The sequence below is a fragment of the Oncorhynchus gorbuscha genome, linkage group LG18, assembly GCF_021184085.1.
Source record: "Oncorhynchus gorbuscha isolate QuinsamMale2020 ecotype Even-year linkage group LG18, OgorEven_v1.0, whole genome shotgun sequence".
Classification (NCBI taxonomy): domain Eukaryota; kingdom Metazoa; phylum Chordata; class Actinopteri; order Salmoniformes; family Salmonidae; genus Oncorhynchus; species Oncorhynchus gorbuscha.
The window spans coordinates 25,573,189-25,645,277 of NC_060190.1; positions in this window are offsets into that span (position 1 = coordinate 25,573,189).

The window sequence follows — 72,089 nt, forward strand, 5'->3', positions numbered from 1 at the left end:
TATCAATCCCGGTATGTATGTGGGTAATATAAACTCAGCAAAAAAAGAAACGTCCTCTCACTGTCAACTGCATTTATTTTCAGCAAACTTAACATGTGTAAATATTTGTTCCAAAAACATTTGACTAACAGAAATGTAATAATGTGTCCATTGAACAAAGGGGGAGGGTCAAAAATAAAAAGTAACAGTCAGTATCTGGTGTGGCCACCAGCTGCATTAAGTACTGCAGTGCATCTCCTCCTCACGGACTGCACCAGATTTGCCAGTTGTTACCCCACTCTTCCACCAAGGCACCTCTAAGTTCCCGGACATTTTTGGGTGGAATGGCCCTAGCCCTCACCCTCCAATGCTCAATGGGATTGAGATCTGAGATTTTCGCTGGCCATGGCACAACACTGACATTCCTGTCTTGCAGGAAATAACGCACAGAACGAGCAGTATGGCTGGTGGCATTGTCATGCTGGAGGGTCATGTCAGGATGAGACTGCAGGAAGGGTATCACATGAGGGTGGAGGATGTCTTCCCTGTAACGTACAGCATTGAGATTGCCTGCAATGACAACAGTCTGATGATGCTGTGACACACCACCCTAGACCATGACGGACCCTCCATCTCCAAATTGATCCTGCTCCAGAGTACAGGCCTTGGTGTAACGCTCATTCCTTCGACGATAAACGAGAATCTGACCATCACCACTGGTGAGACAAAACCACGACTCGTCAGTGAAGAGCACTTTTTGCCAGTCCTGTCTGGTCCAGCAACGGTGGGTTTGTGTCCATAGGCAACGTCGTTGCCGGTGATGTCTGGTGAGGACCTTCCTTACAACAGACCTACAAGCCCTCAGTCAAGCCTCTCTCAGCCTATTGCAGACAGTCTGAGTACTGATGGATGGATTGTGCATTCCTGGTGTAACTCGGGCAGTTGTTGTTGCTATTCTGTACCTTTCCCACAGGTTGGATGTACCGATCCTGTGCAGGTGTTGAGGGAAAGGAACGAGATGGTAACAACAACAATTTGTTGCAAGTTGGGGAGGGGGGTCTAATAGCTGAACAATAGACTATTCAACCTTTACTAAAGAAGTCTAATAGGATGGGGGGGGTTCAGACCTAGCTCAGCTATCCAGACCAGATTTGCCATGACGACCAAGGGGTAGCTTGCTACTCAATGTTATAAAGTAATGACTAAATATGTTACCTTACACGTTATGTTGGCTGACAATTTGTTAGCTATGCTGTCCTTACGAACCACATAGCATATCATTACAGCAGTATGTACCGGTATGTTAGCTAGCTACCTAACGTTAGTAGTTATACATAAAACTTGCCAATATATTAACTGTGGGCTATCTAACTACCCAACGTTTATTGACTGGATTATTCCCGTCATTTTTAGCTTAGCTAAATGGTATAGTCGTTCTGAGTTCTCAATGGACATTACTGTGCTTTCATAAATCAAATCAAATGTATTTATGTAGCCCTTCTTACATCAGCAAATATATCAAAGTGCTGTACAGAAACCCAGCCTAAAACCCCAGACAGCAAGCAATGCAGGTGTAGAAGCATGGTAGCTTGGAAGAATTCCCTAGAAAGGCCAAAACCTAGGAAGAAACCTAGAGAGGAACCCGGATATGAGTGGTGGCCAGTCCTCTTCTGGCTGTGCCGGGTGGAGATTATAACAGAACATGGCCAAGATGTTCAAATGTTCATAAATGACCAGCATGGTCAAATAATAGTAATCATAGTGAACAGGGGCATCTAGAGGGATATCTTCAACCACCAAATTAACATCCTGAGACAAGGCCGAGTATAGCCCCACAAAGATCTCCGTCACGGCACAACCAAAAGGGAGGCATCAACCCACACAGGAAGACCATATCAGTGACTCAAACCACTCAAGTGACGCACCCCTCCTAGGGACTGCAAGAAGAGCACCAGTAAGCCAGTGACTCTGCCCCTGTAATAGGGTTAGAGGCAGAGAATCCCAGTGGAGAGTGGCAGAGACAGAAAGACAGCAAGGGTGGGTTGAGACAGCAAGGGTGGTTAGATGCTCCAGTGCCTTTCCGTTCACCTTCACAATCCTGGGCCAGACTACACTCAATCATAGGACCTACTGAAGAGATGAGTCTTCAATAAAGACTTAATATGATGACTTCTAATTGCAGTCGCTGTACTCATAATATACAGAAGAATGATCGCCTTACGACGAGGATAGCTGTGCTGCAAGCCCAGCTTCAGATGCAATCGTTAGGCAAGGGTAAATTCCGTGTAGGAAAGGATGAAACAGTGCCACCAGTAAGTACAGATAGTACTATAAATCCCCTCGCACGGTCCCCACAGCCGGACAACTTTCTCATGGCTTCTGGAGGGAAATGCTGTATGAATGCTCAACCGGTGTCACTCATTCAGTCGAGGGAAACTTTCAACCGGTTTTCCCCATTAAGCAGCGAGCCGAGCCTTCTCTGGTCTCTACTCGTCCCGTCACGGGGTCTGAGACGCCGAAGGCTCCCACCATTAGCTCTGACAAATTGAAAACCATCGTCATTGGTGACTCCATTACCCGCAGCATAAGACTTAAAACGAATCATCCAGTGATCATACACTGTTTCCCAGGGGGCAGGGCTATCGACGTTAAGGCTAATCTGAAGATGGTGCTGGCTAAGGCTAACACTGGCGAGTGTAGAGAGTATAGGGATATTGTCATCCATGTCGGCACCAACAATGTTAGGGTGAAACAGTCAGAGGTCACCAAGCGCAACATAGCTTCAGCGTGTAAATCAGCTAGAAAGATGTGTCGGTATCGAGTAATTGTCTCTGGCCCCCTCCCAGTTAGGGGAGTGATGAGCTCTACAGCAGAGTCTCACATCTCAATTGCTGGTTGAAAACTGTTTTCTGCCCCTCTCTCTTTCTGGGACTCACCCTCAAACATGACCAAGCCTGGCCTGTTGAGGAGTGACGGACTCCATCTTAGCTGGAGGGGTGCTCTCATCTTATCTACGAACATAGACAGGGCTCTAACTCCCTTAGCTCCACAATAAAATAGGGTGCAGGCCAGACAGCAGACTGTTAGCCAGCCTGCCAGCTTATTGAAGTCTGGCACTAGCACAGTCAGTGTAGTCAGCTCAGCTATCCCCAAAACTTAACATGGCGGTGTTTGTTTTAGCAATCTCACTAGAATAAAAACCTCCTCCATTCCTACCATGATTGAAAGAGATTGTAATACCTCACATCTCAAAATAGGGCTACTTAATGTTAGATCCCTCACTTCCAAGGCAGTTATAGTCAATGAACTAATCACTGATCATAATCTTGATGTGATTGGCCTGACTGAATCATGGCTTAAGCCTGATGAATTTACTGTGTTAAATGAGGTCTCTCCTGGTTACACTAGTGATCATATCCCCCACAGATCCCGCAAAGGTGGAGGTGTTGCTAACATACACAATAGCAAATTTCAATTTACACAAAAAATGACGATTTTGTCTTTTAAGCTTCGAGTCATGAAATCTATGCAGCCTACTCAAGGGCCATATACAGCGTTCCTCACTGAGTCTTCCGAGTTCCCTCTATCGGACCTTGTAGTCATAGCAGATCATATTCAAATTTTTGGTGACTTTAATATTCACATGGAAAATCCACAGTCCCACTCCAAAAGGCTTTCGGAGCCATTATCGCCTCAGTGGGTTTTGTCCAACATGTCTCCGGACCTACTCACTGGCACAGTCATACTCTGGACCTAGCTCAAATCAAGCCTACTCTTTGGCCCCGAGAGTGAAACGGTCTGAATTTACAATCTGACAATCTGACAACACTGAATTTATGAGCGGTAAGTTGTACAGTGATATATTTTATGTTCCATCCTAACGGAAACCAAGAGAGGTTTTCATTTTTCATGGAGTACAAACACCATGATATTAATCAAATTAATTAAGCAAGTGCCAGTAAAAAGTTTGGACAAGCCTACTCATTCCTGGATTTCTCTTTATTTTTTAAAATATTTTCGACATTGTAGAATAATAGTGAGGACATCACAACTATGAAATAACACCGGTCTCCCAGATGCCCCACATTCGTGAGTACAGACATGGCCTGCTCTCCCTTATGTAAGGAATTAGGCACTTGTTTACTACAATATGTTTACTACAGTATGTATTCTAGACTGCACAGTAGCCTAATAAACAAATAAACATATTTTGTTAATAAAATAGTAATAAAGAAATACTCTTTCAAAATGAATACTATGGGAATAAATATCACAGATTTTTCAGAAATATTGGAACAAAGTTGTCTAATGAAGGCAAACAATTTAGAATCCTTCAATCCTGTAGCCGACTCCTGACCGTCACGTTGTACAGCGGAAACCCTGAGGGTTTTGTTTTTCTCTGAATAGAAACACCATAATATTAATCAAATTAATTAAGCCAAATTTCTTATCAGTCCCATATACTATGTTATTACAAAAAAGGGTTTAAATTCTCTGGTAATGCCAATATGGAATACTATCAAATGCTTTTCAAAGATGCCCTCTGATGGTCAAACTAGCTATAACTTGCAGTAACAGAAGAAATGGCTGAAAATGAAATGATGTGCCACAAAATGCTGCAGCAGCACGCAAAGTGTGCCGCAGAATGGCACAACTTTTAAAGGAGGACTGTAGTAACCACTGTAGTAAGCATAAATGAGAGAAAATCCACTCTGTAAAACCCCATTTCAAACTTGGTTGAGACAAATCGTTACATAAAACACTTGACATTTGCTTGGATAATGACATCATATGCTTTGGCCGAGACAAGCCTGCATGTGATTTGTCCAGCAGCTTTAAAAAAAAAATCAAAATTCCCCAGTGGTTTAGAAGGTTCCTTCTCGATACAAGGGAAGACACAAGCTCAGGAGTGCACACTCACTGCAGACAAACACACTAGCTATTGAGCAAGCCAAGCAATCCACAACTGGTGTTAGCTAAAAGGACAAAGCCTATACAACAACTGTCTCGCCAGTCACTTCTATTTCAAATTACGGGGTTTGTAAGAGTTGGCCTACTCGCTATTTAAAAGCAGTAGCTAAAATGATAATGTTAGCTATCGCGTCTAGCTAGCTGGCTAGCCAACAAGAATGCAAGTCAAAGCAGATTTTTTTTTTTACCTTTATTTTACTAGGCAAGTCAGTTAAGAATAAATTCTTATTTTCAATGACAGCCTAGGAACAGTGGGTTAACTGCCTGTTCAGGGGCAGAACGACAGATTTGTACCTTGTTAGCTCTGGGATTTGAACTTGCAACCTTTCGGTTACTAGTCCAACACTCTAACCACTAGGCTACCCTGCCGCCCCAGGTAGGCCAGTTGAGAGCACGTTCTCATTTACAACTGCGACCTGGCCATGATAAAGCAAAGCAGTGTGACAAAAACATGGGATAAACAAATGTACAGTCAATAACACAATAGAAAAATCTGTATACAGTGTGTGCAAATGAAGTAAGGAGGTAAGGCAATAAAAAGGCCATAGTGGAAAAGTAATTACAATTTAGCAATTAACACTGGAGGGATAGATGTACAGATGAGGATGTGCAAGTAGAAATACTGGTGTGCAAAAGAGCAGAAAAACAAATCCAAATATGGGATGAGGTAGGTAGTTGGTTGGATGGGCTATTTACAGATGGGCTGTGTACAGCTGCAGCGATCACTAAGCTGCTCTGACAGCTGACGCTTAAAGTTAGTGAGGGAGATATATGTCTGCAACTTCAGTGCTTTTTGCACTTCGTTCCAGTCATTAGCAGCAGAGATCTGGAAGGAAAGGCAGCTAAAGGAGATGTTGGCTTTGGGGATGACCAGTGAAATATACCTGCTGGAGCGCGTGCTACTGGAGCGGGTGGGTGTTGCTATGGTGACTAGTAAGCTGAGATAAGGCAGAGCCTTACCAAGCAAAGACTTATAGATAACCTGGAGCCAGTGGGTTTGGCGACGAATATGTAGCGAGAACCAGCCAACGAGAGCATGCAGGTATATGGGGCTTTGGTGACAAAACGGATGGCACTGTGATAGACTGCATCCAATTTGCTGAGTCGAGTGTTGGAGGCTATTTTGTAAATGACATTGCCGAAGTCAAGGATCGGTAGGATAGTCAGGCTTTGGTGCGAAATAGAAAGCCGATTCTAGATTAAATTTTTGATTGGAAATGCTTAATGTGTGTCTGGAAGAAGAGTTTACAGTCTAGCCAGACACCTAGGTATTTCGTTTTACTAGCATTTAAGAGCAGCTGGAGGCCACGGAAGGAGTATTGTATGGCATTGAAGCTCGTTTGGAGGTTTGTTAACACAGTGTCCACAGAAGGGCCAGATGTATACAGAATGTATGCAGAATGTATACAGAAATCCTCCAGCAACCATCTCACCATTCCCTTCTATTTTAAATCCTGTGGTTTCTATCTAAAAGTTTTATGTCAAGAGGAAAGGTACACTGTAGCTGTTGTTGAGTGATATAGATAACAGCAGTAACTAGCCTTCTGAAGAGATAGATAGCAACTGTAGTTAGGTAGCTAACAACACACACACACATACAGAAATGTTTTCATCAAGATAAAGGTAAATAAAAACTAGTAAATCAAATCTGAAAACGAACTTATAATAAACAATTAAAAAAATAACTAATAGAAATGAAAACTAAAATGAAATCTGAAAATTATAATAATCTTTTCACACACACACACACACACGCACACGCACACGCACACGCACACACACACACACACACACACACACACACACACACACACACACACACACACACACACACACACACACACACACACACACACACACACACACACACACACACACACACACACACACACACACACACACACACACACACACACACACACACACACGACAGGGTGTGTTCTAAAACAAGTTCAAGACAGCTGCAGAGAGAAGTAGGGTAGATTGTGATAAAATAGTCTTCACTGGGGCTGTCTTTCAGTTACGCTGACAATGTAATAAGTGCCAGTCGTATCTTCAGCAGCTTCACAACATGAGACTTAATAGAATGGACATCCAGGTTTGCCCTTGTCATGCCTTGGTCTTAGTATTTTGTGTTTTCTTTATATATTTGGTCAGGCCAGGGTGTAACATGGTTTATTGTGGTGTGTTTTTTGTCTTGGGGTTTTGTGGGGTGATTAATTAGGCTATGGCTGCCTGAGGCGGTTCTCAATCAGAGTCAGGTGATTTATCGTTGTCTCTGATTGGGAACCAAATTTAGGCAGCCATATTCTGTGAGTGTTTTCGTGGGTGATTGTTCCTGTTCTGTGTAGTGTTCACCAGATAGGCTGTAATAGGTTTTCGCGTTTCGTTTGTTGTTTTTGTATATTATGTTATTTCATGTATCGTCGATTCTACATTAAAGAACATGAGTAACCACCACGCTGCATTTTGGTCCGCTTCTCCTTCAACAGACGAACGCCGTTACAGCCCTTTTAAGTGTACTCATGAGTTACCAGTCAATTTGCCAAAGCCAGTGGTTTCATTCTACTCGTTCTATTTCTAGGATGCCAATAACCGTAGGACACTATTTGGATGGAAAGCATAATCTTACACCACACCAGTACTGCAGTTATTGCGCAGCATAAGGCTTCATGTGGTGGCTGCATTAAACATATCCTGCTGAACATTCTGTTCCATCTCATCATTGCCTAGAGATCCTTGAAATCATACTGTACTACATTTTCCTCAGGAGGTCTATGAGTGACACTTGTAATACCGTGTCTCTGCATACACGTGTGTGTACACACACACAGGAACGCACACACACCCCACCCATGCTGTGCTTCCTCCGTGGAGTTTACACACTCTGCCCTCCCTCTGTGTTAACCTTGATATAGGTGATATCCCAAATGGCACCTTATTCCTTATTTAGTGCACTACTTTTGACCATAGGGCCCATAGGGTTTGTCAAAAGTACTGCGTGATATAGGGATCAGAGTGTCATTTGGGACTCAAACTATATCACGGCTAAGACAGCCTCAGCCTTGATTCTTTCCCCATGCCCTCCTATTGATTTTCCAAATTCTCTCTGTGGGGGGCTTTAAGGTTGAGCTGATACACATTGTGTGCGTGTGCGTGTGTGTGTGTGTGTGTGTGTGCGTGTGTGTGTGCGTGCGTGTGCGTGTGCATGTGCTTGTGTGTGCGTGTGTGTGTGCGTGTGTGTGTGCGTGTGTGTGTGTGTGTGTGTGTGTGTGTGTGTGTGCGTGTGCGTGTGCGTGTGCGTGTGTGTGTGTGTGTGTGTGTGTGTGTGTGTGTGTGTGTGTGTGTGTGTGTGTGTGTGTGTGTGTGTGTGTGTGTGTGTGTGTGTGTGTGTGTGTGTGTATCATACACAGACAGTCAACGCTGCTTTTTTAATTGTTTACTATTTATTGAACTATCCACTTCATATTTGTAAATACAGTCCATTATTACTATGCACTCTTCTACTACTTCTGTTTTATTTTTACTTGACTCTTTTCATTATTATTATTGATACTAATACATATTTTTAAGGGGTCGTTCTTACAATGTGATTACATGTGTAATTACACCGTAACACGTATTGTAGTTAATTGTAAACAAATCATAGTTACACTGTAATAGCAACATGTAACTGGTGGTAATTACTGTCTGAAATTACAGAGGTGTCACAATGAATGCTTGTTACGTGCTAGTTACAAATGGGCAAGTTTCCACTAAATTCACCAATTTTGTTTTTTGTTTCTTGTCAGCTGCATCCCAATTCTGTAACAAATGTCACAAGACTGTAATCTCGTGTGGACAGATGTGCTGGGTGTTGGAGATTACAGGTTGGGGCTCAAAAGGCTCTAATTACCTACCCTTGAATGCACATTCTTCCAAATCTCCACTCAATGCTGTTGCTAGCACTTACCCCCATGAAAGTGTATCTGGGTTAACTTGTTTACAAAAACAGACCAGATGTAGGTCATCCTCACTTAACATGTACATTACCCATGATGACAACCTGAACCTCCTTGCCATCCAAGTGAGAGGATAAACCCACGAGTACACAACAGAGTACATGTAATGTCTGCATGAGTACAATGTAACTACTAAGTGTTACGCAGGATTTAGCTAGTTAAAATGAAGCATATCTTGAGGGGAACTTGTAATTAATGTGTGCTTATACATTGAGTAGGAACACGTAAAATGCATGAAACACACACGCACAGTCATGAAGAAGGTGCGACAGCACCTATTCCCACTCACGAAGTTGAAAAAGTTTGACATGGGCTATCAAATCTTAAAAATAAATTGTGCTCGTCGAACATCTCATTCCAAAATGATTGGCATTAATATAGAGTTGGTCCCCCTGTTGCTGCTATAAGAGACGTTGGAACATTGCTGAGGGGAATTGCTCTTCCATTCAGCCACAAAAGCCTTTGTGAGGTTGGGCACTGATGTTGGGAGATTACGCCTTGCTCGCAGTCGGTGTTCTTATTCATCCCAAAGGTGTTCGATGGTGTTCAGCTCAGGTCTCCGTGCAGGCAAACCATTTCTGTATGGACTTCGCTTTATGCACATGGGCATTGTCATGCTGAAACAGGAAAGAGCCTTTCTGCAACTGTTGGCACAAAGTTGGAAGCACAGAATCGTCTAAAATGTAATTGTATGCTGTAGCGTTAATTTCCCTTCACTGGAACTAAGGGGCCTGGCCCGCACCATGGAAAATAGCCCCAGACCAATATTCCTCCTCCACCAAACTTTACAATTGGCACTATGCATTGGGGGCAGGTAGCATTCTCCTGGCATCTGCCAAACCCAGATTTGTCTGTCTGACTGCCAGATAGTGAAGTGTGATTCATCACTCCAGAGAATGCGTTTCCACTGCTCCAGAGTCCAATGGCAATGAGCTTTACACCACTCCAGACGATGCTTGGCATTGTACATGGTGATCTTAGGCTTGTGTGCTGCTACTCGGCTATGGAAACCCATTTCATGACACTCCCGAAGAAAAGTTATTGTGCTGAAGTTGCTTTGGAACTCGGTAGTGAGTATTGCAACCGAGGTCAGGTGATTTTAATGCGCTACGTGCAACAGCACTCGGCGGTCCCATTCTGTGAGCTTGTGTGGCCTACCACTTCGTGGCTGAGCCGCCATTGCTCCTAGACGTTTCCATTTCACAATAACAGCACTTACAGTTGACCTGGGCAGCTCGAGCAAGGCAGAAAGTGGACGAACTGACCTGTTGGAAAGGTGGCATCCTATGACGGTGCCACGTTGAAAGTCACTGAGCTCTCCAGTAAGGCCATTCTACTGCCAATGTTTGTCTATGGAGATTGCATGGTGGTGTGCTTGAATTTATACACCTGTCAGCAATGGTTGTGGCTGAAACCGCCGAATCCACTAATTTGAAAATATAGTGTATGTACCATTGAGATAATATTGACTGGCGGCATCGCCCTCGATCGCATGGCACTACAGAGGGAGGACAGCCCAGTACAACACTGGGCCTGAGCTCCCTGCCATCCAGGATATTTATATCAGGCGGTGTGGAAGGAAGGCCCAGAAAATTGCTCGAGACTCCAACCACCCAAGCCATAGACTATTCTCTCTGCATCCGAACAGCAAACAGTACCAGTGCAAGTCTGACAACAACAAGCTCTTGAGCTGCTTCTATCCCCAAGCAATAAGACTGATAACAAAACAGCTACACAGACTGAGTTAACCTTGTATCTTTATTGACCTTTTTTTATTTTTTATTTTTGCACTGTCTCTATGCACACTCACAGGGCCTGACACACTCACACTCACACACACACTCACTCCATCATCATGCACACTCAAATATAATATGCACATCAGTGGTGGCTGGTGACTTAAATAATTTAAGAGAATGGGAGACACACAGTACAGGTGCAGACCACATATAAAGTATGTTTAAATAATTGTCAAAAACGTACCATTTTAACCTAAAGCATTTCAAATGAAATCAAATGTTATTTGTCACATCCGCCGAATACAACAGTGAAATGCTTACTTACAAGCCCTTAACCAACAATGCAGTTTTAAGAAAATACAAAGAAAAAGCAAGAGATAAGAAAAAAACGAATAATTAAGGAGCAGCAGGAAATAACATTAGAGGGGCTATGTACAAGGGGTACCAGTTCAGAGTCAATGTCAATATACAGGGGCACCGGTGTCAAGGTAATTGAGGTAATTATGTACATGCAGGTAGGGTTAGCAGCAGCGTGGGGGGGACTTGGGAGTAGAAGCTGTTTAGAAGCCAGCCAGTGGTGCAACCATTCAGGATGCTCTCGATGGTGCAGCTGTAGAACCTTTTGAGGATCTGAGGACCCATGCCAAATATTTTCAGTCTCCTGAGAGGGAATTGGTTTTGTCGTGCCCTCTTCACGACTGTCTTGATGTGCTTGGACCATGTTAGTATGTCGGTGATGTGTACGCCAAGGAACTTGAAGCTCTCAACTTGCTCCACTACAGCCCCGTCGATGAGAATGGGGGCGTGCCCGGTCCTCCTTTTCCTGTAGTCCACAATAATCTCCTTTGTCTTCATCACGTTGAGGGAGAAGTTGTTGTCCTTGCACCACACGGTCAGGTCTCTGACCTCCTCCCTATAGGCTGTCTCATCGTTGTCGGTGGTCAGGCCTTCCACTGTTGTCATCAGCAAACATAATGATGGTGTTGGACTTGTGCCTGGCCACGCGGTCATGAGTGAACAGGGAATACAGGTGAGGACTGAACACACACCCCTAAAGGGCCCCCATGTTGAGGATCAGGGTGGCAGATGTGTTGTTACCTACCCTTACCACCTGGGGTTGGCCCGTCAGGAAGTCTAGAATCCAGTTGTAACGGCGTTCGTCTGTTGAAAGAAGAGAGTCGGACCGAAATGCTGCGTGTAGGTTACTCATGACTTTAATGAAAGAATCGTGGTACATGAAATAACTGAAACTAAATACAAAAAACAACAGAACGGAACGTGAAACTAATTACAGCCTATCTGGTGACTACAACACAGAGACAGGAACAAACACCCACGAAATACAAAATGAAAGTCAGGCTGCCTAAATACGGTTCCCAATCAGAGACAACGACAAGCACCTGACTCTGATTGAGAATCGCCTCAGGCAGCCAAACCTAACAACACCCCTAATCAGCCGCGATCCCAAATAATACAAACCCCAAATCGAATACAACATATAAACCAATGTCACACCCTGGCCTACCCAAACATATAACAAAACCACAAAATACAATGACCAAGGTGTGACAGAATCCCCCCCCCCCTAAGGTGCGGACTCCCGGACGCACCTCAAGAGCATAGGGAGGGTCCGGGTGGGCGTCTGTCCATGGTGGCGGTTCTGGCTCGGGACGTGGACCCCACTCCATTAATGTCCTATTTCCTCCCCTTCGCGTCCTGGGATAATCCACCTTCTCCGCCGACCATGGCCTAATAGTCCTCACCCAGATCCCCACATAACTGAGGAGCAGCTCGTGACAGAGGGGCAGCTCGGGACAGAGGGGCAGCTCGGGACAGAGGGGCATCTCAGGACAGAGGGGCATCTCAGGACAGAGGGGCATCTCAGGACAGAGGGGCATCTCGGGACAGAGGGGCATCTCGGGACAGAGGGGCATCTCGGGACAGAGGGGCAGCCCGGGACAGAGGGGCAGCTCGGGACAGAGGGGCAGCCCGGGACAGAGGGGCAGCTCGGGACAGAGGGGCAGCTCAGGACAGAGGGGCTGCTCGGGACAGAAGCAGCCCGGGACTGAGGGGAAGCCCGGTACTGAGGGGAAGCCCAGTACTGAGAGGAAGCCCAGTACTGAGAGGAAGCCCAGTACTGAGAGGAAGCTCAGGCAGGTAGTAGGCTCCGGTAAATCCTGGCTGGCTGGTGGAACTGGAAGATTCAGGTTGACAGGTCTGGAAGAGACTGGTTGTCTGGCAGATCTGGAAGAGACTGGTTGTCTGGCAGATCTGGAAGAGACTGGTTGTCTGGCGGCGCTGGGCAGACTGGGAGCACTGGCGGAGCTGGGCTGACTGGGAGCACTGGCGGCGCTGGGCAGACTGGGAGCACTGGCGGCGCTGGGCAGACGGGAGACTCCGGCAGCGCAGGAGAGGAGAAAGGCTCTGGCTGCTCTAAACAGGTGAGGCGCACTGGAGGCCTGGTGCGTGGTGCTGGAACTGGTGGTACTGGATCGAGGACACGCACAGGAAGCCTGGTGCGGTGAGCTGCTACCGGAGGACTGGTGTGTAGAGGTGGCTCTGGATAGACGGACCGTGCAGGCGCACTGGAGCTCTTGAGCACCGAGCCTGCCCAAGCTTACCTGGCTCGATGCCCACTCTAGCCCGGCCAATAGGAAGGGCTGGTATGTGCCGCACCGGGCTATGCTCCCGCACTGAAAACACTGTGCGCTCCATAGCATATCACGGTGCCTGCCCGGTCTCTCTAGCCCAACGGTGAGCACAGGGAGTTTGCGCAGGTCTCCTACCTGGCATAACTATTCTCCCTTCTAGCCACCCCCCAAAAAAATTTTGGGGCTGCTTTTCCGGCTTCCAACCGCTTCGCCGTGCTGCCTCCTCATACCAGCGCCTCTCCGCTTTATCCGCTTCTATTTCTTCCTTGGGACGGTGATATTCTCCAGGCTGAGCCCAGGGTCCTTTACCGTCTAATTCCTCCTCCCATGTCCAATTCTCCAAGTGGTGCAGCCTCTCCCACTGCAACTGCTTTTCACGATTAACAGGGAGAGTTGGCTCAGGTCTGAACCCTGACTCAGCCACTCTCTCTCTGCGCCCTCCCCCAATAAATATTTGGGGGTTACTTTCGGTTTTCGCTCTGCGTCGCCATGTTTTCCTTTTTGACTCCATTAGCCTGTAGCCCTCTTCGCACTGCTGAAGCGAATCCCAGGCGGGCGCCTGCACTCTCTCTGGGTCGGCCGCCCACCTGTCGATTTCTTCCCACGTCATATACTCCATGCCTTTACCTTCCATAACGTCCTCCTTTAGCTCCTGCCAGTTATCTACGTCGTTGCCAGTTAAACGCTGCTCGGTCCGTGAGAGGTGGGTGTTTCTGTAACGGCGTTCGTCTGTTGAAAGAAGAGAGTTGTACCGAAATGCAGCGTGTAGGTTGCTCTTGACTTTAATGAAAGAATCGCGGTACATGAAATAACTGAAACTAAATACAAAAAACAACAGAACAGAACGTGAAACTAATTACAGCCTATCTGGTGACTACAACACAGAGACAGGAACAAACAACCACGAAATACAAAATGAAAGTCAGGCTGCCTAAATACGGTTCCCAATCAGAGACAACGACAAGCACCTGACTCTGATTGAGAATCGCCTCAGGCAGCCAAACCTAACAACACCCCTAATCAGCCGCGATCCTAAATAATACAAACCCCAAATCGAATACAACATATAAACCCATGTCACACCCTGGCCTACCCAAACATATAACAAAACCACAAAATACAATGACCAAGGCGTGACACCAGTTGCAGAGGGAGGTGTTAAGTCCCAGGGTCCTAAGCTTAGTGATGAGCTTTGAGGGTACTATGGTGTTGAACGCTGAGCTGTAGTCAATGAATAGCATTCTCACGTAGGTGTTCCTTTTGTCCATTTGGGAAAGGGCAGTGTGAAATGCAAAAGAGATGGCATCATCCGTGGATCTGTTGGTGTGGTATGCAAATTGGAGTGGGTCTAGGGTTTCTGGGGTAATGGTGTTGATGTGAGCCATGACCAGCCTTTCAAATCATTTCATGGCTACAGACGTGAGTGCTATAGGTTACCTTAGTGTTCTTGGGTACAGGGACTATGGTGGTCTCCTTGAAACATGTTGGTATTACAGACTCAGATTGAACATGTCAGCGAAGACACTTGCCAGTTGGTCAACGCATTCTCAGAGTACACGTCCTGGTAATCCGGCCCAGCGGCCTTGTGAATGTTTACCTGTTTATAGGTCTTACTCACATCGGCTGCGGAGAGCGTGATCACACAGTCATCAGAACTGCTGATGCTCTCATGCATGTTTCAGTGTTACTTTCCTCGAAGCGATCATAGAAGATTTTCAGCTCATATGGTAGGCTTTTGTCACTGGGCTGCTCTCGGCTATGCTTCCCTTTGTAGTCTTTAATAGTTTGCCAGCCCTGCCACATCCGACGAGCATCGAAGCTGGTGTAGTACGATTCCATCTTCGTCCTGTATTGACGCTTTGCCTGTTTGATGGTTTGTCAGAGGGCATAGCATGGGTTCTTATAAGCTTCCAGGTTAGAGTCCCACTCCTTGAAAGCGGCAGCTGTGCCCTTTAGCTCTGTTCGAATATTGCCTGTAATCCATGGCTTCTGGTTGGGGTATATACGTACAGTCACTGTGGTTTGGACGACGTCCTCGATGCACTTACTGATAAAGCCAGTGACTGATGTGGTGTACTCCTCAATGCCATCAGAAGAATCCCAGAACATATTCCAGTCTGTACTAGCAAAACAGTCATGTAGTTTAGCATCTGCTTCATCTGACAACTTTTTCATAGATTTAATTTTTGCTTGTAAGCAGGAATCAGGGGGATAGAGCTATGGTCAGATTTGCCAAATGGAGGGCGAGGGAGAGCTTTGTACACGTCTTTGTGTGTGGAGTAGAGGTGGTCTAGAATTGTTTTCCCTCTGGTTGCACTTTAACATGCTGTTAGAAATTTGGTTGAACTGATTTAAGTTTCCCTGCATTAAAGTCACTGGCCACCAGGAGCGCAGCCTCTGGATGAACGTTTTCCTGTTTGCTTATGGCGGTATACAGCTCATTTGTGTGGTTTTAGTGCCAACTTCGCTCTGTGGTGATATGTAGACAGCTACCAAAAATACAAATGAATACTCTCTAGGTAGATAGTGTGGTCTACAGCTTATCATGAGATACTCTATCTCAGGTGAGCAAAACTTTGAGACTTCCTTAGATATCGTGCACCAGCTGTTGTTTACATAAATGCATAGGCCCCCGCCCCGTGTCTTACCAGAGGCTGCTGTTCTGTTTTGCCGATAGAGTGTATAACCCACCAGCTGTATGTTCTTAATGTTGTCGTTCAGCTGCGACTCAGTGATACAAAAGATATTACCGTTTTTAATGTCCCGTTTGTAGGACATACGTGCTTTCAGTTAGTCCCATTTATTTTCCGGTGATTGAACGTTAGCTAGCAGAATGGAAGGCAAGGGCAGATTAGCCACTCGTCACCTGATCCTCGCAAGGCACCCGGATATTTTGCCTCAAAATCTCAGTTTCCTTCTCCAGCGAATCATGGGATCGGGGCCTGGTCGGGTGTCTGCAGTATATCCCTCGCGGCCGACTCATTGAAGATGAACTCCTCGTCCAATTTGAGGTGAGTAATCCCAGTTCTGATGTCCAGAAGCTCTTTTCGGTCATAAGAGACAGTAGCAGCAACATTATGTATAAAACAAATGATGAACAACGCGGAGAATCAAACAAAATAGCACGATTGGTTGAGAGCCGATAAGACGGCAGCCCTACCCTTCAGTGCCATCTCGTAGAATTGAATAAAGACATTTATTGTACAATATTATGGGGAATGGGAACGAGTGGGCTACTTACACAGTGTTGGGAAGGGATCACATCGGTGATTGAATGAGAGTACGAGGCATAAGTTGAGGTGTTCATAGTCTTCAATGCAGGTCAGGGATTGAGGTGTTCAGAGGCTTCAGTGCAGGACAGGTTCATCATGGATGGATGGTGTTGGAGAAGAGCTCAACTTCCACTGAGGTCAGGGCAGAATTTGAATGGGAAGACAAAAAACAATAACACAAAAGCCCTAAGAATGAGTTAGTCCAAGCAAGGAACAAAATCATTGATGTGTAATAATGTGATTGTGTTTGTGTATTTGATAGACTGCATACAATAATGAGGGAAAATTGACAGGTATAATCACAGTGCTTGGAGAGGGAGTGGCTTCCGTTCATGTCGGGAGAGAGTTGACAGTGGTAGTGGAGTGGTCATCACCTCTTAATCAGGGAACAGGATGGGACTTACTGTCGCTGTAAATACAAATTGCAGATACATTCCATTGCAGCAGCTCCATCATAGGTTTGTGCAACATGTATTTCCATGAAGTTAAACTCAGGCATCTGAGATTTCATAAAGTCAAACAGACTGTGCATCTCGCCCACTTGACACATCAAAGTAGCCCAAGAAACGTTCCTGAATAATGCCCTGATCATCCACATACCTGACAATAACTGACAGCTGCAAGCAGACTGGTGGCACCACACGTCCCAGAGTGGTGGGGCCATTTTTCCCCCTGAGGCCTAGAGTTTTTCCTTATCTGGTAACCTAACCAGAAAAACTCTGGACCCTATAGGGTATGACAGTGATTAATCAGTTGCAAAAAGGTTTTATATGGGCTATGATGGGTCCAGTTTTTCTAACACCTGGCCCTGGGGAGGATGAAAATCTTGTCAAACTGCAGCAATCTTATACTTGTTCATATTATTTAAATTTTGACTAGACTAACAGGGGGGTTTCCTTTATCCAGACACAGAGACAATATAACTTGCAGGTCTGAACTTGCTTTATGCATATTTGCATCATACAGGCCTTTGCAATTGTAGCTTTAATTAAACATTTATTTAAAGTCTATGTCATCACTATTATGTTGATTGCTTAATTCCAGTTAATCATTTTTGGATTGAATTGGTCTAGGCAGCCTAGCAAGATGGACAGGGCACATAGACTGCATGCAGATGCTATTATTAGTAGTCTACAGTTGATCAGACTGAACAATCATCTCGTTTTCATCCCATACAGCATATCAGATCTCTAATGTTTAGGTATAGCCTAGGCTGCTGCAACATTCAGTTTTTGAGTTTTTGCTTGTGTCTGTCCGAGTGATTGTGTTGATTGTGTTGTCACCTATGCAAAATAAATACCAGAGGAAAGTGGAAAGCCTAGAAATGTGCTTCGTCAATCTCTCTTCTTAATCCCACTTTTAATGGATGATGTGATGGAAACAATCAAATAATTCTGAATTGATTTCGACATCCCTGAGAAGATAGTAGAAAGGTCCATATGGTTAGTAAGTAAAGCATCATAACATGCAATTACCTCTGCAAGCTCCTTGTAGTTTCCCTTGCTAGCTGAACTTTCCCTCTTAAAACAAAGAACCCCCATAACACTCTGTGGCACAACCCCAATACACCACAATAGGTTTGTTGTCTGATCCTAATTCTATGTCACCTTACCCTTATACATATCCACCTATATCACTCCAGAATCCCTTCACATTGTAAATATGGAACTGACCATGTATATAGTATGCTTACTTACTTACTTATTGTGTTCTTCATATTTCTTATTATTTTTGTGTTTTTTAAAAGTATTACATTGTTATTGATTATTGCATTGTTGGGTTTTGAGTTTGCAAGAAAGGCATTTCACTGTACATGTCCATGTGACATTAACAACTTGAAACCTTCCTAATAATAATTTAGGCTAGGCCTAGCTAGTAGTTGTTTTGTTATCCAGCTAGAATTAATAGTGCTTGCTAACACTCATAAGCTACAGGTGGCTACATTGAAAAGAAATTAGCTAACGTTACTCAGCACAGTGTGTTGATACAAGTGGCTAGCTAGCCCCCTGATGTCTGTGCCCCGCGGAAATCTGACTAGCATTATAACAATCCCCATGAAAATCTGTCAGTATAAGCAAGATAATCTCTTTTTTGCATTGGCTGAGTCTCAATCCATTGCATCCGCATATGTCCCACTATCGCATCTGCGGTGAAAGGCAGACAGAGTTAGAGAGGTGTTTGTCAGACCATGAGACTTCAGTCTTCTCACACAATCAACCCCCGCAAGCATATTGGAACTCGTCTGAAGTCGTTAGAGTCGATCTGCCAACCTCTGTCTGTAACGTCCGAACAGTTTTGGCTACACACTAATATGACCCCTCTGTGGAAAGGTGAGACTCTAACGAACACGTACAGTTGTCTTGCTCTAGGACGCCCACGGGCCTTGTCTGATGGTCCCCAGGTACCAGTTTAAAAAATTAATGGAAGTATACAGTGGGGCAAAAAAGTATTTAGTCAGCCACCAATTGTGCATGTTCTCCCACTTAAAAAGATGAGAGAGGCCTGTAATTTTCAGTTACTAGTCCAACACTCTAACCACTAGGCTACCCCGGGTGAGAATAGCCCAAGCATTTTGATAACCAAAAGACAGATTGAAGTCTTTTCATTGTCATCTCTTTACAGCAATAGCCATTTGCTTTCAGACAGTTTTTCCACAATCATATTTTTGAATATTGCGATATATCTATCTGGGTGTCTCTAGTTTTCACTGACAGTCACAACTCAACAATCATCTATTTGGTATTTGCAGCATGCACTGTGTATATTGTGGGCCCACCTATTGCAATTTAAAACAATCCACAGATTTCTTTATATAAATACAGTGCATTTGGAAATTATTCAGTCCCCTTGACTTTTTCAACATTTTCATATGTTACAGACTTATTCTTGTGACAGGTAGCCTAGTGGTTAGAGCGTTGGACTAGTAACCGGAAGGTTGCAAGATCAAATCCCCGAGCCAACAAGGTAAAAATCTGTCTTTCTGCCCCTGAACAAGGCAGTTAACCCATTGTTCCTAGGCTGTCATTGAAAATAAGAATTTGTTCTTAACTGACTTGACGAGTTAAATAAAGGCAAAATAAACATTCTAAAATGGATTAAAGTAAAACATTTCCTCATCAATAGCCCATAAACAGGTTTATAGAAATGTTTGCAAAATGGATTAAAAATGAAAACATTATTTAAATAAGTATTCAGACCCTTTACTATGAGACTCAAAATTGAGCTTATCTGCACCCTGTTTCCATTGATCATCTGTGAGATGTTTCTACAATTTGATTGGAGTTCACCTGTGGTAAATTCAATTGATTGGTATCACAATTGACAGTGCATGTCAGAGCAAAAACCAAGCCATGAGGTCGAAGGAATTTTCCATAGAGCTCCAAGACAGGATTGTTTCGAGGCACAGATCTGGGAAAGGGTATCAAAACATTTACACAGCATTGAAGGTCCCCAAGAGAACAGTGGCCTCCATCATTCTTAAAATTAAGAAGCTTGGAACGATCAAGACTGTCCCTGGAGTTGGCCACTCGGCCGAACTGAGATATCGGGGGAGAAGGGCCTCAAGGAGGTGACCAAGTGGACACTCGGACCGAGCTTCAGAGTTCCTCTCTAGAGATGAGAGAACCTTCCAGAAGGATAATCATCTCTGCAGCACTCCACCGATCATGCCTTTATGGTAGAGTGGCCAGACGGAATCCACTACTTAATGAAACCAAGATTGAACTCTTTGACCTGAATGCCAAGTGTCACATCTGGAGGAAACCTGGCACCATCCCTACGGTGAAGCATGGTGGTGACAGCATCATGCTGTGGGGATGTTTTTCAACGTCAGGGACTGAGTGACTAGTCAGGATCAATGGAAAGATGAATGGAGCAAAGTACAGAGAGATCCTTGATGAACACCCACTCCAGAGTGCTCAGGACCTCAGACTGGGGTGAAGATTAACCTTCCAACAGGACAATGCACACAGCCAAGACAGCACAGGATTGGCTTCAGGAAAAGTCTCAATGTCCTTGAGTGGCCCAGCCAGAGCCCGGACTTGAACCCGATCGAACATCTCTGGAGAGATCTGGAAATGAGCTGTGCAGCAATGCTCCCATCCAACCTGGCAGAGCTTGAGAGGATCTGCAGAGAGGAATGGGAGAAACTTCCCAAATATAGGGGTGCCAAGCTCGTAGAGTCATAACTCAGAAGACTTGAGGCTGTAATCACTGCCAAAGGTGCTTCAACAAAGTACTGAGTAAAGAGTCTGAATACTTATGTAAATGTGATATTTCAGTTGTTTATTTTTAACACATTTGCAAACATTAAAAAAACTGTTCTTGCTTTGTCATTATGGGGTATTGAGATTTGTAAAATTAATTTTACAAGATGGCTGTAAAGTAACAAAATGTGGAGAAATATTTTCTGAATGCAGGGTAAATACAGAAGTATGTGGACACCCCTTCAAATTAGTGTGGTGTAAAGTTCACCGCCATTGGACTCTGGAGCAGTGGAAATGTGTTCTCTTGAGTGATGAATAACACTTCACCATCTGGCAGCCTGACGGACTAATCTGGGTGCCAGGGCAAAGCTACCTGCATAGTTCAAACTGTAAGGTTTGGTGGATAATGGCCTGGGGCTGTTTTTCATGGTTCGGTCTTTTTTCATTAGTTCCAGTGAAGGGAAATCTTAACGCTACAATATACAATGACATTCTAGATGATTCTGTGCTTCCAACTTTGTGGCAACATTTTGTGGAAGGCCTTTTCCTGTTTCAGCATGACAAAGCGAGGTCCATACAGAAATGTTTTGTCGAGATTGGTGTGGAAGAACTTGACTGGCCTGCACAGTTGTGCAACTCTATCAAACACCTTTGGAATGAATTGGAATGCCGACTGCGAGCTAGGCCTAATCGCCCAACATCAGTGCCCGACTTCACTAATGCTCCTGTGGCTGAATGTCACCACAGCAACGTTCCAACATCTAGTGGAAAGCCTTCCCAGAAGAAACTGTTATAGCAGCAAAGGGGGACCAACTCTATATTAATGCCCTTGATTTTGGAATGAGATGTTCTACTAACAGGGGTCAACATACTTTTGGTAGTGTAGAGTATCTTTTTTACCCCTTTTTCTCACCAATTTCATGGTATCCAATTGTTGTAGTAGCTACTATCTTGTCTCATCGCTACAACTCCCGTACGGGCTGGGGAGAGACGAAGGTTGAAAGTCCTCCGATACACAACCCAACCAGCCGCACTGCTTCTTAACACAACGCACATCCAACCCGGAAGCCAGCCGCACCAATGTGCCGGAGGAAACACCCGTCAACCTTGGTTAGCGCACACTGCGCCCGTCCCGCCACAGGAGTCGCTGGTGCACGGACATCCCTATCGACCAAGCCCTCCCGGTCGCGGCTGGTTACGACAGAGCCTGGGCGCGAACCCAGAGCCTCTGATGGCACAGCTGGCGCTGCAGTACAGCACCCTTGACCACTGCGCCACCCGGGAGGCAGTTTAGAGTATCTTTAAGATATTTTCAAATGTCTTTCCCTCATGAGGAGGGACGATAATGAAAGTTCACAGAAGTAACAAGTAATTGTAGACCTACCATTTAGTTATATGGATTTTACTGATTACGTGATTAAAACTCATAAGTCTGTTACCAAATTGGTAACGGAATTACTAGAAAATCACTAACGGAATTACTGCAACTGAGTTGCCTACAATGGGAAATCATAATAGTCACAAACAACAGTTGGGTCACCTGGTACTGTCCTCCCTTCCTCTGGCGTACTGTTGTGTTTAGGTCATTACTGTTTCTTTGTCTTTCTGTTGTCTTGTGGTCAAACCAAAAGTTTTAAAGCCAAAAGTGTTAAAGCACCCCCCCCTCTCTCTCTCTCTCTCTCTCTCTCTCTCTCTCTCTCTCTCTCTCTCTCTCACTCTCTCCCTTTAATGTCACCTCTCCCAGCTCTTACTGACACCTACCATGCCTTGAGACCCCTATCCTTACATTTACTGAAACCAGCATCCCCACCCACTGAGCACCAACCAACACCGGACCTCCATGGACGTTGAAAAGTAGTTGAAATTTGATCAGTCTACCCTGGCCGTGATGTTAACGTCCACAGATGGACTGGACTTGACCAAATTTGAACCTCTATTTCACAACTTTGTACTGTACCGTAGTGCACAGTACAATAGGTCTTTATCATTATTTAAACGTCACAATAAGGTGGCGAACGTTGAATTTGCCCGCAAGGAGGCAGCTCCGCTAAAACCATTGACAACTGCACGTCGTTTAAAGGATTGTTAAAAACATTTTATGATTATTTGGTTGAAGAGCAAAGTCAGAACTACAAATTTCAGACTCCATGTAAAACATTTGCACACATTTAGCTCTATCAGAGTTATACAGCAAGTAAATGCATGCTTTTCATGATCAATAAACATCAATTGATCATGTAATTTCAGATACGTGAGGGTAGCCTCATGATGTCTCTCATTATTGGCCACCATTAATCGGATATTTAAGTGATATTAAATAAAAGTTGACTATACCTGACATGTATGAGGGGTTTAGGTTCATTTCCCATCATTTGGGGGCTCTGCCTGTCAAGCAGCAGAAGGGCGTCATTTTCCGATGTACTGTTAGCTGATAATGTTGATGGTACTAGGTGGAAACTAGCCCCCCCTAACAACAATGTCTAATTGCTGACACAAAAAAAGCAATGTTTGGAGAAAAAAATTGGTATATGGATGAAGGTCATGCTTCGGCGAATAAACTATAAAGGGAAATAAATGGCGACAGTTTACAAATATTTCAGTTACCCCGGTAGAAGATTATGCCATAAGATTTCACACAAGTGTATTAAAATCCATTTAATCAGTTTTATTTAGAAATTCTATAGTAAGTCATACTTAAAAGTGAAGTCTAGTTGTCTTATTTTAATGATTTAAATAACATATTGGGGGAAATGGTGTTTTACATGTCACTATTAATATCTGCACTATGAGGAGATTTGATGTAAAGTCCCTCTTTTTAATGCTGGATCGGTGTCCCACCCGCCGGAAGGTTGAGCTTTTGTACGCTAATGTGATTAGCATGACATTGTAAGTAACAAGAACATTTCCTGGGACATAGACATATCTGATATGGGCAAAAAGATTAAATTATTGTTAATTTAACTGCGCTGTCCAATTTATAGAAACTATTACAGTGAAATAATGCTATTTTGTTTGTGGAGAATGCTACAGTTATAAACTTAAAAATGTAACAATTTGGCACAATTTGGCACATTTGGGCAGACTTGATACAACATTTTGAACAGTAATACAGTGGTTCATTGGATCAGTCTAAAATGTTGCAAATGCACTGCTGCCATCTAGTGGTCAAATTGTGCCTAAACTGCAATAATACATTGTGGCCTTTCTCTTGCATTTCAAAGATGATGAAAAAAAACATGTTCTTTGTATTATCTTTTACCAGATCTAACGTGTTATATTCTCCTACATTACTTTCACATTTCCACAAACTTCAAAGTGTTTCCTTTCAAATGGTATCAAGAATATGCATATCCTTGCTTCAGGTCCTGAGCTACAGGCAGTTAGATTTGGATAAAAATGGAAAAAAGGGTCCGATCCTTAATAAGATGTTAACACACCTGCACATTCATTTTCATTGTTCTTTCTTTGTTGTTCCTTTTCCTTACAATCCGTTATGTACAATTGCACTAAATATTATTGGAATAATGCAAGATTTTAAATCCCAGCAGTCTTTAAAATGAGCAAAAGTTTTCCAGTAGTTGGCTTTTAAATATATATTTATTGGAATATAATAATGAAATGGAATATAATTAATAACATTAAATAACATTGGAATATAACATTCAATAACAATAAATCATAACTTAACTATGTAATTCAGTGTAACATTGATGTTGCATCTCTTGTTCTAATTTATAAATAGGTCGAAAATGAAGTTATCCCCAGTCAAATTGGAGCACAACTCATGAGCCCACCTTCTGCAGTGCGCACACCTAATCCAGTCCCCACCTGTGACTGAAAACAGCTCCTCACAGAAAAGACACTCCGCATCCCCTTCTTTGGTGGCTGATGTGGCTTGATGTGTTGCAACAACCTTATTTGAGACAACCTTTTATAGAAGAACCTGCTTTGTTTTCTTACTCGCGCTTTTCTTCTTGTTGATGTTTTTGTCAAACCTTTATCTCCAGCAACCTTTTTTTTAAGGTGAGGCTGTTAGTACAGCTGCAGACTCCACCTTCCTGTTATGCAGGTGAATGAGGACCCAAAAGCGACTTAACAGAAACAGAGTTTATTCCAGTCCAAACAGAAAACGACTAATCCTGAATTCTTAACAGGTAATGTCCAAACGGGGAATAACAGAAATCCTCTAGTCTGTAGAGGGGAATAACAGGAGAAGCGGCCACAGACTGCAGGTCGCTTCGGGTAGGTGCAGGCCGTAGCTGATAGAGACACCTGCTCACACGCAGCATCTGATGAAGGCAAAAACACGACAGGACGGAACAAGAACACAGTACAGCAAACAAGGATCCGACAAGGACAGAAGCGAAAACAGAGAGAGAAATAGGGACTTAATCAGAGGGCAAAATAGGGGACAGGTGTGAAAGAGTAAACGAGGTAGTTAGGAGAATGAGGAACAGCTGGGAGCAGGAACGGAACGATAGAGAGAGAGAGAGAGAGGGATAGAGAGAGGGAAAGAACCTAATAAGACCAGCAGGGGGAAACGAATAGAAGAGGAAGCACAGGGACAAGACATGACAATCTATGACAAAACATGACAGTACCCCCTCACTCACCGAGCGCCTCCTGGCGCACTCGAGGAGGAACCCTGGCGGCAACGGAGGAAATCATTGATCAACGAACGGTCCAGCACGTCCCGAGATGGAACCCAACTCCTCTCCTCAGGACCGTACCCCTCCCAATCCACTAAGTACTGGTGACCACGTCCCCGAGAACACATGTCCATGATCCTCCGTACCCTGTAAATAGGTGCGCCCTCGACTAGGACGGGGGGGGGGAGACGAACGGGGGCGCGAAGAAAGGGCTTGACACAGGAGACATGGAAGACTGGGTGGACGCGACGAAGATGTCGCGGAAGAAGAAGTCGCACTGCGACAGGATTAACGACCTGAGAAATACGGAACGGACCAATGAACCGCGGAGTCAACTTGCGAGAAGCTGTCGTAAGGGGAAGGTTACGAGTGGAAAGCCACACTCTCTGACCGCGACAATACCTAGGACTCTTAATCCTACGTATATTGGCGGCTCTCACAGTCTGCGCCCTATAACGGCAAAGTGCAGACCTGACCCTCCTCCAGGTGCGCTCACAACGTTGGACAAAAGCCTGAGCGGAGGGAACGCTGGACTCGGCGAGCTGGGACGAGAACAGAGGGGGCTGGTACCCAAGACTACTCTGAAAAGGAGATAGCCCGGTAGCAGACGAAGGAAGCGAGTTGTGAGCGTATTCTGCCCAGGGGAGCTGTTCTGCCCAAGACGCAGGGTTTCGAAAAGAAAGACTGCGTAATATGCGACCAATCGTCTGATTGGCCCGTTCTGCTTGACCGTTAGACTGGGGATGAAAACCGGAAGAGAGACTGACGGAAGCACCAATCAAACGACAGAACTCCCTCTAAAACTGAGACGTGAATTGCGGACCTCTGCCTGAAACGGCGTCTAACGGGAGGCCATGAATTCTGAACACATTCTCAATGATTACTTGTGCCGTCTCCTTAGCGGAAGGAAGCTTAGCGAGGGGAATAAAATGAGCCGCCTTAGAGAACCTATCGACAAACTTTAGAATCACAGTCTTCCCCGCTGACGAAGGCAGACCGGTAATAAAGTCTAAGGCGATGTGAGACCATGGTCGAGACGGAATGGGAAGCGGTCTGAGACGACCGGCAGGAGGAGAGTTACCTGACTTAGTCTGCGCGCAGTCTGAACAAGCAGCCACGAAACGGCGCGTGTCACGCTCCTGAGTAGGCCACCAAAACCGCTGGCGAATAGAAGCAAGCGTACCCCGAACGCCGGAGTGGCCAGCTAACTTGGCAGAGTGAGCCCACTGAAGAACAGCCAGACGAGTAGAAACAGGAACGAAAAGAAGGTTACTAGGACAAGCGCGCGGCGACGGAGTGTGAGTGAATGCTTGGTTTACCTGTCTCTCAATTCCCCAGACAGTCAACCCGACAACACGCCCTTCAGGGAGAATCCCCTCGGGGTCGGTAGAGGTTACAGAAGAACTGAAGAGACGGGATAAAGCATCAGGCTTGGTGTTCTTAGTACCCGGGCGATAAGAAATCACGAACTCGAAACGAGCGAAAAACAACGCCCAACGAGCTTGACACGCATTGAGTCATTTGGCAGAACGGATGTACTCAAGGTTCTTATGGTCAGTCCAAACGACAAAAGGAACGGTCGCCCCCTCCAACCACTGTCGCCATTCGCCTAGGGCTAAGCGGATGGCGAGCAGTTCGCGGTTACCCACATCATAGTTGCGTTCCGACGGCGACAGGCGATGAGAAAAATACGCGCAAGGATGGACCTTATCGTCAGAATGGGAGCGCTGGGACAGAATGGCTCCCACGCCCACATCTGATGCGTCAACCTCGACAATGAATTGTCTAGTGACGTCAGGAGTAACAAGGATAGGAGCGGATGTAAAACGCTTCTTGAGGAGATCAAAAGCTCCCTGGGCGGAACCGGACCACTTAAAGCACGTCTTGACAGAAGTAAGGGCTGTGAGAGGAGCTGCCACTTGACCGAAATTACGAATGAAACGCCGATAGAAATTCGCGAAACCGAGAAATCGCTGCAACTCGACACGTGACTTAGGGACGGGCCAATCGCTGACAGCATGGACCTTAGCGGGATCCATCTGAATGCCTTCAGCGGAAATAACAGAACCGAGAAATGTGACGGAGGAGACATGAAAGGCGCACTTCTCAGCCTTCACATAGAGACAATTCTCTAAAAGGCGCTGGAGGACACGTCGAACGTGCTGAACATGAATCTGGAGTGACGGTGAAAAAATCAGGATATCGTCAAGGTAAACGAAAACAAAGATGTTCAGCATGTCTCTCAGTACATCATTCACTAATGCCTGAAAGACAGCTGGAGCATTAGCGAGACCGAACGGCAGAACCCGGTATTCAAAATGCCCTAACGGAGTGTTAAACACCGTTTTCCACTCGTCCCCCTCCCTGATGCGCACGAGATGTTAAGCGTTATCGAAGGTCCAACTTAGTAAAGAACCTGGCTCCCTGCAGAATCTCGAAGGCTGACGACATAAGGGGAAGCGGATAACGATTCTTAACCGTTATGTCATTCAGCCCTCGATAATCCACGCAGGGGCGCAGGGTACCGTCCTTCTTCTTAACAAAAAAACCCCGCTCCGGCGGGAGAGGAAGAAGGCACAACGGTACCGGCGTCGAGAGAAACAGACAGATAATCTTCGAGAGCCTTACGTTCGGGAGCCGACAGAGAGTATAGTCTACCCCGGGGGGGAGTGGTCCCCGGAAGGAGATCAATACAACAATCATACGACCGGTGAGGAGGAAGGGAGGTGGCTCTGGACCGACTGAAGACCGTGCGCAGATCATGATATTCCTCCGGCACCCCTGTCAAATCACCAGGTTCCTCCTGTGAACAGGGGACAGAAGACACAGGAGGGATAGCAGACATTAAACATTTCACATGACAAGAAACGTTCCAGGACAGGATAGAATTACTAGACCAATTAATAGAAGGATTATGACATACTAGCCAGGGATGACCCAAAACAACAGGTGTAAAAGGTGAACGAAAAATCAAAAAAGAAATGGTCTCACTGTGGTTACCAGATACTGTGAGGGTTAAAGGTAGTGTCTCACATCTGATACTGGGGAGGAGACTACCATCCAAGGCGAACATGGGCGTGGGCTCCCCTAACTGTCTGAGAGGAATGTCATGTTTCCGAGCCCATGCTTCGTCCATAAAACAGCCCTCAGCCCCAGAGTCTATCAAGGCACTGCAGGAAGCTGCCGAACCGGTCCAGCGTAGATGGACCGACAAGGTAGTACAGGATCTTGATGGAGAGACCTGAGTAGTAGCGCTCACCAGTAGCCCTCCGCTTACTGATGAGCTCTGGCTTTTACTGGACATGAAATGACAAAATGTCCAGCAGAACCGCAATAGAGACAGAGGCGGTTGGTGATTCTCCGTTCCCTCTCCTTAGTCGAGATGCGAATACCTCCCAGCTGCATGGGCTCAACACCTGAGCCAGTGGGAGGTGATGGTTGAGATGCGGAGAGGGGGGACACCGTTAACGCGAGCTCTCTTCCATTTTGAGAACAAACAGAAACACAGGCACCGTTCAATCGATCTTGGAAGAAAGAGAGCACTTTACCAATGAGCAGAGAAAAGTGACAGCTGTTTTTGATTGACTGGGAGCATACCGCGTGCTCAAACTCTCGCGAGCGGGCGATTCTCACAATGACAAGCCCCATTGAAAGCTGAGATCACGCTGAACACGTGGAGACTGTTCTGTGAGCGGTAACTGTTTGTGGAGGGTGTCTGTGATGACGTCAAGGTGGCATAAGTTTTCTGATGAGAAGAGATAGTTTGGGAGAATGCATATTTTGAGAGTTATGCTTTACACAGAGACACAATTTAAACGGTTTTAAAAGCTTTAGAGTGTTTTCTATTCAATAATATTTTTTATTTGCATATATTAGCAACTTTTGACAAAAAATAATTATGTTTACCATGGGCACGCAATTACTCCAGCGGGGGCAGTAGACAGCCCTATCCCTAAGAGGTTAAAGAAAGAATCTTCATCCAGTTCGAGGTGAGTAATCGCTATTCTGATATCCAGAAACTCTTTTCGGTCATAAAAGACAGTAGCAGAAACATTAAGTACAAAATAAGTTACAAACAATGTGAAAAAAAAAAAAATAGCAGAGCTGGTTTAGGATCCCGTAAAAAGGCAGCCATCACCTCCGGTGCCATGTTAAATCAATTGAGTTCTATTTTGCAACTAGGGTACTGTCAAAAACGTTTGCCTCAATGTGTTTTATGATGTGTGACATGCACAATGATGTGCTCAATCTGTGATTTAGTGCATTATTATTGGGGAAGCACAATAAGACTCCTCAATAACCTATTTCCAGCCATAGGTAAAAGTGGGGTAAAAAAAAGGGTGTTTATTTACAGGGGGAATCCATATTTATTAACAGAACACAACTATTTTTCTTTGGTCTTGACACAAATTATATTGAACTCGAGTCCTCAAATGAAAAAAATATGTATTTTTGGAACACAATGCCAGCAAACAATTTGTGCATTTATCTAGGCCTATATACTAAGAGTGTGCAACAATGCCTAATTTGTCATAACCATCCTAATGGCTAATTTGCCCCATATATATTCAGTCAATAAAAGAAGTGCCATTTAAGATAGATTTATTGAAACCATAATATCAACTATATTGTGGAATACAATTTTCAAAAAGGCAGTAACCTCAGTAGTGGAGCTTGCTTGTAGGATCCTATGGATGTGCAATGGCATAGCCTTACATCATTTAGCAGACGCTTTTATCCAGAATGACTTATAAATGCATTCATCTTTACATAGCTAGGTGAGACAATAACACATCACATTCTTATCATGTACATTTTCTCTCAACAAAGTATTTATCAGCAAAGTCAGTGCAAGTTGGTAAAGAGAAGTTATTTTTGGGGGGGAGGTTGTAAGGTTTCAGACATTTTCGAAATATAGGCAGGAACTCCGCTGTCCTGACGTTAGAGGGAAGCTTGTTCTACCTTTGGGGTGCCAGGACAGAGAAGAGCTTTAACTGGGTTGAGTGGGAGTTGCAGTCCCGTGGGATTGGGAGGGACAAGAGACGAGAGGTTGCAGAATGGAGTGCCTTGTTTTGTTAAATTAGCAGACAAGACACTCACAAAATAACAAATATTTCTAAGCACATTCCACCAAATAATTGTTCAGTATTTGAAAAAATGTGCTCTGGTTAAAGATCTAGTTTTGATGTTCATCGAAACTCATGCCCATCCCTACATCTGACATGGACTTTTTTTTGTTTGAAGAGCTGTCTCAGCAGCATACACATTTGATGAAACGAGGATATTCTTAATATTACTTACCAAGCAAAGTAGAGCTCTTTTATCGCGGTACAAATATCCTGTTCTTTTTCATTTTACACATACTATAGGCACATGCAGCTTGGCTACATCGTAATGCCCCGTTCACATAGTGACGTACTTCATTACACTGGCTGTCATCTTCATGGAGTCTTGCCCCGCTACTGAATGGACAAGTGTTTGTAACGCAAAAGGAGGAGAGCCTGTCTCTCATCAGAGAAGGCATCTATTTTAGGAGATTGCAAAATATGACCATTCGAGACAGGATAAATCAATTGTTTCAGGTGATAAGACAGGTTTTGTTAAGTTAAGTTTTCCTCAACTTGTTTCTCTAATGTTATTGCAAGTCAAGCTAAATTACACTGCAGCTACCTAGCTAAAAGCTTGGTTAGGTTGAAGACACCATTGTAGCCTGCGAACTCCACTTAACAATTAGCATCAAAAACAAATGTCATTACCATCACTATCAACTTCAACAGGAGGCCAAAGTTATATTATATAATTGGCTTAACAGGCAATGTGTATTATTATTAACATTACTATTAAAATAGTAATGGATATAAGAATGGGTAATTGTTTACAAGTTGCTAGCTATCCCATGAAGCCATCACCAAATACCACATATTTGTTATCTTCTTCTGTTTTCTTAACTTCCTGTTCTTTGACAGACTGGCTGGACTGAAGAAGATGCAACATTTCACAAAATGTCAAAGTATGCGGCATCTGTCTCGGAACCTTCAACAGCAAGGGGGCATTGTATTTTCACTCCGTTGTGAACGTCTCCATGGAAATGCATGACATCTGGCTCAACATAATGGAGTGCTTAAAGGCTCTGCATGTTCAACCCGAAATCTGTAGTAGATTTACTGCAGAAGTCAGGGCATTTATACTTGTTGCACTTCGCTGTGCAGAGCAGAGCTGTTGTGAAGGAAGTTGTCAAGGAAGTGAGTTTGGATTTATACTGGACCACACGCCCCCATCTACCATCAACCAATCATGTCCTCCGCATTGTTACAAAATTTGGGAGGCGCACGGCGAAGCAGTACGGAGCTCAATTTGGCCTCTGCATGCCTCCAGAGGCTCTGCAATTGTGTCACAGCCTCCATACAGAGCCTCTGACCACATTTTCGGAGCAAGCTTAAACTGTTTTTTAAAATGTGAATGAGGCACTCGCATATGCATATGGTGCTCATCCAGGATGGTTTATTTTGTTACTGTATGAAAACATTTTAACAACGTGATTTAACTGATTAATGTTGTGAAACTAGATGGCAAAAATGCAGAATGGTGTTAAATGGCTGTAAACAGATTGGAGAGAAAAAGTAATTAACAGATTTAATCATGTAATATTAGGCTTACTAATGATATTTAGCAACACCCTGAGTGCCTCGAACATGAAACATCGATACAAATGTTAGAGCACAGCAAAATAGATTCATTTTTGCAGATGCCTTTTCATTTTAAATGCCAGTAGTGCAACTAGTAGTGATGGTATGTTTGATATCAGAGCTCCGAGGCTTGCGTCAAAATCGCAGTTAACTTGGAAGCAGTGTGCCGATGCTTGTATATCACTTTATCAGAAGCGTGATCAATAACGTCCGAATTCATGTTGATGCCATGGGGGGGAAGGGATGTAAATCAGTTTATTATTATATAATATGTCAAATGGACATATCTATTTTAAGACAGACTTGCTCAAAATATGACTAATCATTGAAAATGACAAATTACTCAATGGGTCATGATACTTTTCTGGTAAAAAGCTGGGTGTGCAAAAGTATACGTTTGCACCCCTATTTGCGGCTGCTCCGTTTGCTCCATTGCTCATGCGCTTATGCGTGGTAATATATCTCTAGGAGCTGATCCGTCGTCAGTATTGTGTAATAATTATAATGTTACGGTAAGATTTGAACGGAGAAAGCTGATCTGAGAGCAGCGCTGGTTTTCTTTTGAACCTATCAATATCAACACGCGGTCTAATAACGCACTTAGAGAAAGTTCTCTCTACATGCTTGTTTGGGATAGACAAAAGTTGGCTCATAACATCGCAACTGGGATACGAGACCCTGGTCTTTAGCCATAAAGGTGGATGTTGATGTTTATGACATTGTTCATCATTCTGTTTCTTCGTCCTGTCCAGAATGTTGTTTGGAAATGTCTGTCATGGAATAAATCTTACATGATTAAAAAACGACGTAAAAATATACTTGAGTGGAGACCCACTTCCATTTCTCAGGGGAAATATCATATCCTCCCTTCTTTCATTGTATAGTGTCTAGTTAAACTTAGCTTAGTGTGTACAGGTAGCCTAGCTCAGAGTGGCTTAGCATAGTGATTAGCAGGATTAGCATAGAAACTTGTGTTACTGTAGCTATGAAGCAAACTGGCCTCGGCCCAGCTGAGGCACTGACTGCGGTGAGGGGTTGCCATGTGTGGTTTGGCCCCTCTCTGAACGTCTGCCAGTAATAAACACTTTAAACAACAGGGATTAGGACATGTTTAACTAGCCTACATCTCAGCATGATCAACACAACAGGGGATATGTGACCACCACATGTGTGGCTAAGATGTGGAGACATTCTAAATAGGAGTAGGGATATGTTGCCCCTAGATGCTGATCCAGTGTCAGTTTAGCATTTCCCCCACTAATGGTTAGGGTTAGGATTGGGGAAGGGGAAGCTGATTCTAGAACCGTATGTAGAGGAAATGTACCCCGGAGCGTCTACATAAAGTAGAGAACATATACTGAACAAAAATGTTAAGGCAACATGTAAAGTGTTGGTCCCATGATTCATGAGTTGAAATACACATTTGCATTTTATTGATGGCAATTTGAATGCACAGGGATACAGTGATGAGATCCATTGATCCACCGCCATCACCTTATGTTGCAGTATGAAAATGCATTACCCATGTCGCCAATTGATAATGTTTGGGATGCTCTGGATCAATGTGTACGACAGCGTGTTTCAGTTCCCGCCAATATCCAGCAACTTTGCACAGTCATTGAAAAGGAATGGGACAACATTCCACAGGTCACAATCAACAGCCTGATCAACCCTATGCTAAGGAGATGTGCATGAGGCAAATACACTGCATGAGACAAATGGTGGTCACACCAGATACTGACTGGTTTTCTGATCCACGCCCCAACCTTTTTTTAAGGTATCTGCGACCAACATATCTGTATTCACAGTAATGAAAATCCATTGATGAGGGCTGAATGGCGCCGGACAAAATGGCTGCCGTTTTACGGGCACCTAACCAATAATGCTATTTTGTGTGCTTTTTCGCGTTGTTTGTAACTTATTTTTCTGCCATCGTCTCTTATGTTTGAAAAAGGCTTCTGGACATCAGAACAGTGATTGCTAACCTCGAACTGAAGAGTTTTTCTTTAACGAGACGGACGTGAAGGATTTACCTGAGATATATGACCAGGCCCAAATCCACACCATTCGCATGAAGAGAAGACGCCGATACAGGGGACGCAGGTCGGGGTGCCATGTCAGAGTTTCTAGGCGATCCACCCTATTGGCCAACATGCAATCATTGGAGATTAAACTGGATGGGCACTGTTCAAGAATATCCCACCAATGGGATATTACAACTGTGATATCTTATGTTTCACAGAGTCGTGGTTGAACGACGACATGGATAATATACAGTTGGCTGGTTTTTCTGTGCATCGGTAAGACAGAACAACTGCCTTCGGTAAGACAAGGGGTGGCGGTCTGTATCTATTTGTCAATAATAGCTGGTGCACAAAATCAAATATTAACAGGTTTGTGGTTGCAGTCTGTGTCTATTTGTCAATAATAGCTGGTGCACAGAATCAAATACTAAGAGGATTTACTCGTCTGAGGTAAAGCATCTCATGATAATCTGTACACCACACTATTTACCAAGAGAGTTTTCATCAATATTTTTCATAGGTTTCTATTTACCAACAGAAACTGGCACTAAGACCGAACTCAATGACCTGTATAAAGCCATAAGCAAACAAGAAAATGCTAATCCAGAGGCGGCGCTCCTAGTGGCCTGGGACTTTAATGCAGGGAAATTTAAATCTGTTTTACCTCATTTTTACCAGCATGTAAAAACAAGAGAAACAAGAGCAACAAGAGAAAAAAAACTATAGACCACCTTTACTCCACTCACAGAGATGCGTACAAAGCTCTCCTTTGCCCTCTATTTGGCAAGTCTGACCATAATTCTATAATCCTAATTCCTGTTTACAAGCAAAATATAAAGCAGGAAGTACCAGTGGCTCGCTTAATACGGAATTGGTCAGATGACGCAAATGCTAAACTACCGGACTGTTTTGCCAGCACAGACTGGAATATGTTCCTGGACTCATCTGATGGCATTGAAGAGTATACTACACCAGTCACCGGCTTCATCAATAAGTGCATCGATGACGTTGTCCCCACAGTGACTGTACATACATACCCCAACCTGAAGCCAAGAATCACAGCTAACGTCCGCAATGAGCAAAAAGGGTAGAGGTCTCGCTTTCAAGGAGCGGGAACCTGGACACTTATAAGAAATCCCACTATGCCCTCAGACGAACCATCAAACGGGCAAAGCGTAAATACAGGACTAAGATTATATCCTACTACACTGACTTCGACGCTCGTCGGAAGTGGCAGGGCTTGCAAAATATTAGAGACTACATAGGGAAGTCCAGCCGCTAGCTGACCAGTGGCACAAGCCTACCAGACAAGCAACACTGAAGCATGCATGAGAGCACCAGCTGTTCAGGACAGCTATGTGATCACGCTCTCCGTAGCCGATGTGAGCGAGACCTATAAAACAGGTCAACATTCACAAGGATTACCAGGATGTGTATTCTGAGCATGCGCTGACCAACTGGCAAATGCCTTCACTGATATTTTCAACCTGTCCCTGGCCGTGTCTGTACACCTACATGTTTCAAATGGACCATCATAGTCCCTGTGCCCAAGAACACAAAGGTAACATGCCTAACGTAGGACTCACATCTGTAGCCATGATTTGCTTTGAAAGGCTGGACATGGCTCACATCAACACCATCATCCCAGAAACCCTAGATCCACTCCAAGTTGAATACCACCCCAACAGATGACGGAATCTCTTTTTGCACTCAACACTGCCCTTTCCCACCTGGATAAAAGGAACACCTATGTGAGAATGATGTTCATTGACTACAGCTCAGCCTTCAACACCATAGTGCCCTCAAAGCACATCACTAAGCTAAGGACCCTGGGACTAAAACACCCCCCTCTGAAACTGGATCCTGGACTTCCTGACGGGCCACCCCCAGGTGGTAAGGGTAAGCAACAACACATCTGCAACTGTAATCCTCAACATGGGGCCCCTCAGGGGTGCACATTTAATCCCCTCCTCTACTTCCTGTTCACCCATGACTGCATGGCCAGGCATGACTCCAACACCATCTTTAAGTTTGTGACGACAACACAGCAGTGGTAGGCCTGATCACCGACAACGATGCCTATAGGGAGAAGGTCAGAGACCCGGAGGTGTGGTGCCATCACAACAACCTCTCTCTCGACATGATTAAGGCAAAGGTGATGATTGTGGACTACAGGAAAAGGAGTGCCGAGCACGTCCCCATTCTCATCGACGGGGCTGTAGTGGAGCAGGTTGAGAGCTTCAAGTTCCTTGGACAAACTATCATGTTCCAAACACACCAAGACAGTTGTGAAGAGGGCACGACAATGCCTTTTCCCCCTCAGGAAACTGAAAAGATTTGGCATGGGTCCTCAGATCCTCAAAACGTTCTACAGTTGCACCATCGGGAGCATGCCGACTGGTTGCATCACCGCCTGAATGGCAACTGCTCGGTGTTCGACCACAAGGTGCTACAGAGGGTAGTGCATACGGCCCAGTACCTCACTGAGGCCAAGCTTCCTGCCACCCAGGACCTCTATACCAGATGGTGTCAGAGGAAGGCACTACAAATTGCCAAAGACTCCAGTCACCCGAGTCATAGACTGTTCTCTCTGTTACCGCACAGCAGGTGGTACCGGCGCGCCAAGTCTAGGTCCAAAAGGCTTCTTAACAGCTTCTACCCCCAAGCCATAAGACTACTGAACAGATAATAAAATTGCCACCCAGACAACTTGCACTGACCCCCCCCCCCGTCTTTTTTTTTTACGCTGCCGCTATTCACTGTTTATTATCTATAATCTATGTATAGTCACTTTACCCCTACCTACATGTACATATCACCTCAATTACCTCGACGAACCTGTACCCCCGCACATTGGCTCAGTACCGCCGCATACCGCCACGTTATTGTTATTTTATTGTTTGTTCTTTCTTTTCTACTCTAGTTTATTTAGTGAATATTTTATAAACTCAAATTTTTCTTAAAACTGCATTGTTGGTTAAGGGCTTTTAGGGAAGCATTTCACGGTAAGGTCTACCTGCTGTATTCGGCGCATGTGACAAATAACATTTAATTTGATAATGAATTCATTTAATGTAACTCAGTCAAATCTTTGAAATTGTTGCATGTTGCGTTTATATTTGTGTTCAGTGTATTTACAGTATTGTGGTGCTACAGTACAGTATAATATATATATAATATACTATAGTACTATATCAGGGGTACCTTTTTTCATCAACGGGGGCGGGCTAAGGCAGAAAATTGCAGTACATTCGAATAGTATTTCTGATTGTCTTTGAAAACTCACGATCACATACTTCTAATGTGGGGCTATGACAGTCAATTGCAATTTAGTCTGACATAATGTCTCTTATCTCAGCACCACTAATGAGATGGGAGTTCTTGATGCAGGTCGCGTCAGGGCTTCTCAAAGTCAACAGTGGGCACCTCATCTCTGTTGTCACATCCAACCTGAGTCAATATTTGGTTTTAATGCAGACGAGAGCGCTGCCGAATCCAGCTTCACACAGATATGAGCTGCTGAAGGGTACCATGAGTTTTAATGCTCTAAGGGAGACGGCAGGGTATTTATTCCCTTTGAGTCAGGAACCAAAACTCCTCCTGTGAATGCGTTCACTGCAGCATTTGGTCACATGACATCTCAAAATGACACACTTGAATCATTCCTACTCAAGCGCAGCGGTCAAGTGCGGCCTTTCCACACAATCTAAAGGCACTCTGGTTGGATTTGATGTTTTAGATTTCAATAACTTTTATTTCGATTTTTTTAGGTTAACCACATTACAACGATTTTGAGATACAAAGACAATAGCTATATACAGTACCAGTCAAAAGTTTGGACACACTTACTCATTCAAGGGTTTTTCTTTATTTTTACTATTTTCTACATTGTAGAATAATAGTGAAGACGTCAAAACCGACTTCACTTGAAGAGACTTTCACATTTTCCAGATTGACTGACCTTTATGTCTTAAAGTAAAGATTGACTGTCGTTTCTCTTTGCTTATTTGAGCTTGTCTTATACCAAATAGGGCTAAATTCTGTACACCACGCCTACCTCGTCACAACACAACCGATTGACTCAAACACATTTAATTGAAATGCATTCCAGGTGACTACCGCATGAAGCTGGTTGAGACAATGCCAAGAGTGAGTACAGCTGTCATCAAGGCAAAGGGTGGCTACTTTGAAGAATCTCAAATATAAAAGATATTTTGATTTGTTTAACACTTTTTTGGTTACTACATGATTCCATAGTTTGGATTGGTCTGCGGTGTTGCATCTTGTGTCAATAAACTTAGCTGCTCGTAAAGCCTAGATAATCCTTTCTCATGCATGTTTTTTAAGTTAGAATGTTAGCCATAGAGAACTGCAAATATGTTGCTATTGCTCTCAATAACATTGCTTCCCTGAATTTATCAGGCGCTATCGACAAAGGTCAGTGGGAAAAAGTTGTGATGGATTACTTTCTGGATGGCGAATGCTGACTCTCTCTAAATCAGTTCAACACAACGCAACAGGCCAAACAAGCTGTGCAAACTAAACGGAAACAACACAGGATGTCTTATAAAAGGGGTTGCAGTTTGCCGTGAAGCTTTCATCCATGTATACAGTTAAGAATCTGGCTACAGATTCAGATATTATACATTTCTAATTTTGTCAGAAAGTTGTTTTCATTACAAGCTAAAGCTTTCTTGTAGGCTAGCCAGCTGGAGTTCGATGGCTGGCTTGCTAACTAACATTTAGCTTGGTATGACAATCAGTTTGTTTTGCTAGTTACTCTATGGATAATAGTTCATTTTTTAGCTAGCTAACGTTAACGTGACATGTCTAACCAAAAGATCCCAAGTTTAAAGCTTGCTGTTCGCTAGCTAGCTTTAGCTGAGGTTAGGTGGCTGGCTTGCTCATTAGTGATGTTTTCTCAGAATGCCATTTCGCATTGCTTGTTATAGCCTAATGTTATCTAGCTAACTAGCTAACGTTTTGACAAGATCAGGGAGTTTTGCGACAAAGAGGCTATGGACATCACATGCCCTGCACCAAAGTCAAGGGCAGGACAGAAACATTCTCTCCAAATATAGATCCCTTGTTTATGCATGGTTTGGACAGACCAGTCATCAGCACTATCGGCAGTGCCTCTATTCACCTGACTCTCTCCTAACACGCCCGCCATACGTTGCTGGTATTATATTGTTTGTTTATCCCGCTGCTCAGCCACTTTACCCCTGATTGTATGCATATACCTCCCTTGTCTATCACTGATATCGTTATTGATATTGTTCTTGTACATACTGTATATTTTATTTATGTGACTATCTATTTCTGAAATTGCTACAATGCAATTATTAACCATTTGGCTGTGCCGTTTACACCTTCTGTAGTGACCATCCACTTATCCACTCAACTCACTCCGGTTTCAACTCAGGTCTTAACTTATGTATGGAATACTATGTGATAAGTGTGTGTGTAACAGTGTATAAAGTATGCTAATGTACTGGTGTGAAGGCATTTGGGCAGTGGTGTAAAGTTTTTAAGTAAAAATACTTTAAAGTACTACGTACGTATTTTTTTGTGGTATCTGTTCATTACTATTGATATTTTTGGCAACATTCAAATCAAATCAAATTTTATTTGTCACATACACATGGTTAGCAGATGTTAAATGCGAGTGTAGCGAAATGCTTGTGCTTCTAGTTCCGACAATGCAGTGATAACCAACAAGTAATCTAACTAACAATTCCAAAACTACTGTCTTATACACAGTGTAAGGGGATAAGGAACATGTACATAAGGATATATGAATGAGTGATGGTACAGAGCAGCATACAGTAGATAGTATCGAGTACAGTATATACATATGAGATGAGTGTGTAGACAAAGTAAACAAAGTGGCATAGTTAAAGTGGCTAGTGATACATGTGTTACATAAGGATGCAGTCGATGATGTAGAGTACAGTATATACATATGCATATGAGATGAATAATGTAGGGTAAGTAACATTATATAAGGTAGCATTGTTTAAAGTGGCTAGTGATATATTTACATAATTTCCCATCAATTCCCATTATTAAAATGGCTGGAGTTGGGTCAGTGTCAATGACAGTGTGTTGGCAGCAGCCACTCAATGTTAGTGGTGGCTGTTTAACAGTCTGATGGCCTTGAGATAGAAGCTGTTTTTCAGTCTCTCGGTCCCAGCTTTGATGCACCTGTACTGACCTCGCCTTCTGGATGATAGCGGGGTGAACAGGCAGTGGTTCGGGTGGTTGATGTCCTTGATGATCTTTATGGCCTTCCTGTAACAACGGGTGGTGTAGGTGTCCTGGAGGGCAGGTAGTTTGCCCCCAGTGATGCGTTGTGCAGTCCTCACTACCCTCTGGAGAGCCTTACGGTTGAGGGCGGAGCAGTTGCCGTACCAGGCGGTGATACAGCCCGCCAGGATGCTCTCGATTGTGCATCTGTAGAAGTTTGTGAGTGCTTTTGGTGACAAGCCGAATTTCTTCAGCCTCCTGAGGTTGAATAGGCGCTGCTGCGCCTTCTTCACGATGGTGTCAGTGTGAGTGGACCAATTCAGTTTGTCTGTGATGTGTATGCCGAGGAACTTAAAACTAGCTACCCTCTCCACTACTGTTCCATCGATGTGGATAGGGGGGTGTTCCCTCTGCTGTTTCCTGAAGTCCACAATCATCTCCTTAGTTTTGTTGACGTTGAGTGTGAGGTTATTTTCCTGACACCACACTCCGAGGGCCCTCACCTCCTCCCTGTAGGCCGTCTCGTCGTTGTTGGTAATCAAGCCTACCACTGTTGTGTCGTCCGCAAAATAATGTACTTTTTACTCCATACATTTTCCTTGACACCCAAAAGTACTCGTTACAGGAAAATGGTCCAATTCACTCACTTATCAAGAGAACATCCCTGGTCATCCCTACTGCCTCTGATCTGACAGACTCACTATACACAAATGCTTTGTTTGTAAATTATGTCTGAGGTTTTGAGTGTGCCCCTGTCTCTTCGTCAAAAAACAAAACAAAAAAGAAAGATCATTGTGCCATCTGGTTTGCTTAATATAAGGAGAAATGATTTATATTTTTTACTTTTGATACTTAACTACATTGTGCCCCTGGCTATACGTCAATAAATAAATAAATAAATAAATAAAGACAATTGTGTTTGGTTTATGATAAGGAATTTGAAATGATTTATACTTTTACTCAAGTATGACAAATTAATACTTTTTCCACCACTGGATGTGGCTGGGGGTTAAAGCAGTTCTTTCACATGACCCATCAATTCAGACAAGTGTGTCTGGGTAAGTGTCATCTAACATTTATTCAATATTTTTATCTGGACACTTTCTGTTTACCTGGAATTTTACCTTATTGTAGGCTACTACCACTTAGTCTTAACCCTTTCTGTGCTGTTCAGCACATGACCTCACATGAGAATCCTTAAAGAGATGGGTGGGGCTGGGTTAAGAGGGCGTGAACAATACTGAATGGGTGTAGACAAAGAGGAGTTCTCCAGTAGGTACCAAAACATTCAAATGTCCTTTTCTCAAAAGTGAGTTTACAAGTGTATCAACATTCAAAGCAGAAATACATTCCCATTGTTCCTCAAAAATGCGGTGTATGATATTCCATTTTGTAGTTCTGAGTCTCTACTTTTATTCAATGTAAAAAAATATATAAAAAAAATTTGCTACATAAGACCGAATCCAGGTGGTGAGTCACATATGTGTTATTTCATAGTTTTGATGTCTTCACTATTATTGTACAATGTATAAAATAGTAAAAAATAAAGAAAAACCCTTGAATTTGTAGGCGTGTCCAAACTTTTGACTGGTACTGTATATATATTTTCATTTTTAAGACCATGTCCTCAAATCTAACATTGTCATCTAATAGCTCTGTCTATTAATTTGAGATTGGTTACATTTCTCCAACCCCATCAATGCGTCAGCTGTTTACCAAAACAGTTCCTGCTTTGTTGTTGTTTGAACTGCAGATTGCCCCTTTAATGTTTCTCCTGATAATGTGTATTGGGCTACACATTCTTGAGACTTAAGAATTGATGTAGGACTTATGATCCCTAACCTCATACAGAGAACCTAGAAAGCAAAGGCTGCTGTGTAAACAGTGTTTGAGTTGTTCCGTTTAAAAAACAAAATCAAATGCAGTCACTTTATGTCAATGTCAGTGTTACAGAGTGATCTATATTGCCATCTACTGTTGGTTTGGGGATGTATTCCCATCTACTGTTGGCTTAGGGAATTGCGTTTTCATGGGACTGCATTTTCTCAAAAGAGGCTCACTGGTAGAAATAAGGTAGGAAAAGCATTTGACAATGTGAACTACATTTGACAATGTGAACTACATTTGACAATGTGAACTACATTTTAGAATGTGAACTACATTTGACAATGTGAACTACATTTTAGAATGTGAACTACATTTGACAATGTGAACTACATTTTAGAATGTGAACTACATTTGACAATGTGAAGTACATTTGACAATGTGAACTACATTTGACAATGTGAACTACATTTGACAAATGTGAACTACATTTGACAATGCGACTAAATGATTTCAATGCATCTATGCTCTTATTTTGGCAAACAATTAACATGTTATTGTACCCATTGGTCAAAATGTGCATTTTCGATTGGACACCCGACACATTGTCAAAACATCATCCTCCTCCCTCAATAGCTTCATGAATAGACTAGGGGTCAGCCTAAGGAACTAAACTACCCAGTAGCCTCCTCCATGTAGCATAGCGTAACACACAACATACCAAAACATGTTTTCTGAGCAGTTTATCATGTTCAATTTGTAATTAGTATGCTTTGTTTAATTGATTGAACAATCTGTTTTGTACATATACAGTCAGGTCCATAATTGTTTGGCAGCCTTGATAAAGATGAGAAAAAATACAAAAATACATAATACAAATACTGATCTATACTGTATACTACTTTTTTGGGGATATTATTTTCTGCTCATACAATTGTTCTGAGACAGAGATTTTGTTTAATAACAAGTGTTTTTTTTAAATAAATCTCAAAAGGATCAGGTCATCATGAACATTGCCCAGGACATCTTTGCCAAAAACCTGGTTTCCTCTGCCAGAAGGCTGAAACAAGTGAATTTTCCAGCAAGACAATCCACTAGGAAATGGTTTATTAACCACAAAATAAATGTTTTGCAATGGCCATCTCAGTCTCCGGACTTGAACCGCATTGAAAACCTGTGGATTAAATGAAAAAGGGCAGCCCATAAGCGTAGACAAAGGATATCAAGGATCTGGAAGGATTCTGTATGAAATGGTCTACAGTAAGAGCCATGGCAATGTGTTCTCTAATCTCGTAAAACATTTTATAGATGGGCTCAGTCTTGTTATCCTCACAAGGTGAGGTATTGAAAGGTATTAAAAAGATGGGAGCCAATCATTTTAAACCCTATCTTTTTGTTGTTGTTCTAGACCTAGATTCTACAACAGTAGTCACTGCAGTCAAATTACGTTCCTTTAACTCAGGACTTTTTGTTTAAAAAAAGACTGTTCTGAACAGAGTGCACATTTGGAGGTTCAGGAAAATGTTGTTCCTTTTTATAAACGCATTTCATGCAAAACTAAATTATTTTAGACTGGAGACAGAGCTAAATCTTTTTTTTAAGAGTGTAGACATTACCAGAATGACAGGTTACTGTCACAGTGACAAACTGAGATCAATAAGCACAACCTCGTCTTGAATGCACCAATAGCCTAGGCCTATAAAAGAGGGGAGACAGACAGATTGTACAATATGACATCCATCTTGTCTGGTTGAGGACGTTATAGTCCTAAAAAGAACTTTCCAGAGGCATCTCACCCAATGGACGTTGAAGGCTGGGATTCTGGGAATATGTGCACTCACCTGGGATGGATGTGCTCCGCTGGTCGCTCAATAATAGAAGTTAAGAAATGATTTATGTAGCCTAACTACAGACACATTAGAGTCTTCTCTTTTCAGCAGTAACCATTTGATTTCCAAACTGTGTTTTTCCCTGATTGTATTTTGAAATAGAAGGTCAAGTTGGGCTACTGTTCACTGAAAGTCTCAACTCCACAATCAGCTGCACGCTGCCCAATTTGCAGGCTGTAGCCTATGCGCTGCACTTGTGATTAAAAACAATTCACAGGCATTTTAAATCTTCTTTGACAAAATGATCCTGCCTGGTGTCATGCAGGTGAAAGAGGACCCAAAAGCGACTTGGCGAAAACAGAGTCTTTAATCCAGTAAAGTAAATACAAACAAAAAACACAACTTTCACTCGAAATGACGAGGACAAACTGGAGACTCGATCTTGAACAGCAGGTGAACAGCAGGTTGCCTCGGGAAGGCACTTGAACCAGACAGACTCAGACACCTGCTCACCACGCAGCATCTGAGGAAAACACGACACGACAGGGCGATACACAAACACAGCACGGTGAATTCTAGACAAGGAACCGACAGGACAGGAACGGAACACAAAGGAAGAAATAGGGACTCTAATCAGGGGAAAGGATCGGGAACAGGTGTGGGAAGACTAAATGATTGATTAGGGGAATAGGAACAGCTGGGAGCAGGAACGGAACGATAGAGAGAAGAGAGAGCGAGAGAGTGAGAGAGGGGGGGAGAGAGAGGGATAGAAAGAGGGAAAGAACCTAATAAGACCAGCAGAGGGAAACGAATAGAATGGGAAGCACAGGGACAAGACAAGATAATAAATGACAAAACATGACAGTACCCCCCCCACTCACCGAGCGCCTCCTGGCGCACTCGAGGAGGAATCCTGGCGGCAACGGAGGAAATCATCAATGAGTGAACGGTCCAGCACGTCCCGAGACGGAACCCAACTCCTCTCCTCAGGACCGTAACCCTCCCAATCCACTAAGTATTGGTGACCCCGTCCCGAGAACGCATGTCCATGATCTTATGTACCTTGTAAATAGGTGCTCTCGACAAGGACGGGAGGGGGGAGGGAAGACGAACGGGGGTGCGAAGAAAGGGCTTGACACAGGAGACATGGAAGACAGGATGGACGCGACGAAGATGTCGCGGAAGAAGCAGTCGCACAGCGACAGGATTGACGACCTGGGAGACACGGAACGGACCAATGAACGCGGAGTCCACTTACGAGAAGCTGTCGTAAGAGGAAGGTTGCGAGTGGAAAGCCACACTCTCTGGCCGCAACAATACCTTGGACTCTTAATCCTGCGTTTATTGGCGGCTCTCACAGTCTGTGCCCTGTAACGGCAAAGTGCAGACCTCACCCTCCTCCAGGTGCGCTCACAACGTTGGACAAACGCTTGAGCGGAGGGAACGCTGGACTCGGCAAGCTGGGATGAGAACAGAGGAGGCTGGTAACCCAGACTACTCTGAAACGGAGATAACCCGGTAGCAGACGAAGGAAGCGAATTGTGAGCGTATTCTGCCCAGGGGAGCTGTTCTGCCCAAGACGCAGGGTTTCTGAAAGAAAGGCTGCGTAGTATGCGACCAATCGTCTGATTGGCCCTCTCTGCTTGACCGTTAGACTGGGGATGAAACCCGGAAGAGAGACTGACGGACGCACCAATCAAACGACAGAACTCCCTCCAAAACTGTGACGTGAATTGCGGGCCTCTGTCTGAAACGGCGTCTAACGGGAGGCCATGAATTCTGAATACATTCTCGATAATGATTTGTGCCGTCTCCTTAGCGGAAGGAAGTTTAGCGAGGGGAATGAAATGTGCCGCCTTAGAGAACCTATCGACAACCGTAAGAATCACAGTCTTCCCCGCAGACAAAGGCAGACCGGTAATGAAGTCTAGGGCGATGTGAGACCATGGTCGAGAAGGAATGGGAGCGGTCTGAGACGACCGGCAGGAGGAGAGTTACCCGACTTAGTCTGCGCGCAGTCCGAACAAGCAGCCACGAAACGGCGCGTGTCACGCTCCTGAGTCGGCCACCAAAAGCGCTGGCGAATAGACGCAAGAGTGCCTCGAACACCGGGATGACCAGCTAACTTGGCAGAGTGAGCCCACTGAAGAACAGCCAGACGAGTGGAAACAGGAACGAAAAGGAGGTTACTAGGACAAGCGCGCGGCGACGCAGTGTGCGTGAGTGCTTGCTTAACCTGTCTTTCAATTCCCCAGACTGTTAACCCGACAACACGCCCATAAGGAAGAATCCCCTCGGGATCAGTAGAAGCCACAGAAGAACTAAACAGACGGGATAAGGCATCAGGCTTGGTGTTCTTGCTACCCGGACGGTAAGAAATCACAAACTCGAAACGAGCGAAAAACAACGCCCAACGAGCTTGACGGGCATTAAGTCGTTTGGCAGAACGGATGTACTCAAGGTTCTTATGGTCTGTCCAAACGACAAAAGGAACGGTCGCCCCCTCCAACCACTGTCGCCATTCGCCTAGGGCTAAGCGGATGGCGAGCAGTTCACGGTTACCCACATCATAGTTGCGCTCAGATGGCGACAGGCGATGAGAAAAATAAGCGCAAGGATGAACCTTATCGTCAGACTGGAAGCGCTGGGATAGAATGGCTCCCACGCCTACCTCTGAAGCGTCAACCTCGACAATGAATTGTCTAGTGACGTCAGGAGTAACGAGGATAGGAGCGGACGTAAAACGTTCTTTTAGAAGATCAAAAGCTCCCTGGGCGGAACCGGACCACTTAAAACACGTCTTGACAGAAGTAAGAGCTGTGAGAGGGGCAGCAACTTGACCGAAATTACGAATGAAACGCCGATAGAAATTAGCGAAACCTAAAAAGCGCTGCAACTCGACACGTGACCTTGGAACGGGCCAATCACTGACAGCTTGGACCTTAGCGGAATCCATCTGAATGCCTTCAGCGGAAATAACGGAACCGAGAAAAGTAACGGAGGAGACATGAAAGAGCACTTCTCAGACTTTACGTAGAGACAATTCTCTAAAAGGCGCTGTAGAACACGTCGAACGTGCTGAACATGAATCTCGAGTGACGGAGAAAAAATCAGGATATCGTCAAGATAGACAAAAACAAAGATGTTCAGCATGTCTCTCAGAACATCATTAACTAATGCCTGAAAAACAGCTGGCGCATTGGCGAGACCAAACGGCAGAACCCGGTACTCAAAATGCCCTAACGGAGTGTTAAACGCCGTTTTCCACTCGTCCCCCTCTCTGATGCGCACGAGATGGTAAGCGTTACGAAGGTCCAACTTAGTAAAGCACCTGGCTCCTGCAGAATCTCGAAGGCTGATGACATAAGGGGAAGCGGATAACGATTCTTAACCGTTATGTCATTCAGCCCTCGATAATCCACGCAGGGCGCAGAGTACCGTCCTTCTTCTTAACAAAAAAGAACCCCGCCCCGGCCGGAGAGGAAGAAGGCACTATGGTACCGGCGTCAAGAGACACAGACAAATAATCCTCGAGAGCCTTACGTTCGGGAGCCGACAGAGAGTATAGTCTACCCCGAGGAGGAGTGGTCCCCGGAAGGAGATCAATACTACAATCATACGACCGGTGAGGAGGAAGGGAGTTGGCTCGGGACCGACTGAAGACCGTGCGCAGATCATGATATTCCTCCGGCACTCCTGTCAAATCGCCAGGTTCCTCCTGAGAAGTAGGGACAGAAGAAACGGGAGGGATGGCAGACATTAAACACTTCACATGACAAGAAACGTTCCAGGATAGGATAGAATTACTAGACCAATTAATAGAAGGATTATGACATACTAGCCAGGGATGACCCAAAACAACAGGTGTAAACGGTGAACGAAAAATCAAAAAAGAAATAGTCTCACTGTGGTTACCAGATACTGTGAGGGTTAAAGGTAGTGTCTCAAATCTGATACTGGGAAGATGACTACCATCTAAGGCGAACATGGGCGTAGGCTTCTCTAACTCTCTGAAAGGAATGTCATGTTTCCGAACCCATGCTTCGTCCATGAAACAACCCTCAGCCCCAGAGTCTATCAAGGCACTACATGTAGCACCCGAACCGGTCCAGCGTAGATGGACCGACAAAGTAGTACAGGATCTTGATGGAGAGACTTGAGTAGTTGCGCTCACCTGTAGCCCTCCGCTTACAGATGAGCTCTGGCTTTTACTGGACATGAATTAACAAAATGTCCAGCAACTCCGCAATAGAGGCACAGGCGGTTGGTGATCCTCCGTTCCCTCTCCTTAGTCGAGATGCGAATCCCTCCCAGCTGCATGGGCTCAGACTCTGAGCCAGAGGAGGAGATGGTTGCGATGCGGAGCAGGGAAACACCGTTGATGCGAGCTCTCTTCCACGAGCCCGGTGACGAAGATCTACCCGTCGTTCTATGCGGATGGCGAGAGCAATCAAAGAGTCCACATCTGAAGGAACCTCCCGGGAGAGAATCTCATCCTTAACCACTGCGTGGAGTCCCTCCAGAAAACGAGCGAGCAGCGCCGGCTCGTTCCACTCACTAGAGGCAGCAAGAGTGCGAAACTCAATAGAATAATCCGTTATGGACCGTTCACCTTGGCATAAGGAAGCCAGGGCCCTAGAAGCCTCCTACCAAAAACTGAACGGTCAAAAACCCGAATCATCTCCTATTTAAAGTTCTGGAACTTGTTAGAGCAATCAGCCCTTGCCTCCCAGATAGCTGTGCCCCATTCTCGAGCCCGGCCAGTAAGGAGTGAAATGACGTAAGCAACCCGAGCTCTCTCTCTAGAGTATGTGTTGGGTTGGAGAGAGAACACAATCTCACACTGCGTGAGAAAGGAGCGGCACTCAGTGGGCTGCCCGGAGTAGCAAGGTGGGTTATTAACCCTAGGTTCTGGAGGCTCGGCAGGCCAGGAAGTAACAGGTGGCACGAGACGTAGACTCTGGAACTGTCCAGAGAGGTCGGAAACCTGAGCGGCCAGGTTCTCCACGGCATGGCGAGCAGCAGACAATTCCTGCTCGTGTCTGCCGAGCATGGCTCCTTGGATCTCGACGGCAGTGTAACGAGCGTCTGAAGTCGCTGGGTCCATTCCTTGGTCGGTTCCTTCTGTCATGCAGGTGAAAGAGGACCCAAAGCGACTTGGCGAAAACAGAGTCTTTAATCCAGTAAAGTAAATACAAACAAAAAACACAACTTTCACTCGAAATGACGAGGACAAACTGGAGACTCGATCTTGAACAGCAGGTGAACAGCAGGTTGCCTCGGGAAGGCACTTGAACCAGACAGACTCAGACACCTGCTCACCACGCAGCATCTGAGGAAAACACGACACGACAGGGCGATACACAAACACAGCACGGTGAATTCTAGACAAGGAACCGACAGGACAGGAACGGAACACAAAGGAAGAAATAGGGACTCTAATCAGGGGAAAGGATCGCGAACAGGTGTGGGAAGACTAAATGATTGATTAGGGGAATAGGAACAGCTGGGAGCAGGAACGGAACGATAGAGAGAAGAGAGAGCGAGAGAGTGAGAGAGGGAGGGGGAGAGAGAGGGATAGAAAGAGGGAAAGAACCTAATAAGACCAGCAGAGGGAAACGAATAGAATGGGAAGCACAGGGACAAGACAAGATAATAAATGACAAAACATGACAGCCTGGTGTAGAATTTTGAATAATTGTATTTTTTTTTATGTACAAACAGGTTTATGTATATAATTTTGCTGCAGCACATTCAGCACCCTTACATGTACTTAGAGAGGTTATATAGGCATCTCGCTCGCGGGACAACTTCCTGTGAAACTGGAGGGCACGCAATTCAAATAAATAATCATACAAATTATGGATATTAAACATTTAGGTACATACAAGTGTCTTATATTGGTTGAAAGCTTCAATTCTTGTTAATCTGCGGTAGATCTATTCTATGTACACTATCTCTATGCATTCCGTTCTTAAGTTTTATTTTTTCATCTTTTACTTTCGGTTTTGTACATCAGCTCCAAACAGCTGAAAATACTATATTTTAGTTATGGAAAAGATATTTCACAGTGGTTTAGATGGTACAATGGTTCTCTACAGAATGACTGCTTGTTTTGTCACATAAACAGAACTATTAGAATTTTATCAACCAGGCAATGACGGAGCAATTGCTGCATATTGCACCTTTAATTATGAGTTTTAGGTCACACTTTATTTGGATAGTCCAGATTTTCTTTTGATAAGCAACTGCTTGCTAAGTGTTACTGTTAGGGTTAGGTTTCGAATAAGGGTTAGAGTAAGGATTAAGGTTAGGGCTAAGGTAAGGGTTTAGGGTTAGAATAAGGGTTACGGTTAGGGTTAGAGCTAGTGTTAGTAGATTACTTAGTTGAAATGTTACTGATAGCCTATAAAGAATCTACAGATAGACTATCGTAATAAAGTGTTACTGAGTTTTATCACTACCTGCAATGACTCAAGATCCCGCCCCTGTTGTTCTCTTGCTCTCTGAGCTGCACCTGTTACACACACAACGTATGTCGCTGCAGCTGTGCATACTGCCTCAAAACCAAAAAGGCATACGCAGCGTGTGGAAACCATTCTCATCATTTGGCATTTCGAACGCTTAAAGTTTCAAGAGAGGAAAAACCAAGTGACAAGGTAAATAACTATATTCACTTTGTGTATCCTATTATTTTGTACAGAAAAGCTCAGTCTACATAAAAAGTTTACATGACATTGAAGTTTAGGTAACTAGGTAACTAGGGGGTTATAATTATTAGGCCTATATCACATCTTTACCACAAAAATGTGTGTTTTCTTGTCCAAGAGCTTTAGCTACAGAACCTTTTACTGTTGGGTATTGTTTGGCACTGAATTGGTATGTGAAACAAAGTGAGAGAAAGTGTTGATAAATATATTTAGTGTTTATAAATATGAACCGAGTAAACCAGTCCACCCACACACACACACACACACACACACACACACACACACACACACACACACACACACACACACACACACACACACACACACACACACACACACACACACACACACACACACACACACACACACACACACACACACACACACACACACACACACACACACACACAACTCTGGAAATACTCAGCCTCAGGCACAGTCTGTCTTTAATAGTCACAGTCTTTTGTATTTTTAATTGTTAATATGTGCACTGTCTGAGTTTATTAATCACAGTCTTTTGCATTTTGTCTTGTTAATATTTCATAAAGGGTGTCACCACTGAGGTTTTCTTTGGTGTTAAAATATTTATCAATTAATTTACTCTGCTTGAGTACAAGGAATTTCAACATTGTAGTCGGTGGGAGTGTTAGGCAAAGTGGAGGTGAGGCTCAAGCGACAAATATTGACAGTGCTTTCCTTTTTTCATGTTCCCCACCATTTTGTGATTTTGAAAAGTTGTTTATTTCTTAAGACACATGGACTTTGAGTCAAATGGGTTATGTGGTGCAATAAATGTCACTAATGTGAGTTTAGTGGTGGAGGGATCACAGAAAATAGGATCATTTTGTATGTGTGGTAGTGATCAGAGATGTGGCATGTCAAAGTGGACTTACTTCGTGCAATGTGTACAGGGTGGGAACAATACTAATGACAGTGCCTACAATGGACTTGAATAGAGCTAAATTATCTGGGAGCGATTTATCCTGATGTGGGCCCATTGTTTTTTAATGCTGAATTCACGAGTACCACTTACTGAGCTTACTGCAATTGACCTTGTAATGAATTGTTAAACCAACTCTTAATTCAAATGACTATACTGAAAATGGTAATGTACTGGCTTTCTAGAATCACCACAATGTAATGAAAGCCAAAGCCCAAAGGGTGAGGTGCTAATAATATATTATATTACGGATATTTAATATTATTTTGTTCATATCCCTAAGCCTCCTGTCATTCATGAGGTGAACTTTAATAAAAGGATACATTCAATACCCCTCTTTTGCTGTACAATAGCCGCACTGATCATTTCTTTTCTGAATAGGGGGCCTTTCTCAAATGGTTGGGAGTCGTTCGATGCCAGGTCAATTTCAGCTTTGTGTTAAACAGAGAGCCGGCATGAACCGCTCATTATTTCTATTCACCTTTCAGATAACAGCGCAGTTAGGCCTTGTACCGTATATAACATTTCAACATGTCATTTGGCCTATGAACACCAGTTCCTATGAACACCAGTTCCTATGAACACCAGTTCCTATGAACACCAGTGCCTATGAACACCAGTTCCTATGAACACCAGTGCCTATGAACATCAGTTCCTATGAACACCAGTTCATATGGACACCAGTTCCTATGAACACCAGTGCCTATGAACACCAGTTCCTATGAACACCAGTGCCTATGAACACCAGTTCCTATGAACACCAGTTCCTATGAACACCAGTTCCTATGAACACCAGTGCCTATGAACACCAGTGCCTATGAACACCAGTTCCTATGAACACCAGTGCCTATGAACACCAGTTCCTATGAACACCAGTGCCTATGAACACCAGTTCCTATGAACACCAGTTCCTATGAACACCAGTTCCTATGAACACCAGTTCCTATGAACACCAGTTCCTATGAACACCAGTGCCTATGAACACCAGTTCCTATGAACACCAGTTCCTATGAACACCAGTCAAGATATTGACTCTATATAATGGTGTTTGCTCACAGGTCCAGCATTGAGCCATGAACTGGTGTTCATAGGAACCTATCAACACCAGTTCATGGCTCAATGCTGGGCCTGTGAGCAAACGCCATTATATAGAGTCAATATCTTTGTGACACTCAGGCTTGACTTCAGTTGTATATCAAGATTGTGTTTGTGAGATTTGAGCTGTCTCATAGAAACACCCTTACATATGAGTGGTTAGTCAGAGGATGGGCAAGGCTGGGCATATGTACCTAAATAAATACGGAAGTGACTCAGCCAAACGTCATTCCCCAAATGAGATAAGAGATCTGACTGCATCACCGGATAGACCTTGAATAAATTGCTTACTAACTTAACAGACTTGGCCAAAACAACCATCCAAAATGTCAATTCGGGGAGAAAAAAAAATCTTTCAGATATATCAAGTAGGCAACAATCAGCCTTCTTTCTCTGCAACAAGTCCCGCTGAGTCTGAAGTTGTCCTAATATGGACACCGGACTCTCCATTTGACAATGTCTGTCCAAAACTCATTTCCCCCTTGATGGCTTTGGAGGGTTCGAGGGTTCCTTGGACGGAAAGCCTTTAAGCTCAGCACAAACACAGGCAGACAGGTGTGTCAGTAGAGCCTTTAAAGACACGCATGCACAGGCCCTTGTGCTTTTTAACAGGAGACAACAGTAGATAGTGTCGTCGTTTTGTAGACTAATGGTAAACACACACACACAGACAAGTGCAGGCCTGGGTACAGTTTTCTGATAGATAAATCAGAATAAAGTAGGTGCATCATGGCTTCAAAGAATGGCAGTTATACAGTACCAGTCAAAAGTTTGGACATACTTACTCATTCAAGGTTTTCTTTATTTTTGCTATTTTCTACATTGTAGAAAAATAGTGAAGACATCAAAACTATGAAATAACACACATGGACAAATGTAGTAACCAGAAAAGTGTTAAACAAATCCAAATATATTTTAGATTCTTCAAAGTAGCCCCCTTTGCCTTGATGACAGCTTTGCGCACTCAACCAGCTTCACCTGGAATACTTTTCCAACAGTCTTGAAGAAGTTCCCACATATGCTGAGCACTTTTTGGCTGCTTTTCCTTCACTCATCCCAAACCATCTCAATTTGTTTGAGCTTTGGTGATTGTGGAGGCCAGGTCATCTGATGGCCAGGTCATCCCATTCTTGGTCAAAAATCCCTTACACAGCCTGGAGGTTAGTCATTGTCCTGTTGAAAAACAAATTATTTTCCCGCTAAGCACAAACCAGATGGGATGGCATATCGCTGTAGAATGCTGTGGTAGCCATGCTAGTTAAGTGTGCCTTGAATTCTAAATAGATCACTGACGGTGTCACCAGCAAAACACCCCCACACCATCACACCTCCTCCTCCATGCTTCACAGAGATCATCCATTCACCTTCTCTGCGTCTCATTTCGATTGCATCGTTGGAACCAAAAATCTCAAATTTGGACAGGCACAGATTTCCATCGGTCTAATGTCCATTGTTCGTGTTTCTTGTTCCAAGCAAGTGTCTTCGTCTTATTGGTGTCCTTTACTAGTGTTTTTTGTTGTTGTTGCAGCTATTCAACCATGAAGGGAGGATTCACACAGTCTCCTTTGAACAGTTGATACTGCACTAGAAGAAACTTTCTCTTTGCTTATTTGAGTTGTTCTTGCCATAAATTCTTAGGGCTAGGAGTCCAACTTCTGGTGAAACTGGAGGGAGCGCAATTCAAATAAATTACCATAAATATTATGGATTTGAAACATTTATGTACATATAAGTGTATTATATCGGCTGAAAGCTTAAATTATTGTTAATCTATCTGCACTGTCCGATTTACAGTAGCTATTACAGCGTAAACATGCCATGCGATTGTTTGAGGACAGCGCCCACATCTAAATATTTTTATATTTCTCTTGCATTTCTAAGAGGATGGTCTCACAAAAAAAACATTTATGGTTGGCTTTTCTTTGGATTTTCTCCTATCATATCTATTGTGTTATATTCTCCTACATTATTTTATTACTTATACAAACTTCAAAGTGTTTTCTTTCCAATGGTACCAATTATATGCATATCCTGTCTTCAGGGCCTATGCTACAGGCAGTTTGCTTTGGGCACGTCATTCAGACAGGAAGTGGAGTAAAAAGGGTCTTGCCATTTTATGGACTTGGTCTTTTACCAAATAGGGCTATATTCTGTATACGAACCCTACCCTGTCACAACACAACTGATTGTCACAAACGCATTAAGATGGAAAGAAATTCCACAAAGTAACTTTTAACAAAAACACCTGTTAATTGAAATGCATTCCAGGCGACTACCTCATGAATCTGGTTGAGGGAATGCCAAGCGTGTGCAAAGCTGTCATAAAGGCAAAGGGTGGCTATTTTGAAGAATCTCAAATATAAAATATATTTAGATTTGTTTAACACTTTTTTGGTTACTACATGATTCCATATGTGTTATTTTATCGTTATAGTAAAAATAAGAACAATTCTTGAATGAGTAGGTGTGTCCAAACTTTTGACTGGTACTCTATATCATTCTATGACATTCAGAAATATGTTGTTTGTTTCCAAAGAGTAACTGAGTCCAATAGGTCAAACCAACAATATGCTTGACAGTTTTCAAAGGGGTATTTCATTGAACGATCTGTGTCATTCTTGCAGTAATTTGCATGTAACTAAAAGACAGCCACAGTGAAGACTGTTTTATCACAATCTACCCTGCTTCTCTCTGCAGCTGTCTTGAACTTGTTTTAGAACACACCCTGTCGTGTGTGTGTGTGTGTGTGTGTGTGTGTGTGTGTGTGTGTGTGTGTGTGTGTGTGTGTGTGTGTGTGTGTGTGTGTGTGTGTGTGTGTGTGTGTGTGTGTGTGTGTGTGTGTGTGTGTGTGTGTGTGTGTGTGTGTGTGTGTGTGTGTGTGTGGTGTGTGTGTGGGTGCGCGTGGGTGTGTGTGTGCACGCGTGCATGCATGTGTGAAGTGTGTGTAAACATTACTCCTGCAGGTCCTTTGTTACCAGAGTCCCTCTGTGGTCTCCACAGCTGCAGACGGATCGGCTCCAAACACACACACATGCAGACAGACACACACAGGTGAGGGATGGTGGCTCCTTCACTCAGACCAAACCCATGTTAGGCAACCTTTGTGACCTTCTAGAAGGCTTTAGTGCAGTTCAGTTGTGTTCAGTTCAATTCAATACAGTCATTCTCAATGTAGCTATTCAGAACTTTTTTTCACAATTTGAACGGCTCTATTGAACAATAATATGGGACCCTGCTTTGCAAGATAGGCTACATCATTGTAGGCTGCAGCACAACTATGATTAGGATCATTAATTGGCATTTCTAATTTCCTTCATATACTAATTTTATTAACTTTTTTATTCAACCTTTATTTACTCCTACTAACTCAAAATTACAAAGATAAATGGATAAATTGACGAAGTTGAATTAAACGCTAAATTGATTACATTTAGTGAATGTGTCTACAATTGTCTAAACGCATTTCCTTGAATGACACTTCTTGTCATCGTTAATGACCCTGTCTTCTTTACCATTGTACACACACAATTCTGCAATTAATTTTAGCACACAGATTGCCATTCGTAAAGAGACATATTTACAGTAATAAAATAACATGCCGTTTGGCAGGCCCTTTAATCCAAAGTGACGTACAAGTACAGGACAGCGAGTGCACAACGTTCTATGTCGTCCCGATGAGAATCACACTCCCAACCCTAGCAGTGCTCGCACCATGCTTTTACCATCTCAGCCACGCAGAACCCGGTCCATTTCTAAAGGAATACAGGTATACAGTATGCATTGAGAGGGTGTCAAAAACCTTTACAGAGTGGATATAATATGCTACCTAGTGTTACAGTGGTATGAGTCTTCAAGAGTAGTGCTTTGCGTGTGCTGGTGTATGGCAGTAGGGGGGTATGGGTGTGCCTTGTATGTTTATACAATGTTTGTTCAGTATGTCAGTATGTGCGTGTCTGAGTTTACCCACGCCAGGCTGATCTGTGTGTGTGTCTGTTTGGGGTGTGTAGTTGTGTGATTACAATATATCATTTATGTTGTCGCAGGATGTGTGTGTGTGTGTGTGTACAACGTTTGTTTACTGAATTTGTATTTCCGTGTCTGCAGGCTACCTGGCAGTATGAGGTTGTCCGGTGTTTAGTTTAGTTTAGTTTAGTTTAGTTTAGTTTAGTTTAGTTTAGTGTGTGTGTGTGTGTGTGTGTGTGTGTGTGTGTGTGTGTGTGTGTGTGTGTGTGTGTGTGTGTGTGTGTGTGTGTGTGTGTGTGTGTGTGTGTGTGTGTGTGTGTGTGTGTGTGTGTGTGTGTGTGTGTGTGTGTGTGTGTGTGTGTGTGTGTGTGTGTGTGCGTGCGTGCGTGCGTATTCAGTATTCAGGGTGTGTTCAATGTTTAGTTTGGATGTGTCAGGCTGACTAGGCTCCCTATCTTCTGGACACAAACAATTGTGTTATTGATGTCTGAGGCACCCACCATGGTGGCCAGTAAATCTTGTTCATGTTTGTTGCGTCTGGACCGGACTGGGTCCAGCCAAAGCATCTACTGCATGCATCCCAAACCACAAACCACAGAGGCAGGGGGGTTGAGAGGTTGTAGAGTGAGAGTGCGTGCCAGAATAGAGGGAGAGGTATGGCGGGGGGGGGGGGGGTGAAAGAGTGAGAGTAAAGTTGAGAGAGAGTTGTTTCTTTGGGCCAGTAAAGCCTCTTGTATTGAAATTGAGAGTGGCCAATGTGGGTGTGAAAGAAATATTAAGATAAGGGCATGGGGTGAGACTGTTGAACAGAGGGGGAAAGGAAAGACACATGCAGAACAGAGAGGGCGGGAGAGACTTGAGAAAATAGAGAGATACAGAGTGATTTTCACACCCTTTTACATCTCTCGGTCAGGGATTAGCAGCTCCTCTCTGTTTTTAGAGGTGATAAATCACCAGGAGATTAGCAACTCCTTCCCATACTGCGCTCCCTTCCTCAACAGCTGGCCTGTCAGACCCTGTACACAGTCCACAACATACTACAATGAGGAGAAGGGACGTGGAGGAAGAGGGGAATAGAGGTGGAAAAGATGGAGATAGTGGGAAAAAGAGGGAGTGAGAGAGGCAAGGGCAGAGAGAGAGTCAGCCTGATACACCAACCACTAGATAGACTGGGAAAAAGAGAGAGAGGGAGAGAGGCCCTGTCCAGACAACCCCTAGTATGGAGTGATTTCAGTGCCAACAGAAATTGTTTTTGAAATCTATCATTTAAAATTTGTATTTGGATAATGAATTAGAATTTGATATTTTTGAATTTGTAATGCACAGATTGAATCCATAAATTAACTTGTATTTCACATTTTGAAACTGAATTGAATGAATATTGCATTCAGTTTAACAATTGAATTTCAATTGAATTGACTATTCCAATTCAAAATGTATATATTCAGGTTCAATATGGTAGATATTGCATTCATTGCATGTGTGTCAAGTTTACAAAAACCTAATTTCAAGTTAATCAAAGTTTCATACATTCAACCTTTCAGATGCATCCGTATTCAGTCTTCAAAATGCAGTTCTCTAAATTCAGATTCAAAACCAGAAACAACATCCGTGTACTTTCCCAGCCAGGAAAGGTACCGTAGAGGAGAACAAAGTCAATCAAACTCTCTCTGTGGTAATAAACAGAAACCTCTGGCAGCCAATGTGTCATGGTACATTTATTTTCGACCTATGAATTTGGCCCCCCCAAGTTTTCAGAGCAAATGATTATTATTATTTGTTATTGTTGGACATTAAAGACTATAGAAACACCAGGAAATTAACCCGAAGTCACCTAAATGGTTTAATTCTGTTCCCAAGTATTCTCACGCATAATAGATCATATACAAATGTAAGCCAGGTTTGAAATGGTTATGTTTTAGTCAAATATTATATCTGTTTGGGCTTCTTGGGTTCAATTTGCAGTCTATAAATGATTTGTAATTCTGTTCTAATATAATTTTTCATCGGCCCGTGGCTGAATATAGTTGACGATCCCTGCCAAAGGCAATTGTGCACAATTATCCAGGCAGCCAGACATACTAAGTGTGGGGGATGGTGAGAGAACGAGCGAAAGGGTGGATAGCGGAAGAGCGACAGCGGTGACAAATGTCTGATCTGCAGATGTCTAGAATACTGTTAGTGACTCAGAAGAATTTGTATAGGGGTGTTATTGTCTTTCATTTCCCCAGTACACAAAAACTCAATTTACTCATAAATCAATGTAATAAGATGATATATAAATGAACAAGTATGCAGTTTTCATTTCAGTCACGCCTGTTTTTGGATGTTCTGTATCCACAAATGTTATTATTGTGACATTATCCTTCATTTTGTGTTTGTACGTGCACGTGTGTGTGTGTGTGTGTGTGCATTTGTGTGTGTGTATCTGTGCGGGGGCATGTGTGCAGGTGTGAGATTGACAATGAAGCTACAGTATTCTTCTATTAGCAATAAGATAAACAGTCTCAGCACATCTTCAGACTGCTTGTATTTGGCCCGTCTGGGAGTAATGCTAACAGCATTTGTTGGGTGTGAGAAGGCTGAGAGAAGCATGGAGGCTGCTCCCCTTTAAACCCTTCACACCTGCTGCCCTCTACGTGAACCGAAAACATGACCGTCTCTCACTAAGGTCTGTGTTTGGGCCCTGACTTTCCCATGGCCTAACAGCAGAGACATTGTGAAATGTTTTCACATGCTGCTTTCCCAAACACCATTGTGTTCCCAGCTTTGCTTATTCAGCCCCAGTGCAGCTAGCAAGCATGTGCCTTCTTAGCTAGCAAGCTGAGGTCCTCTTAGCTAGCTTCTTGGGTGTTCTGTTCGGAGTTTGCCTCAGCTCAATGACTGCACTGACTGTCCAAAGATGTTCATGTCATTGTGTAAGGCCGGTTAATCCGTTTTTTTTACAAGACCACGTTTTCCAAAAACTATTAAACATCTACTCTGAATTAAGGTTCACAGATCCCCGCAGAACGAATGTGGTGTCAGCTATGATATAACATCATGAGTTGAAAAAATATATATTTTGGTTATTGAGCTATAGTAAGTGAAGTGGATTAACACCCGATAACAGAGTGATGTTAAACATAATGACATCATGGGTTCATGATGCATAATTCTGAAAGTAATTCTCTTCATGGTGATGTATCCTGAATAGGTACACAAATGTAGAAAAATGTCATATCCTCCTTTGCATGTTCGGGAATGATTCTACACACTGGCTATTATTCTAATGAGCTCCGATCCCAAACAAGACCACATTTGGTTCGTCCGGACCAGACCAAATCTGTGCCATCTATAGACATCTATGTTTCACAAGTTTGGACATCACAGTACAGCACAGTAGAGCACAGTTCAGTACAGAAGAGTGTAGTTCAGTACAGTGCAGTAAATTATACTGCAGTCTACTCTAGTGTGCTCTACTGTACTATACTGACTTATACTTTTATTTACTGTGCTGGGCTCTACTGTACTCTACTGTACTCTACTGTGCTCTACTGTACTCTACTGTACTCTACTGTGCTCTACTGTACTCTACTGTGCTCTACTGTGCTCTACTGTACTCTACTGTGCTCTACTGTGCTCTACTGTACTCTACTGTGCTCTACTGTACTCTACTGTACTCTACTGTGCTCTACTGTACTCTACTGTGCTCTACTGTGCTCTACTGTACTCTACTGTGCTCTACTGTACTCTACTGTACTCTACTGTGCTCTACTGTGCTCTACTGTACTCTACTGTGCTCTACTGTGCTCTACTGTGCTCTACTGTACTCTACTGTGCTCTACTGTGCTCTACTGTACTCTACTGTGCTCTACTGTACTCTACTGTGCTCTACTGTGCTCTACTGTACTCTACTGTGCTCTACTGTACTCTACTGTACTCTACTGTGCTCTACTGTACTCTACTGTGCTCTACTGTGCTTTACTGTGCTCTACTGTACTATACTATGCTCTACTCTGCTCTACTGTACTCTACTGTGCTCTACTGTACTGTACTCTGCTCTACTGTACTCTACTGTACTCTACTGTACTTGTGAAACTTGTGAAACGGACGTCTATGATTGTTTCCGATTTGGACTGACCAAATTTCTACTACTTTTCAACATCCATGGACATCGGGTGTCGGTCGGTGCTCAGTGAGTGAGAGGACTGGTGTTACAGTAAATGGAAAGAGAGGGAGCTCATGGGTAGTTGTCAGTAAGAGCCGAGAGAGGTGACCTTAACTGGAGAGGGAGAGGAGAGAAAGGGAGAGAGAGTGGGTCCAGACGGTTTTCACACTCTTGCTTTGATCACCAGATGACAGAAAGAGAAAGAAAACAGTTATGAGCTAAACATAACAGTATGCCAGCAGCGGGTGACCCAACTGTTCGTGACTACTATGAATTCCCAAGAATTTGTTCTTAACTGACTTGCCTAGTTAAATAAAGGTTAAATGAAAAATAAATAATAAACACAATTGTTATCAGTAAAAATGGATTTGTAGGTCTACCTTCACTTGTTACTTCTGTGCACTTTCATTATCCTTCCTCTCCTAATGAGGGACAGAAATGTGAACATTTCTTAAAGACATGTGGGGTTTTGGTAAACACAATGACAAGACACTCGGCCATATTTTCTTAAACGTGAATGTTGATATTAGTTGTCAGGGGTCTTAACTTCAAACATGATAGTGTTTTGTATTCCTAATATATTTTAAGACTTGTTCTGCCAGATGTTTTCTAAGAACCCCTTTCCCATCTGTTTGACCAGAAATCAAAGCTTTTGCTTATTTCCAAATGTTTTGGATGGAAAAAAGTATGGGGGAAAAAAATAGACTCTTTGCTTTCATTTGACAGAAAATGTTATATTCTTCTTTGAACTTCACGTTACTGCTCATGGGGCATTTATTTTATTTGTATTTTCACATGGAAATACGTATATCTATCTCAGGTTGTTCTCTTCACATCGATGTTAAAGTGTCAAAGGAGTCTAAGGAAATAGGACCCACTGATTCAACTCGGCATGTGGCATTTATTTTATAAGGCTGTGCTCATTTGGAGTTGTGCGGCCCGGCCCGTACGTATTTAGGAAAACTCACTAGTACGGAGGGTTATAGGGGCGTGACATGCAGGTGCACAAACACAGGCACAGTTTCACACTGAGAACCATGTGTGTGTGGGTGTGTGTAGCGTGTGTGTGTTAGAGGGTGTATGTGTCTCTTCACAGGGAAACTTTGTTCCTTGAGGTGTTGTTTTATCTGTTTCTTAAAACTACGTTTATTGCTTGCCAAAGTTACCTGAGGTGGAAGAGAATTCCATGTCATCGTTGCTCGATACAGTACTGTGTACGTCCCGGCCTCTGTTCTGGACTTTGGGACTGTAAAGAGACCCCTGATTGCATGTCATGTGGGGTATGTATGGGTTTTTGAACAGAGAATTTGGTATGTTCAGCATGTCAATACTTCTTACAAAGACCAGCAGTCAATCTGTCCTCCCCTCTGAACTAGGAGAGAAAGACATTCATGATATTGACATTGGCCCTCTGTGTACATTCAAGGGCCAGACATGCTGCTCTGTTCTGGACCAGCTACAGCTTTTCTAGGTCATTTCTTTGCAGCACCTAACCATACAACTGGGCAATAGTCAAGATCCGACAAAACCAGAGCTTGCAGCAAAACGTGTTCGTGAGAGTCTCAAATTTTCATAGAAGGGTCATATAGGTTAAATGACCATATCGATGAAGACGCCCTGATGTTGCATGTTTTGTCTACAAGGCCAGGACTATGGTTATGGACAATGTCGAGAAGAATGCGGAAATTATCGTGCCTATTACAAATGTTCACTATTTCAGTGACGGCTGTGCTGGACAGTACAAGAATTGTAAAAAAAAAAATAATAATTAATTTGTGCCACAATAAGAGTGATTTTGGAGTAAAGTAAAATCACCATACGATTGGATAGGAGGAACAATAAAATGTCTTACAGCAAGAGCAATCAAATTATTACTGTAAGACAAGTGTATGAATTTTGCACAGAGGAAATCAAAGTATATTTCATAGAACAGGACATGGAAACTTACTGCATAGAACTCAGTGAAAGACATGGGAACACAAGAACTCTGCCAGGAAACACAGCTTCCATCACTTTGTTCCACTCTCCAAAAGCCTCATAGGTGCAAAGAGTTTCCAGTGACACAGATTATGCCATTAAGTTTGACTTGGTCCTTGGAAAACCCATAGATGAGTAGAGTGGTGAATGTGTGAGGGCTTTCAAGTTATTCAAGCAAGGTCATTTTCTTGGCCAAATAGTTATGTACCAAAAACAAGCATCATCTGCACCTTTAAGGCACCAGCCACTGCAACTGGTCGTCAATATAATTTGAGATGTAGCGACATCACTGCACCAGAAGAAAGAAAGTGAAATAATTCAATGCTGTTTTCATCTGATTTTATTTGAGATGTATTCATACAAATAAATTGTTCTAACTAACTAAAATCTACGTATATAAATAATTATAATCTGAAGGTTTAATTTTAAAATGACACTGGGGAGAGGAATTCAAACATAACCTAATGGCAGGAACAGCACCATCTAGTGGTCAGAATCTGATCATATCAGGTTGTATGATGTGCCATAAACGACTTCAATTAGTCATTTCTCTGGACAGGAGAAAGAAAAAAATTTGACTTACAGGGAATACATTTACAAAGAATGAAGAAGCAATACTCCAAGCCACAGCCCATACTACTTGTCAGACATAGAGAACTGATACTGGGTTGTTGGGATGGAATTGGTATGGGGTGTGGGAGATCTGTGGGTGGTTTTGGGGCCATTTCTTTGTATTCCTCGTGTCTAACTCATTGTTAGAAAAGTTTGGTCCAAATCAGATGTTAGGTACTATACTTATTCAATATTATGTGAATTCTATCAAATAAAATGGCCAATTTGGCGCAATAAATTGGCTTAATTTCTCAGAGATCAAATAACATTTCAACAATTGTAGCAGGAACACTTATTATCTGCTTCTAAATACAGAAAGGATTTCAGAGCAATCTGAGACGATGTGTGTTATGGCTTGCTGAAATGACATGGAATGACTCAAAACTTCACCTCTCCCACATGAACTTTACAAAATGATCATACTTTTCTTTTATTTATTAGGTATTTTATGCATGAATATAATGGCTAACAGTTTGTTGCCATCTAGTGCCTAAGTTTGCCAACTTTACCAATGAAATAGTCATTAAAATAATTGGCAAAGTCAAAAGATGGAGTTGAATTATTCTTTCTGCCCATAATTGAATTTAAAGTAATCCAAAGCTTTTTCCCCATCATACTTTCTATAATTATATTTCTATAGATATCTTTCATTATCTTTCATAATACAATATCTTATTTTTGTTCAGTTTAGTCACATCATTTCTCAATTTCTGCAGTAAATTGGCATATGTCTGCCAATCAGATGAGCTGACCGACTTATTTGCCACTTTTGCTTCATTTCTCATCAATCCAGGAGGCCGTGGCAGGTTTTAACAGTCAGTTTAGGTACATGCTCATTGATAACTGGAAGAGAAACCATTTCATAAATGCGTCTAGTGCTGTGTCTGGATGCTCCTCATTACAAACAGCAGGCCAACAATTCTTCAACATAGGAATCATTACAAAACCTTTTGTATGATCTCTTATACACTACTGTAGGCCTAGCGTTTTCGAACCATGGCTTTTATGGATGTAGCCACTCAATTAATGGTCACTAAATCCAATGGGTGTGGATACAGCTTTTGAACAGTTCAGCACCATTAGCAAATATATGATCAATACACTTGAATGATGTAGTTCCTGTACTGTTTGTTAACACTCTGGTGGGTTGATTAATAACTTGAGCCAGTTTACAGCCACTGGTTACAATAAGAAGCTTCCTCTTGAGTTGACAGCTTGATGAAAACTACTCTATATTCAGGTCACGCAGAAAATAGACCTCTTGACATCACACACATTATCAAGCATTTGACACATATTACCCATATACTGACTACTAGCACTTGGTGGCCTACATCAGCACTGATACTCATGCCCATACAAAACTCCCCAGGGACCAAAAATAGATGGAATAGCGTGTCTCTCAAAACCTACCCCTTCATTAACCTACTTTAACACACACAGCCTATATAAAATACCCAATATCTATGTCTCTCTTCCCATCTTTAGGAACTAGTTTTCCAGACTGCGGAAAGTTTGTAATGTATCTAGTCATCTTCAGCCAGAGCATGCATGGTGCATTAATCTCTGTGTCCAGCCAGAGCATACATGGTGCATTAATCTCTGTGTCCAGCCAGAGCATACATGGTGCATTAATCTCTGTGTCCAGCCAGAGCATACATGGTGCATTAATCTCTGTGTCCAGCCAGCGCATACATGGTGCATTAATCTCTGTGTCCAGCCAGAGCATACATGGTGCATTAATCTCTGTGTCCAGCCAGAGCATGCATGGTGCATTAATCTCTGTGTCCAGCCAGAGCATGCATGGTGCATTAATCTCTGTGTCCAGCCAGAGCATGCATGGTGCATTAATCTCTGTGTCCAGCCAGAGCATGCATGGTGCATTAATCTCTGTGTCCAGCCAGAGCATGCATGGTGCATTAATCTCTGTGTCCAGCCAGAGCATACATGGTGCATTAATCTCTGTGTCCAGCCAGAGCATACATGGTGCATTAATCTCTGTGTCCAGCCAGAGCATACATGGTGCATTAATCTCTGTGTCCAGCCAGAGCATACATGGTGCATTAATCTCTGTGTCCAGCCAGAGCATACATGGTGCATTAATCTCTGTGTCCAGCCAGAGCATACATGGTGCATTAATCTCTGTGTCCAGCCAGAGCATACATGGTGCATTAATCTCTGTGTCCAGCCAGAGCATACATGGTGCATTAATCTCTGTGTCCAGCCAGAGCATGCATGGTGCATTAATATCTGTGTCCAGCCAGAGCATACATGGTGCATTAATCTCTGTGTCCAGCCAGAGCATGCATGGTGCATTAATCTCTGTGTCCAGCCAGAGCATGCATGGTGCATTAATCTCTGTGTCCAGCCAGAGCATGCATGGTGCATTAATCTCTGTGTCCAGCCAGAGCATGCATGGTGCATTAATCTCTGTGTCCAGCCAGAGCATGCATGGTGCATTAATCTCTGTGTCCAGCCAGAGCATGCATGGTGCATTAATCTCTGTGTCCAGCCAGAGCATGCATGGTGCATTAATCTCTGTGTCCAGCCAGAGCATGCATGGTGCATTAATCTCTGTGTCCAGCCAGAGCATGCATGGTGCATTAATCTCTGTGTCCAGCCAGAGCATGCATGGTGCATTAATCTCTGTGTCCAGCCAGAGCATGCATGGTGCATTAATCTCTGTGTCCAGCCAGAGCATGCATGGTGCATTAATCTCTGTGTCCAGCCAGAGCATACATGGTGCATTAATCTCTGTGTCCAGCCAGAGCATACATGGTGCATTAATCTCTGTGTCCAGCCAGAGCATACATGGTGCATTGATCTCTGTGTCCAGCCAGAGCATACATGGTGCATTAATCTCTGTGTCCAGCCAGAGCATACATGGTGCATTAATCTCTGTGTCCAGCCAGAGCATACATGGTGCATTAATCTCTGTGTCCAGCCAGAGCATACATGGTGCATTAATCTCTGTGTCCAGCCAGAGCATACATGGTGCATTAATCTCTGTGTCAGCCAGAGCATACATGTGCATTAAGCATACTGCATGTCCAGCCAGAGCATACATGGTGCATTAATCTCTGTGTCCAGCCAGAGCATACATGGTGCATTAATCGCTGTGTCCAGCCAGAGCATACATGGTGCATTAATCTCTGTGTCCAGCCAGAGCATACATGGTGCATTAATCTCTGTGTCCAGCCAGAGCATACATGGTGCATTAATCTCTGTGTCCAGCCAGAGCATACATGGTGCATTAATCTCTGTGTCCAGCCAGAGCATACATGGTGCATTAATCTCTGTGTCCAGCCAGAGCATACATGGTGCATTAATCTCTGTGTCCAGCCAGAGCATGGTGCATTAATCATGGTGCATTAATCTCTGTGTCCAGCCAGAGCATGCATGGTGCATTAATCTCTGTGTCCAGCCAGAGCATGCATGGTGCATTAATCTCTGTGTCCAGCCAGAGCATGCATGGTGCATTAATGTCTGTGTCCAGCCAGAGCATGCATGGTGCATTAATCTCTGTGTCCAGCCAGAGCATGCATGGTGCATTAATCTCTGTGTCCAGCCAGAGCATACATGGTGCATTAATCTCTGTGTCCAGCCAGAGCATACATGGTGCATTAATCTCTGTGTCCAGCCAGAGCATACATGGTGCATTCATCTCTGTGTCCAGCCAGAGCATACATGGTGCATTCATCTCTGTGTCCAGCCAGAGCATACATGGTGCATTCATCTCTGTGTCCAGCCAGAGCATACATGGTGCATTAATCTCTGTGTCCAGCCAGAGCATGCATGGTGCATTCATCTCTGTGTCCAGCCAGAGCATACATGGTGCATTAATCTCTGTGTCCAGCCAGAGCATACATGGTGCATTAATCTCTGTGTCCAGCCAGAGCATACATGGTGCATTAATCTCTGTGTCCAGCCAGAGCATACATGGTGCATTAATCTCTGTGTCCAGCCAGAGCATACATGGTGCATTAATCTCTGTGTCCAGCCAGAGCATACATGGTGCATTAATCTCTGTGTCCAGCCAGAGCATACATGGTGCATTAATCTCTGTGTCCAGCCAGAGCATACATGGTGCATTAATCTCTGTGTCCAGCCAGAGCATACATGGTGCATTAATCTCTGTGTCAGATCCACCAAACTCACGCAGATGTCAGACAATGCTGCACATTGGAATGGTTGGCTCTACTGTTTTCTGAAAGATCATCTTAGAAAAATAGAAAACCAAGAATTCCACCAAACGTGGTTTTGGGGTTTCTAATTACACAAATAAAGTACAATAATCATGTATTATCCTCAGCATATATAAACTGTTGTGGAATTAAATATGGGTGTGACATGAAACTGTACTCTGTGTTGACAATGGATGTCAGGGATTACTTACTGAGTCCTCACGTATGCAAACAAACTTAGCTAGCAATGTACGTTTCTGGACCTGTTAGCATGGTCTTAGATAGCAAGCATCCCTTTTTATTACTTAAAAATAAAATATATATATATTTTACGTAAACTTTATTCAACTAGGCAAAGAACAAATTCTTATTTACAATTACAGCCTACTGGGCCAATTGTCTGCCGCCCTATGGGACTTTCAATTAGGGCAGGATGTGATACAGCCTGGATTTGAACCAGGTACTATAGTGACACCTCTTGCCTGAGAGATGCAGTGCCTTAGACCACTGGACCACTCCGGAGACCATTATGATGGAAAATAAGGTTATGTATGATGTGTAAGTATAACGTTATCCATCTCTGCCATGGCTGACCTGAGATTCGATCTAGCATCCCAAACAACACACTCGGAAGCACTGTCCATGTCATTGACCCATAAAATCCAAGGCATTTATTGGTCCATGATGACAACTTAAAGTCTCGGGAAAGACATGTCTCTGTGCAATGCTAACTTAGCCACGCGCCATATTACATGTGACATTGCTAAACAATGCATTATTTTATACTTCCTGTCAAATCATTACTTTCATATATATTGGCATTGGTGGTATTTCTAAATGATGCATTCTTCTATACTTCCTTTCATATACATTGGCCCATAATGTCTCTACGACATTGTAATAGTAAGGGATAAACCGGAGTTTAAACCAGAAAAAATGATGTCTCATTATAGAAAGTGAAGACCTTACTGTGAAATACTTACTTACAAGCCCTTAGTGCAGTTCAAGAAGAGTTAAGCAAATAAACTAAAGTTTTAAAAAACACAAAATAATAAAAAAGTAACACAATAACGAGGCTATAAACAGTGGGTACCGGTACCGAGTCAGTGTGCGGGGGTACAGATTAGATGTCATTTGTACATGTGGTAGGGGTGAAGTGACTATGCATAGATAATAAACAGCGAGTAGCAGCAAAGTAGACAATAACAGTCCGGTGGCCATTGTAATAGTCCGGTGGCCATTGTAATAGTCCGGTGGCCATTGTAATAGTCCGGTGGCCATTGTAATAGTCCGGTGGCCATTGTAATAATAGGGTGGCCATTGTAATAGTCGGGTGGCCATTGTAATAGTCCGGTGGCCATTGTAATAGTCGGGTGGCCATTGTAATAGTCCGGTGGCCATTGTAATAGTCGGGTGGCCATTGTAATAGTCGGGTGGCCATTGTAATAGTCCGGTGGCCATTGTAATAGTCCGGTGGCCATTGTAATAGTCCGGTGGCCATTGTAATAGTCCGGTGGCCATTGTAATAGTCCGGTGGCCATTGTAATAGTCCGGTGGCCATTGTAATAGTCGGGTGGCCATTGTAACAGTCGGGTGGCCATTGTAATAGTCCGGTGGCCATTGTAATAGTCGGGTGGCCATTGTAATAGTCGGGTGGCCATTGTAATAGTCCGGTGGCCATTGTAATAGTCCGGTGGCCATTTGATGAATTGTCTTATGGCTTAGGGGTAGAAGCTGTTAAGGAGCCTTTTGGTCCTAGACTTGGAGCTCTAGCACAGCTTGCTGTGAGGTAGCAGAGACAACAGTCTATGACTTGGGTGACTGGAGTCTCTGACAATTTTATGGTCTTTCCTCTGACACCGGATGAGCGATGTCCGAACGGCATAGGCAAGATGCAGTAGATGGTATAGAGAAATACGTAGCGCACACAGGCACTCATACAAAACAATATCCCACAAAGCAGGTGGGAAAAAGGACACACTAAGTATGATCCCCAATGAGAGGCAACGATATTCAGCTGCCTCTAATTGGGAACCATACACGCACACCAACATAGAAATGTAATACCTAGCGAAAACCCTAGTCACGCCCTGACCTAAAACACCATAGAGAACCCCGAGGGCTCTCTATGGTCAGGGCGTGACAGTGGCTCTGGTGGTTGTTGTCCTTGATGATGTTTTTGGCCTTCCTGTGACATCGGGTGGTGTAGGTTCTGGATGGCAGGAAGCTTGGCCCCAGTTATGTATTGGGCTGTACGCACTACCCTCTGTAGCGCCTTACGGTCAGATTTGTGAAACATGATAGATTTATGGAATTACAATTACAGACAGAGTATATTTGGGAAACTTTAACTTCATGGTATATCACTCAAGTCTGGTTTTTAGATAGTTGACAGCATGTTAAACAAAACGTGTTTATTGTTCTGCCTATCTAAGCATACCTCTTGAGTTGTCACTGGTTGTTATTTTTTTAAGAAAGTAAATATTTTTTTAAGAAAGTAAATATGCTTCCTTACTAAAATCTGGGTAAAAGATTGAAAGGAATGTGAGTCTTATTCAGTACCTTTAGTAATTGCTTGCTTTTCTAAACTCTACCAGTCTTGCCAGCAGGCATGCCAGCTACAGTAAGACAGCTAGACAAGCTAGCTACTCTAACTTGATTGATAGTCTGAAATGGCTTCTTGGTAGCGAGGTTGGAAGAACTATCTGGGCTAGATAAAGCCTACGTCATAACATTTCTAGGTGGCTAGTATGTTACAGAGAAAAAACACATTTATCAAAAATATATTATTATTCATATTTCAAATACAGGACAAATCTGAGGGGGCACGTGCCCCTGTGCCCCTTATGGGCACGACACTTCTGGTTGACAGTCTACTATACCAGACTGAACAATGAAGTTATCAGGAATCAAGGTAAGACCCAGATGCAGACCATGTTGAAGTAACAATGTTTATGACAGCAACAGGGGCAAAGGTACAGGACTGCAGGCGGGTTCAGGTCAGGCAGAGTTCGGTAAATCCAGAGGTTGGGCAAAGGTACAGGAAGGCAGGCTCAGGGGCAGGCAGAGTGGTCAGGCGGGTGGGTACAGGGTCAGGTCAGGCAAGCGTCAAAAACCAGGAGGACGATAAAAGAGAGCCTGGGGAAAAGCAGGAGCTGAATACAAAAATGCTGGTTGACTTCACAAACAAGACGAACTGGCAACAGACAAACAGAACAGAGGTATAAATACACAGGGGATAATGGGGAAGATGGGCGACACCTGGAGGGGGTGGAGACAATCACAAAGACAGGTGAAACAGATCAGGGTGTGACAGAAGTACAGGTACGCAAATGTAGGCATGCACACATAGGCACAGACACACACACAGGCAGGCAGGCAGGCAGGCAGGCAGGCAGGCAGGCAGGCAGGCAGGCAGGCAGGCAGGCAGGCAGGCAGGCAGGCAGGCAGGCAGGCAGGCAGGCAGGCAGGCAGGCACACATACATAAATGCAGAATTCCAGCCTGTTTTACTCAAACCTCAGGAATGCACTCCTTAGTGTTTCCCAATATGACCTTTATAACCTATAAGAAACACAGCGAATGACACACTAGCAGTCCAAGCAAGTCTCTTAATCCCTGTAAGACCCTCTTAAAAGAGGTATGTCCCATGTGAATACCTCACACAGAATCACATCTGGAGTGAGGACAGATAGTAGACGACGGTCTGCTCTACTGCCTGCTGTCTGTTAAGAGAGAGAATGTAAGTTGGTTTTCATTATGCACCAAACGGAAGATAACAGACTGAAACAGGATGGGACTACCAATAAGAAGCGCTAAATTTAATTGTCCGTTGCAAACCTTTTGCGGTAGAGTGCCCTAATGAATACGACCTAGAAGGTCTACATCACCACTATGACACCCCAGGCCAAGAAGGATATGTTGTCATAGTCTATATGGCTGCAGATCTCCAGACAGAGATAACAAGACACTCTGTCTGGAAAAAGTGAACCGAGAAGGGGAAAACAGATAGCATTAGAGGAAGAGGCAAAGCGACAGGGATAAATGGGCCCAAAATCTTTCTTCTCCATCAGGTGGCGTTTTTACTTTTTTGTATGGAGGTCAATGGGTGTCGAATTTGGTGAACAAAAAATGTAATGTCTTATTTGCTACATGTGGCTTATTTGATCGAAAACAAGTTCCGTAATGATTAGGTTGTTACAAGTGTGCTGATATAGGTAGGACATGTGACGTCCTGACAACTTTGAGAGAAAAAAAAACTTTCAATCAGAGTTGTGCTTGGTCGTCACTAGTTACCACAGCTACAAAATCATAAACCCTGCCTGTTTCTACGTCTCCTCTTATAAGAGCGGCTGCCTTTAAAAAGCAACACATCCATTT